The sequence below is a fragment of the Entelurus aequoreus genome, linkage group LG05 (assembly GCF_033978785.1).
Source record: "Entelurus aequoreus isolate RoL-2023_Sb linkage group LG05, RoL_Eaeq_v1.1, whole genome shotgun sequence".
NCBI lineage: Eukaryota > Metazoa > Chordata > Actinopteri > Syngnathiformes > Syngnathidae > Entelurus > Entelurus aequoreus.
The window spans coordinates 79,320,549-79,392,637 of record NC_084735.1 but is presented as its reverse complement, the minus strand read 5'-3'; the positions used below and the strand labels follow the sequence as shown (position 1 = coordinate 79,392,637).

The following is a 72,089-nucleotide window of genomic DNA, read 5'->3' as shown; positions in this document are numbered from 1 at the left end:
GATGGAAAGGATTGATTGATTGATTGATTGATTGAAACTTTTATTAGTAGATTGCACAGTACAGTACATATTCCGTACAATTGACCACTAAATGGTAACACCCGAATAAGTTTTTCAACTTGTTGAAGTTAATGAATTCATGATAAGGTTGGAAAGGATAACGCACAGTTAAAAAGAGGGCGAAAACAAAAAATATAAAGTAGACTAAAAATTTAGCATAGTAGCAATATAAAATATAACATATATGTAAAATGTACATATTATATATACAGTATATAATAAATACTGATATATTATATTATCATATTATATTATATTTGTGGTTGTTGAAATCGCCATGTAAAATCGCCAATTGTAGCCGGTCTACGGCAAATCCACTGCACATTAGCATCAAGCTAGCGCACTTTGGAAGAGATGGAGCCTAACTTTACGTAGCATACGTTGGTGTTGGAAATTGCAACATTATTTAGAGGGAGGTTGGCCGAGTCCACCCTTGAGTACTGCTTGAGTTATTTTTTCCTTAAGCCGGTGTTTAGTCTGCAACCGGGCGTGACGTCACGTGTGACAAAGGTATCGAAATATGGCACCCTTTGATTTTACGTGAACCAATACCCGCAAGTACCAACGGAAAGTACAGAATTCGGTACCCATCCCGTGTTCATATTATGCATAATGAATATAAGCAACCATATATGGACATGTTCACATGTTAATCAGATTTTAAGTGAAGTTATGTCGGTCTGTAGAGGTTGCCCTCTCGTGGGTTCTTCAGACCACCACACACTGCCAGGAGAGCCCGGAATTCTGGGTATAACACTGTTTTATTTTTCTCAAATCGTGCAAAGTCTTTTGCTTTTCAGCAAAGTGTCTTTTCTGTGTCTGTGTCTCTCAGCAGCACCTCCAACTCCAACTACTCGTCTCATCACGGCTGCTGCTAATAAAGGCAACCGGTGATTAGATAACAAGGCACACCTGTCGCTGTCTTCGAGGCCGGTCCTGACACACCCCGTTCCGCGGCAGACCCGCAGGCCACGCTCCCCTCCACACGGTCTTTACTAAAAATGGGGATTCCTTACATTAGGGGTCTTGAACATTTACTAGATCTGGACCCCTAAACTGATATTACAGTATATATCGCCGTATCGCGCTAATTGCTAACTATCCTAAATGCCAACATGAATATAATAATGTAATAATTCATTCATGTGAGCAGGGTGGCCACTGCCATTTCTAAACTACACTTCAGTATTTTGGATTAATGTTAATTTGTATTTAAAGACATTTCCATTTGTGGGGAAAAAAACAAGGGAATATAAAATATTTTTTTTTACCAAAAACTGTAATCAACCAAAAATGTCATACCCTTCCTGTCCCCTCTGCAGACCCCCTCGGGGTATTTAACCGATACCACTGCCAAATCTGTACTTTTGAAGAGCCCCCGGTGCTACAACGGTAGAAAAAAAGGGGAAAACATACTAATTAAGCATTTTTAAATTTTTGATGCCATTTTGCGACATGCAAGTTGAACCATATATGAATTTAATACCTCAGTAATTAAAAAGAAATCCACAAAAAAAATATTTTTGTTAATTAATTACTAATATACACATCCCTGCTCATATTTAGGGACTATTTTCTTGCATGCATGGCTGTAGTGTGGATGTGAAGTATGAATAATTTATTTTCTTAGTATTTATTGATTTTATATATTTTTATGGGCCCCGTTTAAACTTGTGCTTTTAAAATAAATGTTGTTGTATTTATTTTAGTGCTGTCGAGGGATTTTTTTAATAGATTAATCACACTTTTGAATTTTGATTATTCACTTTTTTTGTGTTCATTCCTAGTTTTGATGCCTTCAGTGCATACTTGCCAACCCTCCCGTTTTTAGCGGGAGAATCCCGGTATTCAGCGCCTCTCCCGACAACCTCCCGGCAGAGATTTTCTCCCGACAAACTCCCGGTATTCAGCCGGAGCTTGAGGCCCCGCCCCCTCCAGCTCAATGCGGACCTGAGACTGAGTGGGGACAGCCTGTTCTCACGTCCGCTTTCCCACAAAATAAACAGCTTGCCTGCCCAATGACGTCATAACATCTAGGGCTTTTAGAGAGTAGAGTGCACAACTGCGCACACAACAAGGAGACGAAGCAGAAGAACGAGGAAATTACAGACATGGCGACACCGTCGACGAGCAAGATGAAGAAATACGCTTGCAAGTTCCAAAACGAATGGAAAGAAGAATTTCAGTTCATCCAGGACAGTTCGAAGGGGAAGGTGTATGTTGCCTGTAAATATGTGGAACAGACTTCTCCATTGAACACGGTGGCCGAAATGATATACTCATCATGAACGGAGAAGTTAAACAGGGCAATACTGCCATCTAATGGATAGCCACCGGAACACTGAAATTCAAGTATTTATTTTATGTAAATAAAATATATATATATATACCTAGAATTCACTGAAAGTCAAGTATTTCATACATATATATATATATATATATATATATATATATATATATATATATATATATATATATATATATATATATATATATATATATATATATATATATATATATATATATATGTATATATATGTATATATATATATATATGTATATATATATATATATATATATATATATATATATATATATATATATGTATATATATGTATATATATATATATATGTATATATATATATATATATATATATATATATATATATATATATATATATATGTATATATATATATATATATATATATGTATATGTATATATATATATATATATATATGTATATATATATATATATATATATATATATATATATATATATGTATATATATATATATATATGTATATATATATATATATATATATGTATATATATATATATATATGTATATATATATATATATATATATATATATATATATATATATATATATATATATATATATATATATATATATATATATATGTATGCATATATATATATATATATATATATATATATATATATATATATATATATATATATATATATATATATATATATATATATATATATATATATATATATGTATGTATATATATATATATATATATATGAAATACTCGAGTTGGTGAATTCTAGCTGTAAATAACCACGCCCCCAAACACGCCCCACGCCCCCACCCACCCACCTCCCGATTTTGGAGGTCTCAAGGTTGGCAAGTATGCTGCAGTGACAATCTACAATGTAAATAGCCATGAAAATAAAGAAAACGCATTGTATATAATATTTTTTTTAGCATTATTTTTATATATATATATATATATATATATATAAAAATATCATGATGACCCCTGCATACCGTATTTTTCTGACTATAAGTCGCAGTTTTTTTTTTCATAGATTGGCCGGGCTCCAGTGCAACTTATATATGTTTTTTTCCTTCTTTATTATGCATTTTCGGCAGGTGCGACTTATACTCCGGTGCGACTTATACTCCGAAAAATACGGTACTTTTCAGTATGCGACTCTTGGTGGAAAAAATTAGGACACCCCTGAACTAAAGCATCAAAAGTATTGATATTTTGATTTGAGAATCGATATTACAGCATAAAGATTTGGTATCGGCGGTATCGATATTTCAGTATCGACCCACACATCACTACTTACAAGACGTTTCTTGTTGCAGGGATCTTACTCTGCATTTATTTAGCACCATACTGAGGTTACTTCCCCACCCCAGTCTGTTTACTACCGTTAATGTCGAGAAGCGAGTTTCAAAAGCCATCCCTGGTGTTTACAGATGATGCACTATTGACATAAACGTCCTTGTTTGAAAATACGCAGCGGTCATCCATGAACAACTCCTCCGCCAAACGCCCCTTGGCGCTTCGAGCTGCATAAATAGCAGTCGTCGCAGCTCTCCACCTGCGAAAGGGCCGTGGGGCCGTTCGCCTCGCCGCTAACAAGACGTCCATTGATCAGGCAGGCGCTGAGACAGCCTCATTATGGTCGCTCGCCCTCTCCCTGTCTATCAGAGCCTCTCTTCTTCTTCTTCTTCTTCTTCTTCTTCTCGCCACCTACTAACAGGCCGGGCCTCATCATTTGGCATTAGCTCGTCGAAGGTCTCAGCAAATCGCGTTACGCTTCTTTCACCTGTCAATGGTTTGTTGTGCTTTTATGCATTTTACTCTTATGGAGTATCCGTGTGTAATGTGGAGTACACAGAAATCGTACTCGAGTAAGAGTGACATTACTTGACTTTACTGTGAGTCAAAGTACAAAGTGATTACCAGTTAGTAGTGAATTTGTGTCTTCATTACGAAAGTTTTTCTTGGACACTGCATTTATGTAACTGACTTTTTGCGTTTGAACTTTGGGAATTAAACTGACAATTTATTTGAATAAAAATTCAGTGTAAAAAATAAAACATTCAGCGTCTAAAAATGTTGTGTTTAAAAAAAAAAATGTAATCAAATGTTCCGCTCATACCTTTTTGAGTTTTTTATAGCAAAGAATGAAGGAAATAGAGTGAACCCTCTTGTCCACGGAGGGCCAAATGGGACACAATTAAATAAATAAATGCATCTGTGTCATTTTTAATCAAATGATTAAATACATCATTAAATCCTGAAATAATAAAATCATAATTAAGCTGACAACTTAATTGAATAAGAATTCAGTGAAAAAAAATTTAGTGTAAAAGAAATAAATACATTCAGCGTGTAAAAAAAAAAAAAAAGTAATCAAATGTTCCCTTCCCCATTTCTGACATTTCCTGAAAGTTTAATCAAAATGTGCCTTTTACTTTTTGAGTTATTTTGGGGGGAATGAAAGAAACAGAGTGAACCCTCTCGTCAGTCACTAGCATACACACACACACACGCACACACACACACACACACACACACACACACACACACACACACACACACACACACACACACACACACACACAGTGACTCATAATTAAATAAATAAATACATCTTTAAATACATAATTACTTAAAGGTGTCATTTTTAATCAAATAATTGAATACATCATTAAATCCTGAAATAATAAAATCATAATTAAGCTGACAATTTAATTGAATAAGAATTCAGTGTATAAAAATTTTGTGTAAAAAAAAAAAAACACTCAGCATGTAAAAAAAACAGTAATCAAATGTTCAATTCCCCATTTCTGACATTTCCTGAAAGTTTAATCAAAATGTGCCTTTTACTTTTTGAGTTATTTTGGGGGGAATGAAAGAAACAGAGTGAACCCTCTCGTCAGTCACTAGCATACACACACACACACACACAAACGTGCACACACACGTGTACACACACACACACACACACACACACACACACACACACAATGACTCATAACGTTAACGTAAAGTAACGTAGTAGAAATGATCCGCATCAACCCCAAAATATAATCAAATGTCTTTTTTTATCCCATTTTGGACAGTTCCTAAAAATTTGATTAAAAATCCGCCCATATATTTTGGAGTTTTCTATAGTAAAGAATGAAATAAATTGAATGAACCCGCTTGTCTATGGAGGGCCAAATTGGACACAATTTTATAAATAAATGCATCTTTAAATAAATAATTACTTAAATGTGTAATTTGTCATTTTTAATCAAATAATTGAATAAATCATTAAATCCTGAAATAATAAAATCATAATTTAATCATGAAATATCTAATTTATAAAGCAACGAAGTAAATAATTGCTTTATTAAATAATAAAATACAATTTTACAATAAATAAATTGACATGTGTAAAAAAAAATGTAATTCCAATTATAATTCATTAAGGACACATTTAGGCAGCTATTTTAAAAAGTACAAAGTGATTACCAGTTAGTAGTGAATTACAAAAGTTTTTCTTGGACACTGCATTTATGTAACTGACTTTTTGCATTTGAATTTTGTGAATTAATTTTTCTACATCAAATTAAGCTGACAATGTAATTGAATAAAAATTCAGTGTAAAAAATAAAACATTCCACATATAAAAATTTTGTGTAAAAAAAAAATGTAATCAAATGTTCCTCCCATACTTTTTTGAGTTTTTTATAGTAAAGAATGCAAGAAATTGAGTGAGCCCTGTGGAGGGCCAAATGGGACAAAATTAAATAAATAAATAAACTGATGAGTACAGTTTATCCAAAAAGTTTCTTAAGTAAATGTAACAAAGTAAAATTGTGTTTCCTCTCCACAGAAATATCAAGTAAAAGTAAAAAGTATGTGGATTAAAACTACTCTGACAAGTACAATTAATCCACAAAGTTACTTAAGTAAATGTAACAAAGTAAAAGTAGTGTTTCCTCTCCACAAAAATACTCATGTAAAAGTAAAAAGTATGTTGGATTAAAACTACTTTGACAAGTACAATTAATCGACAAAGTATACTTAAGTAAATGTAACAGAGTAAAAGTAGCGTTTCCTCTTCACAAAAATACTCTAGTAAAAGTAAAAAGTATGTTGGATTAAAACTACTTCGACACTTTTGTACAGTTTATCCACAAAGTTACTTCAGTAAATATAATAGAGTAAAAGTAGTGTTTCCTCTTCACAAAAGTACTCAAGTAAAAGTAAAAAGTATGGTCAATTAAAACTACTCTGACAAGTACAATTTATCCCAAAAAGTTATTGAAGTAAATGTAATAGAGTAAAAGTAACGTTTTTTCTTCACAAAAATACTTAAGTAAAAGTAAAAAGTATGATTAAAGTTAAAGTACCAATGATTGTCACACACACACACACTAGGTGTGGCGAAATTATTCTCTGCATTTGACCAATCACCCTTGATCACCCCCTGGAAGGTGAGGGGAGCAGTGGGCAGCAGCAGCGGCCACGCCCTGGAATAATTTTTGGTGGCTTAAAACTACTTTAAAAAGTACATTTAATCCACAAAGTCACTTAAGTAAATGTAACAGAGTAAAAGTAGTGTCTTTTTCACCAAAATACTCAAGTTAAAGTAGAAAGTATGTTGGATTAAAACTACTCTGATGAGTACAGTTTATCCAAACAGTTGCTTGAGTAAATGTAACAGAGTAATATAGTGTTTATTTTTCGCCAAAAAAACTCAGGTAAAAGTAAAAAGTATGTGGAATTAAAACTACTCTGACAGGTACAATATATCCACAAAGTTACTCCATTTACTGTAATGGAGTAAATGTAAGGCGGTACTAACACCTCTATTGGAGTAGGACGTAGCGTAATAATTCAAAAAATTAAGAGTGAAAACTATTACAGTTTACACATAGTACAGCAAATACCGCAGTAATATCACACAACATAAACATACTTTAGTGCTGAATCAGAGCCGCCAATGTTTCTCTGCAACCAATTTTGAGTGCTTATTGTTACCGCACGCAATAATGGAGGAGGCTCAATTAATAGTGTGACGCATGGGCGGAAGTGAGGATTCTTTCAAAATAAAATGGATGTAATGTCAAACAAATGTACTAAGTTTACCCCTTATAACAGACCTGGGCATTCTGCGGCCCGCGGGCCACATCCGGCCCTTTGTGCATCCCTGTCCGGCCCGCGTGAGGCCAATCATAAATTACAAAATACATTTTAAAAAGTATCTATGTCGAGTGTGCAATACAACGGTGCTGCTTTTGTTTTGAAAAGCGTTATTTGTATTACTTCCGTGTGGACGTATGCTCGTGCGCGATTGTGAGTGAATGTGAACAGCGGCAATCACAAATTACAAAATGAATTTTAAAAAACATCTATGTCGTGCGTTTCAATACAACTGTGCTATGCTTTTATTTTGAAAAGTGTTATTTATGAGCGTATGTCCATGTGTAACCTGTGAGTGAAGGTGCACAGCGACAAGTGATGCCCGGTTATCCCAGAGACGTTAAAAAGAGAAAAGTTGATGACGAATGCCGTGTTTTCAACAAGACATGGACTGCCAAGTATTTCTTTACAGAAATTAAAGGTAAAGCCGTGTGCTTAATTTGTGGTACACAGCATGCTGTGTTTAAAGAATATCATTTGAATCGCCACTACACGACGAAGCACGAGGAAAAGTAGCGGAATCTGTCTGATGAAGAACGCGCAAGGGAGGCTGATGCGTTGATGGTAAAACTGCAAACCCAACAAGGACTTTTTGCCAAATTTCAAACCCCCAGAGATGCAGCCGTCAGGACAAGTTTCGTAATTTCTCACAAAATCGCCAGAAAAAGTAAGGCGTTTTCTGACGGAGAGTTTATTAAGGAGTGCTTATTGGACTTTGTTGCGCTGATATGCCCGGAGAAGAGGGGCACATTTGAGAACGTGTCACTCTCCCGACGCACTGTAACGAGGCGGGTTGAGACCATCGCTGGAAACTTGGTGCTTCAGCTGAAGAACAGAACGGCCAACTTTGACTGTTTTTCGCTGGCTTTGGATGAGAGCTGCGATGTACGTAACACCGCTCAGCTGCTCATCTTCTTACGTGGGATAACTGCAGACATTCAAATCACGGAGGAGCTGGCAGCCATGCAGTCAATTAAAGAGACAACCACAAGTAATGACTTGTTCACATAGGTAAATGCCTGTTTGGACATGTTAGGACTGAAATGGGACAAGCTGGCAGGTGTGACAACAGATGGTTGTCCAAATCTGACGGGGAAAAATGTTGGATGCAGGATAAAGTGACAGAAATTGACATTTTTGCATTGTATTATACATCAGGAAGTGTTGTGTGAGACAGTGTTAAAAATAAAACCATCAAAAGCAATCTGCTTTTGTATGAAGTTAAATTAGGTTAAATGAAATTATTATTATTATTATTATTATTATTTATCTTACGGTATATCAAATATAATTTGAGCAAAATTTTATTGAAATATTGTCGGTGTGGCCCTCCAGCAGTGCTCAGGTTGCTCATGCGGCCCCTGGTAAAAATTAATTGCCCACCCCTGCCTTATAATAATAGGGGAGGGCATCAAAATTACAACGGTTTCTCCCTGAAGCTGTTAGTAGAAGAAGTAGTCACGCACATGGAAGCCGACGTGGGCGTAGTCGGCGCCGTCCTGTTGTAGGCGCCAGTAGCGTGACGGTACGGACAGCAGCTCCCACTCGCCGTCATTCATGAACTCCCTCTGATCAGTAGCGATGTCTTCGGCGCTCCTCCACAGAGCCAGGTCAATTTCCATCACTGGAGAAGAGAAGGAGGCGGGAAAAAGGAGGACGACGATGAGACGGAAGAAAGAAAAATGATAATCACGGCAGTTAATGTTTTTTTTTTTTAGATGTTTTACGTCTCAGAATGTTTTCCGAACCACTACGAATGCAGCTGAGATAGGCTCCAGCACACACCGCGACCCCAAAAGGGACAAGCGGTAGGAAAAGGATGGATGGATGGAAAAACTCATCCCACTGGGTTGAGTTTTTCCTTGCCCTGATGTGGGATCTGAACCGAGGATGTCGTTGTGGCTTGTGCAGCCCTTTGAGACACTTGTGATTTAGAGCTATATAAATAAACATTGATTGATTGATTGATTGATGGATGGATAGTTGAACTCCAATTTTAATAGGACGTTAGGACTGTATTATATGATAATAATGCAAGGTGTAGACTATGAGCGCAACAATATTTTGGATGAATATGATTACTTTGCGGTGTACTTTCTGGTCCTCTTTGTCATTATCATCATTATTATTGTCGCCATTTTGTGCAGCATTTCTTCACTATGCAAACCACTGCATCGCATTCAGAGATGTATTGTTTGATTGATTGATTGAAACTTTTATAAGTAGATTGCACAGTACAGTACATATTCCGTACAATTGACCACTAAATGGTAACGCCCGAATAAGTTTTTCAACTTGTACACGTATCGATTTGAAAATGTTACTATTATCGTGACCGAAATGATCACAGTTATCATCGTGGTTAAATGTGCTTAAAAATATGCTATAAGTTTTTTTCAATAACTACAATAAATAGTAGGGGTGTAAAAAAAAAAAAAAAAAAATTTGAATGAATCCCGATTCTTACTTGTAATGATTTTTAATTGATTTTAAAAAAATCTATAATTATTTTATTTTTATTTTTATTTTATTTTTATTATTATTTTTTTAATCTGTCCTGTAGAGCCACTCAGGCAAATAATTTAGTTAATGTATATGCCCATATCTGCTTTACAGATTTACTTTAGAAAAGAGAAGTGTTAGATACTTTTATGTTGCCTTTTTTGTATTTGACTTTATTAAATCCATCCATCCATTTTCTATCGCTTTTGGTATAATTTTATTAAGTTTATTTTAAGGGATATGAAAAATTATCAGACCCTGTTTATGGAGGAATGTAGTTAATCATAGAACTGGCAACCAACGTTATTAAAAAGTATTGATTTTGAAACGAGAATCGTTTTGAATTGAGAATCGATTCTGAATGGAATCATTAACCCCAAGAATCGAATCGAATTATGTGGTGCCCAAAGATTCACAGCCCTAATTTAAATAGACACACTTAGAAAAGCCAGTATTTTGATTGTTTTGTGTTTCTCATGACCGTGTTTTTTTCTTAGTATTTTATCTGTTTTAATGGCTAAGCTTTTATTGTTTTAAATATTAGTTTGTAGGTTTATTTTTAAAAAAAAGTGTGTATCAAATACAAAACCCAAAACCAGTGAAGTTGACACGTTGTGTAATTCGTAGATAAAAACAGAATACAATGATTTGCAAATCCTTTTCAACTTACATTCAATTGAATAGACTGCAAAGACAAGATATTTAATGTTTGAACTGAGAAACTTAATTTTGTTTGCAAATAATCATTAACTTACAATTTAATGGCAAAAAAATTGGCACTGGGGCATTTTTACCACTGTGTTACATGACCTTTCCTTTTAACAACACCCAGTAAACGTTTGGGAACTGAGGAGACCAATTTTTGAAGCTTTTCAGGTGGAATTATTTCCCATTCTGGCTTGACGTACAGCTTAAGTTGTTCAACAGTCCGGGGGGTCTCCGTTGTGGTATTTTACGCTTCATAATGCGCCACACATTTTCAATGGGAGACAGGTCTGGACTACAGGCAGGCCAGTCTAGTACCTGCACTCTTTTACTATGAAGCCACGCTGTTGTAACACGTGGCTTGGCATTGTCTTGCTGAAATAAGCAGGGGCGTCCATGATAACGTTGCTTGGATGGCAACATACAATATGTTGTTCCAAAACCTGTATGTACCTTTCAGCATTAATTGTGCCTTTACAGATCTGTAAGTTACCCATGCCTTGGGCACTAAAACACCCCCATACCATCACAGATGCTGACTTTTCAACTTTGCGCCTATAACAATCTGGATGGTTCTTTTCCTCTTTGGTCCGTAGGACACGACGGCCACAGTTTCCAAAAACAATTTGAAATGTGGACTCGTCAGACCACAGAACACTTTTCCACATTGCATCAGTTCATCTTAGATGAGCTCGAGCCCAGCGAAGCCGGTGGCGTTTCTGGGTGTTGTTGATAAATGGCTTTCGCTTTGCATAGTAGAGTTTCAACTTGCACTTACAGATGTAGCGACAAACTGTAGTTACTGACAGTTGTTTTCTGAAGTGTTCCTGAGCCCATGTGGTGATATCCTTTACACACGGATGTCGGTTTTTGATGCAGTACTGCCTGAGGGATCGAACGTCACAGGCATTCAATGTTGGTTTTTAGCCTTGCTGCTTACGTGCAGTGATTTCTCCAGATTCTCTGAACCTTTTAATGATATTACGGACCATAGATGGTGAAATCCCTAAATTCCTTGCAAAAGTTTGTTGAGAAATTTTGTTCTTAAACTGTTGGACAATTTCCCACACATTTGTTGACAAAGTGGTGACCCTCGCCCCATCCTTGTTTGTGAATGACTGAGCATTTTATGGAAGCTGCTTTTAATTTAAAACGGTTATACAGACCGCCAGCAGTTTTAGCGCGCTCATCATTAATACGGTTTATCGTTACATCCTTAATCGCACTGTATTCTATTTATGGCTTCATGGTCGCCAATGGCACCCTAAAGTGGTGGCCTTACAAAATAAAATGCAAATACACGCACACAAAAAAAGCTAAACAATCCCAGTTGAGTATTTGTATATAATGTAGGCATTTGTCAGCGAACAATGTTTCAGTTAAACCAACACAGTGCGCAACAGAGGACATTGCGAATGGCTTGGGGAAATTTGTCGTTATGTTCTTATCAGTGACGGAGCAGGAAGAAGCTAGGACACCTGAGTGGAGCCAGCTGCGGAAGGTGAGGCTGCAGTTCTGCTTGTCGAAGGGGAAGGCGTACATCTCCAGGCTGCAGGCCAGCACCACCTGCATGGGCCGGTAGTTCTTCACCCAGCCCGAGGAGTTGACGTAGACGTACGGGATGGGCGCGGACGTGCCCTCGTCCACGCTGCACAAGCACACGAAGGACAAATGAAGGTCGGGGTACGACTAACCGAGTGGTCACGGGGGGTGTAGACGTACAACTCGCTGACGATGATGTCGGGTACCCAGATGGCGTCGGAAGACAGGGAAATCTCCTTGATGCCGTCAAATTCATCCGGGTCCCAAACCAGGAACTCATCAGCCCAGATCTGCAGAAGCAATTTGCCAAAATCCTTCACGTCGTACAGTAGGGGTGTCCAAAATGTGGACCGGGGGCCTATTGCGACCCGCAGCTCGAGTTTTATCGGGGAAAAAAACAGTAAAAATGTAAGAAAAAAGAGCAAAACGACATAATGTAATGAAAAAAGGCTGAAATGTTTGTACTAATTATTATTAATAACATATATTGTCACTTATAACGCAAAGCCAACACAAAGTTATGTCTTTAAATGCTGAATATATGATGTACGCCCCTGATCTAAAATATTAGAAACTCTCGAAAATTAAAATAAAATAAAAACTAAGTAGTCAGTTGAAAAATAAAATAAATTAAATAATACTATTAACTAATAAATGTATGAATTTGAAAAAATACAACAACTTAAATAATAAACATTGTTAAAAGTATAACTGAACATTAATATATTCATAAAGCAGAATTTTGGACACACTTGGTTGTGCAGTTACACAATCGTAATGATGTTGTTATAATTGTCATTATTATCAACATTATATTCGTACAGGAAAATGTCCACAACATGTTCTTAAAAAAAAACAACAGTAAAAATGGAAGAAAAAAGCAAAAAGATGTACTGTAATACAATGTGAAAAAGATGAAATTTTGATACCAATTATTGATAATAATATACATTGTCACTTGTAACACAAAGCCGACACAAAGTTTTGTCTTTAAATGCTGAGTATATAAAATATATAGAATATAAAATATTAGAAGCTCTCGAAATTAAAATAAAATAAAAACTAAATTGTCAGTGAAGAAATTAAATAAACAAAGAAAATAATACTATTACCTAATTAATTATTGAATTAAAAAAATTACAACAACGGAAATAATAAACAATGTTAAGAGTGTAACTGAACATTCCAATTTTCGTAAAGCAGAATTTTTGACGCCCCCTGTTGTGCAGTTACACAATCGTAACGTTCTTATTATCATTGTCATTATTATTATCATTATTATATTATATTAATACAGGAAAATGCCCACAACATACTGTTGAAAAAAACAACAGTAAAATGAAAGAAAATAAAGAGCAAAAAGATAAAAAGGTTATACTAATTTATAATAATAATGTACTTTGTCACTTATAACACAAAGTTATGTCTTTAAATGCTGAATATATGATGTTTAATTTTTTTACAAAAAGTTTGGATGCCCCTGAAATAAAATATTGGAAGCTTTCGAAATTAAAATAAAATAAAAATATAAACTAAGTAGTCAGTTAAAAAATTAAATACACAAACAAAATAATACAATTAACTAATTGAAGCAATGAATTTGAAAAATTACAACTGAAATAACAAACATTGTTAAAAGTATAGCTGAACAGTAAAGCAGAATTTTTGACACTGTAGGTTGTGCAGTTACACAATCGTAATGGTATTATTATCATTGTCAAAAATTTTAGAAAATGAGCAAAAAGATGTACAGTGACACAATGTGAAAATTGGGATATAGTTGTTATTAATAATATACTTTGTCACCTATAACATGAAGCTGACACATGTCTTTAAATAAACATGTTTGTATTTAGCATTTTTTTAATTAAAAAAAAATCTCAAAATGCCTTGGACTTTTGAGTATGCGGGCCCTGGTTGAAAACGTTAGAACAACCCTGTCGAACTGTATTTACAGTTTTTCATGCCGTACCTGTCTATACCAAATACTTGTGGTCACAGTCTGGGTTTTTCCGTCCTTAAACGAGAAAAACGGCGTTGAGGTCATTATATACGTTTGGGTTCTTTGTCTGCTTTTACGTGGACTTTACCACGTCCAGGATGGACTGTAGGATGAGGTCAACGTAGACGGTGGTGGCGCTGGTCCAGTTGTGAACGGGGCGGACTCCGCAGTCATACTTCCTCAGGAGGGTTCTGGTCAGCTGATTCAAAGCCGATCTTTGCGGCTTCTCCGGGACACTCTCAGCCAGATGGCCTTCAAGAGATAGATAGCAGCAGTGTTGCAGTAACTCAACATCTTTGTGGATCACCCCAGTAGGATTTATACATTAAGCCAGTTTTTTGTCTCGAGACCCCTTCCCACCCTGTATGGGTCCAGTACAGCTAAAATTCAATCTCCCAGCACTGCAGTACAGACTTTTTCATGCTGTAGCAAGTGTTGTTTTGGGCGATGTCCCATTAGGGACCCCTGCCTTATCTGGGAGACGACGTCCACTACTGTGGACATTTGTGTTTTGCATAACAGGGCTATTTTTTCCAAAATATGTAACGCTGACAAAATAAATACACCAAAAACTATTTAGGCCGAGACCGCAGACCTCTGCCAGACCCTACCTCTCAATAATAAAGTAAGTCCTGAATCTAGACGTGATCTTGATCAGACCCAAATTGTAATCATTTGTTCCTAATCCCATTTCCTGAAGGTTTCAGCAAAATGTGCTCATAACCTTTAGAGCAGGGGTCACCAACCTTTTTGAAACCAAGAGCTACTTCTTGGGTACTGATTAATGCGAAGGGCTACCAGTTTGATACACACTTAAATAAATTGCCAGAAATAGTCAATTTGCTCAATTTACCTTTACCTCTATGTTATTATTAATAATTAATGATATTTACACTTAATTGAACAGTTTAAAAGAGGAGAAAACACGAAAAAAATGACAATTAAATTTTGAAACATAGTTTATCTTCAATTTCGACTCTTTAAAATTCAAAATTCAACCGAAAAAAAGGAGAGAAAAACTAGCAATTTCGAATCTTTTTGAAAAAATAAAAAAAATAATTTATGGAACATCATTAGTAATTTTTCCTGATTAAGATTAATTTTAGAATTTTGATGACATGTTTTAAATAGGTTAAAATCCAATCTGCACTTTGTTAGAATATATAACAAATTGGACCAAGCTATATTTCTAACAAAGACAAATCATTATTTCTTCTAGATTTTCAAGAACAAAAATTTTAAAAGAAATCCAAAAGACTTTGAAATAAGATTTAAATTTGATTCTACAGATTTTCTAGATTTGCCAGAATAATTTTTTTGAATTTTAATCATAATAAATTTGAAGAAATATTTCACAAATATTCTTCGTTGAAAAAACAGAAGCTAAAATGAAGAATTAAATTAAAATGTATTTATTATTCTCTACAATAAAAAAAAAAAATTACTTGAACATTGATTTAAATTGTCAGGAAAGAAGAGGAAGAAATTTAAAAGGTAAAAATGTATATGTGTTTAAAAATCCTAAAATCATTTTTAAGGTTGTATTTTTTCTCTAAAATTGTTTTTCTGAAAGTTATAAGAAGCAAAGTAAAAAAAATAAATGAATTTATTTAAACAAATGAAGACCAAGTCTTTAAAATATTTTCTTGGATTTTCAAATTCTATTTGAGTTTTGTCTCTCTTAGAATTAAAAATGTCGACCAGCTTGATAGTAAATAAATACAATTTAAAAAATAGAGGCAGCTCACTGCTAAGTGCTGCTATTTGAGCTATTTTTAGAACAGGCCAGCGGGCTACTCATCTGGTCCTTACGGGCTACCTGGTGCCCGCGGGCACCGCGTTGGTGACCCCTGCTTTAGAGCAACAGCTCGAGTGAAGCCTTTTGACAGTCATCCAACGTCTTTGTCTCTGTGGGTGGAGGCGGGGAAGTTAATATACACACTCATAACGTAAACGTAAGGTGACGTAGTAGAAATAATCCAGCTGGGCCCAGAAATGTAATCAAATGTTCGTTTTCCCATTTCTGACATTTCCTGAAAGTTTAATGAAAATGTGCCTTTAACTTTTTGAGTTATTTTTGGGGGAATGAAAGAAACAGAGCAAACCCTCTTGTCAGTCACAAGCATATAGACACACACACCCACACACATTCAAAGAAGTAGTGACTCGTAACGTTAACGTTAATCAAATGTCTTTTTTATCCCATTTTGGACGGTTCCAATTGTGATAAAAATCCGCCCATACCTTTTGGAGTTTTCTATAGTAAAGAATGAAAGAAATTGAGTGAACCTTCTTGTCTATGGAGGGCCAAATGGGACAAAATTAAATAAATAAATATACATCTTTAAATATTTATTTAAATGTGTAATTTTTTTTTAATCAAATAATTAAATAAATAATTAAATCCTGAAATAAAATCATAATTAAATCATGAAATATTTAATTCATGAAGCAATAAAGTAAATAATGAATTTATTAAATAATAAAATACAATATTACATTAAATAAATTGATATATGTAGTAACACATTTAATTCCAATTATAATTCATCAGGGACACATTTGTCTACGGAGGGCTAAATAGGACACAATTAAATCAATAAACAGCTTTAAATATAATTACTTAAATGTGTCATTAGTTAATTAAATCATTAAACATTGATATAATAAAATGGATAATTAATCAAATCTAGCAATATTTAATTCTTGAAGTAATGAAGTCAATAATTAGTAAATATATTAACTAATGAAATAACATTTGATATCAAATAAATTGACACATGTAATAACACATTTGTTCCGTTTTTTTATTCCAATTAAAATTAATTAACAACACTTTTGAGCAACGTTAAAACGTCCCATTTGGCCCTCCATAAATGTCAGTCATCCAATGCTGTGTCTCTGCGGGGCCACAATCATACACACACGTAGAAGTTAAAGCTCGTATCGTAAACAAAAGGTAACAAAGTAGAAATGATCCGAATCAGACCAAAATTGCATCAATTGTTCCTTATCACATATATTTCGGACATAACTCACTGACAGACAGGAAGGTATCAAATGTCCATTGCAGAGGACACTGTTCTCGGGAGGATCGTGCATATTGTACTATATCTACTTCACATGTAATTGGACAATATAAAAGCCAAATGTCACATTTTGTGAGTTGTGAAATTAAAGTGCTGAAAATGTCCATCCTAATGTTTTAGTCAAAACAGCAGCATCTTACCTGACAACAGCAACATCCAAATGAGAGGCATTAAGATTAAAATTCTCCTTGTCGTTCGCTTAAAAAAAACTAATTGATTAGCATAAGTATCTTCAGGTGAGTCATAAAGAGGAGCAAGAGCAGTGCGGAGTGAAGAGCAGCAACAATGACCAGGCTGGCCTGGTCGACATTTTGGTTTCACCCGATATTGATCTCCCAACACCCGAGTAAGCCGATACCGTCCACATCATAACAATGTTAAATGTTTGTTTACTGTTGCACACAGGGTCTAGTACCAAGTTCTAGGCCACTAAACACAGGCTCTTGACCTGTGTAAGTGACCATGAATAGCAACATTCATATATATATATATATATATATATATATATATATATATATATATATATATATATATATATATATATATATATATATATATATATATATATTTATTTATTTGTGTGTTTGTGGGTACGTATGTATGTATATGTATATATGTATATATATATATATATATATATATATATATATATATATATATATATATAAATATATATATATATATATATATATATATATATATATATATATATATATATATATATATATATATATATATATATATATATATATATATATATATGTATGTATGTATGTATGTATATATATATATATATATATATATATATATATATATATGTATGTATGTATGTATGTATGTATGTATGTAAGTGTATATATATATATATATATATATATATATATATATATATATATATATATATATATATATATATATATATATATATATATATATATATATATGTACACTACCGTTGAAAAGTTTGGGGTCACATTGAAATGTCCTTATTTTTGAAGGAAAAGCACTGTACTTTTCAATGAAAATAACTTTAAACTAGTCTTAACTTTAAAGAAATACACTCTATACATTGCTAATGTGGTAAATGACTGTTCTAGCTGCAAATGTCTGGTTTTTGGTGCAATATCTACATAGGTGTATAGAGGCCCATTTCCAGCAACTATCACTCCAGTGTTCTAATGGTACAATGTGTTTGCTCATTGGCTCAGAAGGCTAATTGATGATTGGAAAACCCTTGTGCAATCATGTTCATACATCAAAACAGTTTAGCTCGTTACAGAAGCTACAAAACTGACCTTCCTTTGAGCAGATAGAGTTTCTGGAGCATCACATTTGTGGGGTCAATTAAAAGCTCAAAATGCCCAGAAAAAGAGAACTTTCATCTGAAACTCGACAGTCTATTCTTGTTCTTAGAAATGAAGGCTATTCCACAAAATTGTTTGGGTGACCCCAAACTTTTGAACGGTAGTGTATATGTATGTATATATATATATATATACATACACTTACATACATACATACATACATACATACATATATATATATATATATATATATATATATATATATATATATATATATATATATATATATATATATATATATATATATATATATATATATATATATATATATATATATATATATATATATATATATATATATATAACACACAGTACAGACCAAAAGTTTGTACACATATTCTCATTTCAATGCGTTTTCTTTATTTTCATGACTATTTACATTGTAGATTGTCACTGAAGACATCAAAACTATGACACCTGTGAAGTGAAAACCATTTCAACAGAATGCCAAGAGTGTGCAAAACAGTAATCAGAGCAAAGGGTGGCTATTTTGAAGAAACTAGAATATGGAACATGTTTTCAGTTATTTCACCTTTTTACAGTACTTAACTCCACATAACAAAAAAAGGTGAAATAACTGAAAACATGTTTTATATTCTAGTTTGTAAATATTCATGAAAATAAAGAAAACCCATTGAATGAGAAGGTATATATATATATATACATATATATGTCGCTATTCATGGTGTGTTTGTGTGTGTGTTAGGAATCATTGTAACAATGTTTGTGATTTGTGAAAATATAATGAAGACACATTTAACCTTTTATCTAATCATGTGGACCGCATTAGTACAGGTACAGACTAAAAAACGTTGTATTTAAGGTTCTCAAATCTGGATTAAAATAACCCACAGACCCTAAAAGTTCATATAAACACAGTTTGTTATTTGTGAAACTTTTTTTTCTATTTGTCAGAATTGAATAAAGACACACTCAAGCCTTTTTTAGGCATGTTGTACACATTAGTACAGGACCGATCAAAAACTACTCGACTTAAAATTCTCAAATCAGGACTATATTATCCCACAGACCCTGAATATTCATAAAAAAACAGTTGTTTTTTTATCTGGACCTGGACGAATGTCATCCCAAACAAAAGGGTTAAATGTGTCCTTATTGCACTTTCACAAATACTGTATCTTAAAGGCCTACTGAAATGAATTTTTTTTTATTTAAACGGGGATAGCAGATCCATTCTATGTGTCATACTTGATCATTTTGCGATATTGCCATATTTTTGCTGAAAGGATTTAGTAGAGAACATAGACGATAAAGTTTTGGTCGCTGATAAAAAAGCCTTGTCTGTACCGGAAGTAGCGTGACGTCACAGGTTGAAGGGCTCCTCACAATTCCCCATTGTTTACAATGCAGCGAGAGCGATTCGGACCAAGAAAGCGACGATTACCCCATTAATTTGAGCGAGGATGAAAGATTTGTGGATGAGGAACGTAAGAGTGAAAGACTAGAGTGCAGTGCAGGACGTATCTTTTTTCGCTCTGACCGTAACTTAGGTACAAGGGTTCATTGGATTCCACACTTTCTCCTTTTTCTATTGTGGATCACGGATTTGTATTTTAAACCACCTCGGATACTATATCCTCTTGAAAATGAGAGTCGAGAACGCGAAATGGACATTCACGGTGACTTTTATCTCCCCGACAATACATCGGCGAAGCTCTTTAGCTACGGAGCTAACGTGATAGCATCGTGCTTAAATGCAGATAGAAACAAAACAAATAAACCCCTGACTGGAAGGATAGACCTAAAATCAACAATACTATTAAACCATGGACATGTAACTACACGGTTAATGCTTTCCAGCCTGGCGAAGCTTAACAATGCTGTTGCTAACGACGCCATTGAAGCTAACTTAGCTACGGGACCTCACAGAGCTATGCTAAAAACATTAGCTATCCACCTACGCCAGCCAGCCCTCATCTGCTCATCAACACCCGTGCTCACCTGCGTTCCAGCGATCGACGGAGCGACGAAGGACTTCACCCGATCATCAATGCGGTCGGCGGCTAGCGTCGGATAGCGCGTCTGCTATCCAAGTCAAAGTCCTCCTGGTTGTGTTGCTGCAGCCAGCCGCTAATACACCGATCCCACCTACAGCTTTCTTCTTTGCAGTCTTCATTGTTCATTAAACAAATTGCAAAAGATTCACCAGCACAGATGTCCAGAATACTGTGGAATTTTGTATTGGATACAATGGTGTCCGAATACTTTCGTTTCAACCATTGACGTCACGCGCATACGTCATCATACATAGACGTTTTCAACCGGAAGTTTCGCTGGAAATTTAAAATTGCACTTTATAAGTTAACCCGGCCGCATTGGCATGTGTTGCAATGTTAAGATTTCATCATTGATATATAAACTATCAGACTGCGTGGTCGGTAGTAGTGGCTTTCAGTAGGCCTTTAAGTGTTTCAAAATTATATAATATTTAAACTACTTTATATATTTTTTTATATTGTTGCTGTTTTTTTCAATATTTTGCACTCGTGACAAAATGATTCAGTGATCATAACAACGTTCACATCTCTGGGTGTCTGGAACGCATTAATTGGATTTACATTGTGAACAGTTGTTTTGATTTTCAAAGAACCTCTTATTATAAAATTAGGTATTTCATTGTTTGTCGTTCTTCTAGGTACTGACTTGTTGCTGACTTAGCATAAAAAAATGAACGAATGAACTTTGCTAAAAGGTCACTTTAAATACTGCCGACGTCACTAACCAACAACACCCCTCCCTGTCAATCACCTCCCCGCCTGTCTGCGTGCGCGCGGCCACTACAACGCTGGCGAGGACGCGCGCACGTAGCGGGTACTGACAGGCGGCCGAGCGCGCTCCCGTGTCCGGCGGCTCTCTGCTGCGAGTCACAGATGGAGTTGCAGTGACCCCCGCTCTCCGGGCTGAACATTAAAAAAACAACAACAGTAATTTTTTTACAATGACACCCGAAGAGAGCGAAAATGGAGAAAACGCGACGAACTCGGTGAGCGTTAAAACAAAATCGCGACGGTGGTGATATTGACGCCACAGGTGGCAGCGTTATGGCATGGAACACTAACCCCTCTTGTGTGTTGTGTGGGTGGCACAAAACACCATTAAAAATACGACATGTTTAAGTTTGACTTGTGTACCATGTTATACAGAATTGGCTGTTGGGGTAAAACATCCCACTGTTATGTATTTAGGATCTTAATTGATAATTCGGCATATTTGAAAGTTGCTAAAAGTGCTTTAATAATGTTATACCCATATATTTCCCATCCGTTTTGTCTCAAATGGAAGTATAATAGTTGTCCTTTGAGGATGTCTGAATTGAATTTATAATTCAAGGAAGTTAGATTTCTAAATGTAGTTAGAATATTTTTGATTTAAAACATAATTTGTCAAATTTTATTTTATACCAAATCAAATTAGTGAAGGCAGACCATGATACATGGATTAACACTTAAATCACGTTTTCACACATATGTGTTGGTGTATCTCTTCAAAACTGTCCTAATGTCATGTCAAAAGCTGATTTGTTTGCCTCTGTTTAACACTATTTGTGTGTATGTGTGTGAGAGAGAGAAGGAGAGTCACAGTGGCTTTGTGATGGAGTCTGGTGGCATGCCGAGCGGAATGATAAACAGAAGCCTGTCCTATCCATGTCAGCAGCTTAAAATAGAGGCTAACCAAGGGGTCTCAGATATACCCTGGACGCCATATAAGTCTGGTCCCCACCCCCCCCCCCATCCCCCCTGCTCTTTGGCTTCCTGTATGTGTGTGTCGACAACACACTGATGCATACACCTGCTGTTGGGCAGGCTTTATATAGCACCACTCGCTCAGCAGGCGCTCTCTTTTTTTTGTTTTTTTTTAAGTACTTCATGTGTTCACAAGGTGAGAACATGCTTTTTCACATCCATAATAACGTGTGTTTACACCCATAGCCGGTTTAAATCAATCAATGGGCAGTTTTAGTCATTTCCTGAATGCTTTCCCCGGCGAACAATGACTGGATTCTCATTGTGCGACATCTTAACCTCATATGACCATGATAGGTTGGCAGTCGGGCAGCATTTGTCAGGCCGCTCTGCGTCACAGGCTTTAAGTGAGACATGGTCATGTCCCGCCGGGGTCCTAATTGTGTCAAGTTGGGTAAAGGTTGGCCGCTCGTTGGTTCTAGGAAAGTTAAAGCTATTTCTGTTGCATTTGTATACTGGCAAACCATCACTAACCTCTCAATTAGGTGTTTTGGTTGCCCACTTGTACCAATACTTAAAACCACCTAATGTACAAAATGACTGATGTCCTATAAAGGGTCTTGAGCCCAACCTGTTTTTTGTGCGCTCAGCAGAGTGAGATGCTGATCAACCAGTTGAGGGAGGTCACCGGCATCCAGGATCCTCAGATTCTCTGCAGAGCGTTAAAGGTAAGACAGGGTTTCCCCTACATGTAATTGATCGTGGTGCGGAGCCACGGCAAATTAAAGGCCTACTGAAACCCACTACTACCGTCCACGCAGTCTGATAGTTTATACATCAATGATGAAATCTTAACATTGCAACACATGCCAATACGGCCGAGTTAACTTATAAAGAGCAATTTTAAATTTCCCGGGGAACTTCCGGTTCAAAACGCCTTTGGAGGATGACGTATGCGCGTGACGTCGCGAGGTCCACTGAAGTGTTTGGACCCTTTTGGACACAATACACAGAGCTCTGTTTTCTTAGGCAAAATTCCACAGTATTCTGGACATCTGTGTTGGTGAATCTTTTGCAATTTGTTTAATGAGCAATGGAGTCTGCAAAGAAGAACGTTGTAGGTGGGATCGGTGTATGCAGCTGGCTGTAGCAACACAACAAGGAGGACTTTGTTGGATAGCAGACGCGCTAGCGGCGAACTCACGTTGACATCTCCGGGCCGCCGACCGCATCGTCGATCGCTGGAACGCAGGTGAGCACGGGTGTTGATGAGCAGAGGAGGGCTGGCAGGCGTAGGTGGAGCGCTAATGTTTTTATCATAGCTCTGACGAGGTCCCGTTGTTAAGTTAGCGTCGTTAGCAACAGCATTGCTAGGCTTCAACAGGCGCCGAATACACATTAACCGTGTATTTACATGTCCAGTGTTTGGTTCGGTGTCTCCTGATAGTAGTATTGTTGATCTTCTGTCTATCCTTCCAGTCAGGGATTTATTTATTTTGTTTCTATCTGCATTTGAGACAGATGCTATCACGTTAGCTCATGCTAAAGAGCTTCGTCGATGTATTGTCGTGGAGATAAAAGTCACTGTTAATGTCCATTTCGTCTTCTCGACTCTCATTTTCAAGAAGATATAGTATCCGAGGTGGTTTAAAATACAAATCCGTGATCCACAATAGAAAAAGGAGAGAGTGTGGATTCCAATGAGCCAGCTTGTACCTAAGTTACGGTCAGAGCGAAAAAAGATATCTCTTGAACTGCATTCTAGTCCGCCACTCTAACGTTCCTCATCCACGAATCTTTCATCCTCGCTCAAATTAATGGGTTAATCGTCACTTTCTAGCTCCTGATATCTCTCGCTCCTTTGTAAACAACGGGGGATTGTGAGCAGCACTACCGCTTGTGACGTCACGCTACTTCCGGTAGGGGCAAGGTTTTTTTTATCAGCGAGCAAAAGTTGCAAACTTTATCGTCGATTTTCTCTACTAAATCCTTTCAGCAAAAATATGGCAATATCGCGAAATGATCAAGTATGATACATAGAATGGATCTGCTATTCCCGTTTAAATAAAAAAAATTAATTTCAGTAGGCCTTTAAAAGCCGCCACACATTACAAATGAGGGTCTTTAACGTGAAAACAAATTAAAGTAATACATTGTATGAATTAGGGTTGTACGGTATACCGGTACTAATAACGTACTGCGGTACTAGTCAATCAAAGTCCTTAATCACAAATGTCTCAAAGAGCTGCACAAGCCACAACGACATCCTCGGCTCAGATCCCACATCAGGGCAAGAAAAACTCAACACATTGGGAACAACGAGAAACCTTGGAAGGGATCGCACATGTGGGGATCCCCCCTGGGTGACCGGTGCAATGGCTGCCGAGTGGATATAGTTAATAATGTGAGAGTCCAGTCCTTAGTGGGGATCCTCTTGCATGTAGACACGACGGAGCGCAGAGAAGTCACAGACTGATGCATAAGGAGTGGTCACCCCGGGTTCCGACTTCATGTGAAAGTCCAGTCCTTTGGGAGACCAGCAGGGGATCATCTTGAATGGAGACAAGTCAGCAGCGAAGAGACGTCACCAACTGATGCAAAGAGGAGTGGTCCAACCTGGGTCCCGACTTTGAACAGCTAGCGCTTCCTCCGTGGTCACCTGATAAACTCTCCATGCAGGAGAGGGGGGCAGAGCAGAAAAGAGAGACAGCAGATCAACTGGTCTAAAAATGGGTCTATTTAAAGGGTAGAGTATACAAATGAGTTTTAGGATGGGACTTAAATGCTTCTACTGAGGGAGCATCTCTAATTGTTACCGGTAGGGCATTCTAGAGTACTGGAGCCCGAATAGAAAACGCTCTAAAGCCTGCAGACTTTTTTTTGGGAAACACTAAGAAGCCGGATTTCTTTAAACACAGATTTCTGGCCGGGACATATGGTACAATACAATCAGCAAGGTAGGATGGAGCTAGACCGTAGTATTTTATACGTAAGTAGTAAAACCTTAAAGTCGCATCTTAAGTGCACAGGAAGCCAGTGCAGGTGAGCCAGTATAGGCATAATATGATCAAAATTCTTGAATTAAAGGAATGAATGAATGAAATTAATTTAATTACAATAAATTAATTAAAAACGGTACTATACTGGTAAAACGAGCAGAGGCGCATGTTAGGCAACGCACACAGAAACAGCGTGAATATAGAAAAGGAGGACTGGACGCATTTTGGCTTAAAAACTACAGATAAAGTTGAAGCTATTAACAGTGAAGCGCCCCTCTGCAAGAGGTGCTTAGCTCTTGCTCTTCTTAGCCGTCACCTAACGAAGTGACTAAGTGCTCTCTTGCAGGCCAGTCAGGGTGACGTCGGCCACGCTGTTGGGCTGCTGACAACCCAGCCAGCAGAGGTTCGGGATGCCAAAGAACCACAACAGTCCGAGACGCCTTGTGTTGCTTGGGAGGGACAGAAAGGTATGTGACACATTTGAAGTTCCTCGATAGTGAGACCCCGACAGAATATGTACTATGTGAACATGTTCTTGCTCAGCAGACCGCGATGAACTGCAGACCGCCATCGAACTGAGCCTGCAGGAGTCCCACAAGGCCCAGGAAGAGGAGCGGGAGTTCCATCGGTACCAGAATGATTTCACACCATAGTTTGTTTGCAACATAAATATACTTTTGAATGGACGCTGCAGGGCTTTGGAAGCCAGTGCCGAGGAGAACTCTGCGAGAAGCAAGAGGAAGCGATGCGAGGCCCAGAGTGACATGTGCAACCCGGCAGACTGGATCCGCCACGACGACTGGCCTGTCGGCATCCGCAACGTCGGAAACACCTGCTGGTTCAGCGCCGTCATCCAGGTGAGGACTTACTTAATGAGTGTGACTTCTAAGTATGGATGAGTACCAAATTCGATACTTTTATAGGCACCGACTGAATTCCGTCGGTACTACAGAGTATTGAGAGTCTTGTAAAATCAAACGCTGTCATATTTCGATACCTTCTGTTGCACGTGACGTCACGTCCGGTTGCAGACTGAACACTGGCTCAAGGAAACAATCACTCAAGCAGCAGTAAAGGCGGACTTAGTCAAACTCCATTTTTAGTAATGTTGCAATTATCAACTCCAAAAAAGCAAGTATGCTTGGTAAAAAACGTGCCAATGTAAAATAACACTCCACTCTTCCAAAATGCACTAGCTTGATGCTAATTGGATTTGCTGTAGACAGGCTACTGATTAGCATTAGCGATTTTACTTGGGGATTTCAACACCTCTAAATTTGGTCATGAAAACTAGGGAAAACCCCTGTCTGAAGAGAGCAATTCATAATAGTTTAAAGCTGTTCCTCAAAGAATCCATAAAATGAATTAAAAAGTGATGAAGGAATTAGGGCTGGGCGATATGGCCTTTTATTAATATCTCAATATTTTTAGGCCATGTCACGATACACGATATATATCTCGATATTTTGCCTTAGCCTTGAATGAACAATTGATGCATATAATCACACCAGTATGATGATTCTATGTGTCTACATTAAAACATTCTTGTTCATACTGCATTAATATATGCTAATTTTAAACTTTTATGCAGAGAGGGAACTCACAACTAAGTAAATTTACCAAAACTGTATTTAATAAGCAGTGGCACAAACATTCATGTCATTTCAAAACAAGAAAGTGCAAGATTGTCAGAGACATTTTAAAACAAGCTATTTGTGCACTTTTGTGCATGATGTCACTAAGATTGATTGATTGATTGATTGAAACTTTTATTAGTAGATTGCACAGTTCAATACATATTCCGTACAATTGACCACTAAATGGTAACACCCGAATAAGTTTTTCAACTTGTTTAAGTCGGGGTCCACGTAATCAATTCATGGTAAATGAATGGTAGATGACACATCACAACAACACTAAATTAAAGTGCACTTTTTGTACAGAACGCCACTGCAATATTTTAAAACTAATAAAGTGCACTTTTGTGCATGATGTCACACAAGATATTTCAAAAAGTGTAAAATAAAAATTAGCTGCAAAATAGGAAATCAAATAGTGTATGTCCTTCGCTATGTGGTAGGTTATTGCTGACGTTATCTCCTGTTTTTGAGTATTTTTTTCTTATGGTTTTGATCTGGAAATGGAAGACGCCAGGCTCAATTGGGTCAATGCTGGTTGCTTCGGCATTTTGTTGGCTGTGGCACCGGCCGAGATGTTGACATGCGGAGTTTCAAGCACTCCTTATTCTCTAGCGGGTGACTTTTCAAATGATGCTACAAATTAGTAGTGCTGCTGCTTTTTGTATCATTGCTTTTGCCGCATACTTTACATATTACGGTTGTCTGTTCGACATCTTCCCGCTTGAAGCCAAACCACCGCCAGACGATGGACTCCGTGCTGTTTTTCTTGGGAATTAATTCTTCTTCCTCCATTTGTTACCAGATTTGCACCTTCTCTCTCTCGTATTACCACTCGCACCGCCCCGCTAGCATCACCTGCCACAGCTAACTTTACCCATGCCGCTACCTCTCTGCTCCGCGAGAGCGTATGACGTTGCACGTGCGACAGTATGTGACAAGGTGCGCTTGTTTTATCTCTCTATGAGAAGGAGAGACAAGAAAGAGTGAGAAAAGCCTGTAGTCTAATGCCCGCAGCTAAAAGCAACTGCGTGAGAACGTATACTCGAATACTCACGATATAGTCATTTTCTACATCACACGGAGACAAACCCGCAATATGTCGAGTATATTCGATATATCGCCCAGCCCTAGAAGGAATTAGATCTAAAAGGCAGGTTGTTGCGTTTACTTGGGAGAAAACTCGACCAAGTGTCCTTGCATCAACCAGGACAAAACTCTCCAGTGTTTCCTCAGGCAAGGACAACAGATCAGGTGTGTCAGCAGATACAACTTGCCGTGTTTGGAGGCCAGATCTGCTGTCTTTGATCTTGGTTCTGAAGTGGTCTGCAAAGTCCTAGCAAAAGGCATCTGATGTTTTTTAGAAGCTTTATTAAAATTCTTACTCGTTAAAATAGCGAAAGTGGAGAAGATGGTCTGCGGTGAGTTGTGAGAAATGGTCAAATCCAGCCCGTTTGTCTGTGCCTTGAGGTGTTGACGCAAAATCTGATAAGATTTCTTCCATCGCCCATGGGGGTGTACGTTTTGATTTGACTGTTTTTGTTAAAAGTGGAGGTACGCAGTCCAGAGTAGATTTTAGTTTACTGTTAAAATGATCAATTGATGCAGTCCCCCCTCCTCTTCTGCCCCTTTTAGTGGAAAATAAAAAGTTTAAAGTTGGTGGGGAAGACTCGGTGAGAACAACAGGTGTGTCGGTGCCAAGCCATGTCTCAGTTAAAAGAAGACAGTCTAACTTATTGTCTAAAATCATATCATTCATTAAAAGAGTTCAGTTTAGAAGGGAGCGAATGTTTAAAAGTACCATATTGATGGTGACAGGTGGAGAAGTGGATTGTTGGTCTGAGGGACATTTCTGAGGAGCAAACATACTGTGCAGCAGTTTTTTACAGTTGTGTGTGTGTGTATATGCAGTATATATATATATATATATATTTAGGTTGTTCCTTAAAAAATGGACCCAAGCAAACATACTATAAAGCAGATTTTTAAATTTTTACAGCTATTTATGTACTATATATGTTTGAAAAAAAAAAAAAAAAATATATATATATATATATATATATATATATATATATATATATATATATATATATATATATATATATATATATATATATATATATATATATATATATATATATATATATATATATATATATATTATATGAGCTGTCAACATTAACGCATGTGATTATTAAAAAAATATATATATATATACACTACCGTTCAAAAGTTTGGGGTCACCCAAACAATTTTGTGTTTGAGCCTTCATTTCTAAGAACAAGAATAGACTGTCGAGTTTCAGATGAAAGTTCTCTTTTTCTGGCCATTTTGAGCGTTTAATTGACCCCACAAATGTGATGCTCCAGAAACTCAATCTGCTCAAAGGAAGGTCAGTTTTGTAGCTTCTGTAAGGAGCTAAACTGTTTTCAGATGTGTGAACATGATTGCACAAGGGTTTTCTAATCATCAATTAGCCTTCTGAGCCAATGAGCAAACACATTGTACCATTAGAACACTGGAGTGATAGTTGCTGGAAATGGGCCTCTATACACCTATGTAGATATTGCACCAAAAACCAGACATTTGCAGCTAGAATAGTCATTTACTACATTAGCAATGTATAGAGTGTATTTCTTTAAAGTTAAGACTAGTTTAAATTTATCTTCATTGAAAAGTACAGTGCTTTTCCTTCAAAAATAAGGACATTTCAATGTGACCCCAAACTTTTGAACGGTAGTGTGTGTATATATATATATATATATATATATATATATATATATATATATATATATATATATATATATATATATATACTGTATATATATACGACGCGCGCATTGTTACATGGTCTGTGATCGCAATGAAAGGCGGCAATTTTTGCTTCACAACAGAACTTTAGATAAAAAATTAGGTATTACAGCGACAAACGTTCTTATGAGCACACATCAATTTTAAAATATCATCTTAATGCGAACCACGTACTCGAGGATGGTGCACCATGCTATTATTGTGAAGGTGGAAGTGTGCTGTGCTGTATTTCTAAGCTTGACAAGTAAAGCGGCGACTCATTTGAGGCTGTTAAAAAAGAGAGCGCCTCTCAATTTGGACCGTTCTCCTGTTTCTACATAGATGTTACATCGATGACGTTGTTCACAACAACACAAGCAGATTAGATGTGTTGTGGGTGTATGGATTGTTCTTGCTAGCATCCGCGCCTTAGTTTGGTCGCTGTTTCGGTAATGTGTATGCGGAAATTATATGCCTTACTTTTTTTTTTATTGAGTTTAGTGATTATGGATTAGGCATACAAGTGTTAAAAGTGAAAAGTAGCAACCATGGTGACATTCCAAACTTCTAGTAGCCGGGCTCTTTTTTTCACTCATTCGCTCCTTATCTGTTTCACCGTCACAAGCTCCGGAATTTGCATGCACGCTGCGCGGCCTATTAATAATTTTTTACTATTATTATATTTTCATAATCATGAGAAGCCGAAATTGAAATCAAAATTTCCCTAACATATGTATACATTTTTTATTTATTTTTATTTTTTTCTCTCAATGTGTCTCTCGAGTCAAAATAATTGCCCAGGTCTGACCTAGACAGTACTGACATCTAATGTCTTGGAAGTGCAACTGCATTGCACACGAGACTTAAATGTAAAAAGAAAACAATATATAACAACTGAACATCACAGTTAGCTCATTTTTAAATGTTATATTAAAAAAATGTATGTTATTATCAAGCAATTAATATTTATTAACACACAAAAAAGTACAGAAAATTGGTACGGTTGAGTACCTGTATCGATTCACAAGTAACAGGAATTGGTACCGTATTGATTCAAATGTGAACAGTACCCATCCTTATTCCAAAGCGGCAAGTGGAAAATCCACAATTTAATTGAGACCACCACCATCACTGCAAATAGCTCAACCAACATTTCCCCATTTCTAAGAAATCTAACTTAAGTCAAACCAGATTAAAAACGTTTTTTTTGTTTTCAAATACACCTTATTGTAAAACATACAGCAAACAAAACTGCACTTTTAAGCTTGGTCTCGCAGCCGTGCAGCAAGTGCAAACTGGAATAGACTTTGAGTTGACAGCACACTTGCTAGATTTGAACCGGTTAACATCAGCTCCACCTTGACGCAAGCATTTTAATACCACCTATAAAATGGGCACCTTACTTTAAACGCAAACTATAATAATCATGGCACAGTTTGTGCGTCCATACAGAAGTTTCACTTTTTGTAATAGTTTGCACAATACTCAAATTGATAAATATATAGTACATACAGTGGTAACTTGCTTTTTGTTATCGAATTGTACGAAAAACTAAATAGATTTTAACCAAAAGAAATAATGAAAATCCAGTTAATCTATCCGTGTTACAATCTATCCGTCCATCTTTTTTTTGTAACATTTTCTTATTGATTTTCAGACATGAATTGTCTAGTAAACATCAAATGCTGTGTTTTTCTCCCCACAAGTAAAACAACCAAAAACAATATTAATATTTAAATAATCATAAAGTAAGAAACCACAGACAGATGTCAACATAAAACCACAGACAGCTGCATTTGTGAATGACCTTAGAGAGACATAGCAGCCCACAAGCACACAAAAGGCTCATCAACCACCCACATTTCAATTGTGATTTAATCAGGGTTAATTTGGAGATCAGTTTCTCCTACATCTTTCTGAAAGGCACCTCACAGTTCTTGAAACTTCACAGAACAACCACTTAATGTCAGCCCAATCTTCTCCAGTTTGAGAAAACAAAGAACATCTTTGATTCAGCGGGTGTGGAGGCGCTCTTGCCTTCCAATTTAACACAATGATTCTTCTAGCCAACAAAGTAGTGAATGCTGCAAGATTATTTTTGGATTTGCTAAGGGAAGATGACTGAGGTGCTACCCCAAATAGTCCACTTAAGAATTTGGTCCAATCCTTTCGCCAGTGACCACAGACAAAGTGTTAAAAATGTCCGTGCAATAGCTGTTTTGGGATGGGCAGAGACAAAACATATGTATTAAATTAGCTGAAGACTGTAGACACCGATCACATAATACCGCTATTCCGTCATACATCTTAGCTGGTCGAACCTTGGTATAATAAGTACGATGTATTAGCTTGTATTGAGTAAGGCTGTGTCTAGCACAAATAGAATACTTATGAACTCTACTTAAAATCTCTGTCCAGCTATCCTCAGACAGGATCATTCCTAAATCCTATTCCCAGAGTGACTTACCGTATTTTTCGGAGTATAAGTCGCTCCGGAGTATAAGTCGCAGCGGCCGAAAATGCATAATAAAGAAGGAAAAAAACATATATAAGTCGCACTGGAGTATAAGTTGCATTTTTGGGGGAAATTTATTTGATAAAACCCAACACCAAGAATAGACATTTGAAAGGCAATTTAAAATAAATAAAGAATAGTGAACAACAGGCTGAATAAGTGTACGTTATATGAGGCATAAATAACCAACTGAGAACGTGCCTGGTATGTTAACGTAACATATTATGGTAAGAGTCATTCAAATAACTATAACATATACAGTAGAACATGCTATACGTTTACCAAACAATCTGTCACTCCGAATCGCTAAATCCGATGAAATCTTATACGTCTAGTCTCTTACGTGAATGAGCTAAATAATATTATTTGATATTTTACGGTAGTGTGTTAATAATTTCACACATAAGTCGCTCCTGAGTATAAGTCGCACCCCCGACCAAACTATCAATCAATCAATCAATGTTTATTTATATAGCCCTAAATCACAAGTGTCTCAAAGGGCTGTACAAGCCACAACGACATCCTCGGTACAGAGCCCACATACGGGCAAGGAAAACTCACCCCAGTGGGACGTCAATGTGAATGACTATGAGAAACCTTGGAGAGGACCGCATATGTGGGTAACCCCACCCCATCTCTAGGGGAGACCGAAAGCAATGGATGTCAAGTGGGTCTGGCATAATATTGTGAAAGTCCAACACATCATCTATGAAAAAAACTGTGACTTATAGTCCGAAAAATACAGTAATTGATTTTAGAGACTCTGGACGTAAAAGAAAAATGTGGTCATAAATACGTGTAATTGATCCTTTTAAAGTTAGAAGTGGTGTCAAAAACGCATCTAAAACTTTGTCAGTCGGTAAATCTGAAACCCTAAGAAAAGTATGACGAACAAAACTGCTGATCTGTAGATATTTTAAAAAGTGTTGTTTAGGGAGTAAAAGGGTATCACAAAGTTGCTGGAAAGAAGCAACAAAATGTGTCCATATTAAAGTTATCCTTTAAGATGCGACACGTGTTCCATAGTTTCAGGTGGCTCTGCAGACAAAGTGGATGATTCAATAGTGCGAGCCAATGAGGGCATCAAGTATGAAGTGGGCGACAACAGACAGTAATTATTTTCGATTCAGAAGTCAGGCTTATGAAATGATTAATGGTAAAATGATACAACAGAGTACAAATCTAAATGGCCTTCAAATTAGACCTTTTTGCCTCTGAAGCAAGTGCTGTCGATTCAACACCGCTCTGATCTCAACAAATGTAATTATGCTCCAATCAGATCGAAGCCAAAGTGACCACATGATTCACCTGCCAGCTCTTATTCCCCCGCTCACTCCTCTGTGGCCGCAAACGACAGTAACAATGAGATAAGCCTCGATTGGATTTCCTTACTCAAATTTGATCATCGCGAGCTTGACTGGCTGGGCTTCAACGTGACACGTAAGACTAATTGTTGCTGCAGTGGAAACACACAATGAGGCTATCGGTAAAATGGGTTACGTGTAAAGATAACCAAAAACTGTTCTGTAATGTTGCTTGAATGCGAGACGACCCTCACGCACCCTAGGAGACACCTTATGGATTTTTCCTCCCATGCTCTGATACAATATACTAACATACAATTTTGTTTTGTTTTTCCAGTCGCTGTTCCACCTTCCTGTGTTCAGAAGGCTGGTTCTCAACTACCATCTGTCTGAGCAGATCCTGGACAAGTGTAAGAGCCACGCGGTGAGTTTTCATCAACATCAGGGGCTTCCAAATGTTTTTTTCCTCCAAGGGCTATTTTCTCAAAAAATAAAGATTAAGATTAAAGATTAAAGATACCAATGATTGTCACACACACACTAGATGTGGTGAAATTTGTCCTCTGCATTTGACCCATCCCCTTGGGGAGCAGTGGGCAGCAGCGGCGCCGCGCCCGGGAATCATTTTGGTGACTTAACCCCCAACTCCAACCCGTGTTGCTGAGTGCCAAGCAGGGAGGTTATGGGTCCCATTTTTATAGTCTTTGGTATGACTCGGCTGGGATTTGAACTCCAACCTACCGATCTCAGGTCGGACACTCTAACCACTAGGATGCAAAGGTAACATATAGGGCTGTGAATCTTTGGGTGTCCCACGATTCCATTCAATATCGATTCTTGGGGTCACGATTAGATTCAAAATCGTTGTTTTTTTTTCAATTCAACACGATTCTCGATTCAAAAACGATATTTTTCCGATTCAAAACAATTCTCTATTCATTCAATACATAGGATTTCAGCAGTCTGCTGACATGCAAGCAGAGTAGTAGATTTTTGTAAAAAGCTTTTATAATTGTAAAGGACAATGTTTTATCAACTAATTGCAATAATGTAAATTTGTTTTAACTATTAAATGAACCAAAAATATTACTTATTTTATCTTTGTGAAAATATTGGACACAGTGTGTCCAAAATGCTAAAATGAACTTGATATCAAAAAGGAAGAGGCAACATCACACTGTGACACAGCAGACAACAACATACGCACACGCACACAATGAGAATAATGAACAACAAATCAATGATTGAAGTGACAAACTTGCCATCCAAGCAATACACTGTTTGTTGACAAGAAGATATGACAGCCATCAAAGCACATTTAATCTCTTTATTAAGCAGAGTTGACACTATCCGGTGAAAAGATTCAAAAGTGCTGGCATCAGAGCCGACAAACTGCCAATACTAACTGCTAAAGTTAACAAACACAGCTCCGTTGAAACCCTTGATGACGTGACATGTCACAAGACAACACGACCCACCTTTTAAAAGCACACACACATTCACGCACACACACACACACACACACACACACTGTGCTCCCATATGAAACGTCTCTCAACTGCATATGCCAGATATTTGAAGTTTTTTCTTTCTTTTTTTTTTAAGTAACGTATCAATTACTTTCCCTAGTAATTTAATTACATTTATTAAGGAGTAATTCCATTAGTAATTCAATCACTTTTTTGGTAAAGTAACAAGTAAGTAAAATTAATTACTTTTTAAAAGTGGTTTTCAAAACACAGATCATAAGTACAATACTTACATTATTCAGACTTTTTGGTGCACGACAAGAGACTAGACAGCAAAGTCTGAACTGACTAACCCACAGACCATAAACTATAGACTCCTGATATCTAACGTCTTGGACTTGCAACTGATTTTGAGACTCAGAAATGTGATAATAAAACAAGATGCAACAAATGGACAACAGTTTTCATAATGAGCTCATTTTTAAATGTTACCCAAAAAAAGATTTTACAATCAAAAACTATATTTAGTAACACACACAAAAGTACCAAAACTTGGTACCGTTGAGTACTTGTTTTGATTCCCAGGTACCAGGGAATTGGTACCGTATCGGTTCAAATGTGAACGGCACCCATCCCCATCATCAACAGACTTAAGCGTAATGAATATTTTTCTCATCACAATCTGGAGACTTTTATTGATTGAGACTTTTATTAGTAGGTTGCACAGTGAAGTACATATTCCGTACAATTGACCACTAAATGGTAACACCCGAATAAGTTTTTCAACTTGTTTAAGTCGGGGTCCACTTAAATTGATTCATGATACAGATATATACTATCATATATACTATCATCATAATACAGTCATCACACAAGATAATCACATTGAATTATTTACATTATTTACAATCTTGATCTTGCTCTCCAAGGACAAGAGGAACATCGCCTTCATGCAGGAGCTACGGTGTCTCTTCTCCCTTTTGGTGGGCTCCACACGCAGGTTCGTCGACCCCTCAGCCGCCGTGGAGCTACTGCGAGATGCATTCAGAACTAGCGAGGCCCAGCAGGTACATGTTCGTCTTCTACCATTGCTACAAAAATCCCATATGTGTAAAAAAGGTATATTTTTTTCGCTTAAACTAAAGGATGTGAGCGAGTTCTCCCACAAGCTGCTGGACTGGTTAGAAGATGCCTTTCAGCTCGCCGCCAATGGAGAGTAAGACATACTTTGATGTGATGCATGTGTATTATCAACGGCCTTTCTAACTAACGCCAAGTTTGCTTCCAGTAGCCCAGCAGATAAGCAACAAAACCCCATGGTGCAACTTTTCTATGGCACTTTTGTGACCGAGAGGAAGCATGAGGGTAAGTGGCGCTTCAGCCGTTAACGTTGCCACCATTACGGACCACTCACGAGTCTCTCTCTCTGAGTAGGTCAAATCCTTTGTAACATTGAGCAGTTTGGCCAGTACCCCCTGCAAGTAAATGGCTTTAACAACCTGGACGAGTGCCTGGAAGGCGCCATGGTCGAGCGGGAGATCGAGTCGCTTCACGCCGATCTCAGCGTTCCCTGCGGCAGAGAGGTTGGGTAGCTTCAGCTCAGATGTTTTCTGAATGAGAAATGTCGATGCCTGGCTTATTTCTCTTTACCACGCAGAGATGGTTCAAGAAGTTGCCGCCCGTTTTGACGTTCGAACTGTCCAGATTTGAGTTCAACACCCAGCTGGGCCGCCCCGAGAAGATACACAAGAAACTGGAGTTCCCGCAAATTATCCACATGGACAGGTGACAGTTTTTTTGTTCTTCCATGTCACATGCCGAGTAAGAACTAGCAGAAGCAGACAAGAAAGCATGATAATAGCTAAGCTAGCTTGAAACAACAGAAGAAATAAGTGCTTAGTAAAGTTTAGGAAGCACGTTACAGTAGATATTGGAAAATTAAAAAGTAGGTTAATTGGAGTCTAGATAAGGGGTGTCCAAACTACAACCATGTGCAGCTCGCCAGGCACCTAAATTCTAAGTTCAGTCTACTGTTATTTCAACCTGAAGAGGTGCTGGTTGTAGGGCTGCAACAACTAATCGATTAAATCGATTATAAAAATAGTTGGCGATTAATTTAGTCATCAATTCGTTGGATCTATGATATGCGCATGCGCAGAGGCTACTTTTTTTTTTTTTCTTTTCTTTTCTTCTTTTTTTTTTTTCTTTATAAACCTTTATTTATAAACTGCAACATTTACAAACAGCTGAGAAACAATAATCAAAATAAGTATAGTGTCAATATGGTGCCAGTATGCTGTTTTTTTCAATAAAATACTGGAAAGAATAGAAATGTAGTTTGTCTCTTTTATCCGATTATTAATCGAAGTAATAATCGACAGATTAATCGATTATCAAATTATTTGTTAGTTGCAGCCCTAGCTGGTTGCACTTTATTTTTTAATATTAATATTGCATTCTTTTTTATTTTTGTTTAAAAACAAAAGCAGAAGTAGCACTTAAATAGACTTTTAAAATGTTGGTTACTGCACTTTTATTGAATATGCGTTGAATGTTGAAAATGTGAGCACAAAAGGTTTCTTCTTGTTAATTCAACCTAAAGTGTTGGTTGCATTTTATCCAAATAAGATGTGTGATTTGGCTATTAATTGTTATTTACTTGCTTGTTTGTATCCATAATTCATTTATACATAATTCCTTTACAATAAATAACAGAAATATAGGAAACTTCACCTTCAGTGTCCAATATGCACGATTTATTTCAGTCAGACCGGTAGAATTTTTTTTTTTTGCTAAATAGTTACTGAATCGATTTCAACTCAGTGAATTATTTCGGATGGTTTCGTTCTAAATAAACTAGTAACGTCCCTGAATTGTATCATCCACCACGAATTATGATTCGAATCGTATTGTTGTTGAAATTAATCATTACACAGCAGGTCTAATTTCTTTCCGTATTCTTTTCATTCTGATGAAAGAAATAGACCAAAACAAATGTCCACTCCACAGGACGCTGGTTCTCAAAATAACAATAATAGTGAAGGAGAAGTCCGGCCCCTCAGTCTTTAGCTTTCTGAAAATCTGTATGTATAACATAATATTAGTAGCCTTTGTCCGTGTTAACAGACACATATTTCCTGTTGCAGCAAGCCACTCAAATCCAGGGTCTGCCTCCTTTTGTAGGTTATTTTTTTCCTTTGTTTTACTTTTGTACAAAAAAAACATTTGTAGTGACTCCTCCACTGCATTTTCTTTAAACATATGTTTTTTTTAGTCCAGTCTTTGTTAAAAGTCAGACTTTTTTAATATACTTTATACTACTTCTTTTCAGTGGCCTATTTGTTTAAAAAGCAATAATGGCAGTCTTCTCTCTTGTGATGCGTATGCCTTGCTGTTGCCCCCTGCAGAGTGGAGGAAGTAGTGCATGAAAGTCTCTTGTGATTATCTTATCTACTGTGCCCTAATTAGTTCACTTTAGTTCAGTGCTTCTTATTTATTCACTGTTATACCCCCCTAGGAGGAAGACAACCTTTTTTCCCCCCCCAACGCTCTGCCGTTTGGTCATTTGTCTATAAAACATAACATTGTATCCTTATTAACATTAAAGAAAACAAAAAAGGACGAAATAAATATTAATCAACTTACAACAAAGAATAACTTTATCGACATTGTTTTTTAATCTGTAACAAAAAATATTTTAAATGCAATAATTTGCCTGAAATTCAAAAAGATAATCCTTATTTAAACTAACAAACTTTCTTTTTAACATTTATTTATTGATGTTCATACATATACAATTGACATAAGTTGTTAAACATACATTAAATGCTGTTTTTTTCCCTAACAAGTAAAATAAAATACCTAAAAAAATATATATATATAATAATAATAATAAATAAAGTAAGAAAGTGCGGACAGCTGCATTCCTGAACGACCTTAGAGAGATACTGTATAGTAATCCCCAAGTACACAAAAGGCTCATCAACCACCCACATTTCAATTGTGTTTCACTCGGGGTTAATTTGGAGATCAGTATCTCCTACATATTTCGGAAAGGCATCCCACAGTTCTTGAACTATAACATGTTTTTAACTGATTTTAAGCATTTGATACTGAAACATTAAATTAAATAAACCCAATAAATAATAATAAATTCACATTGATTACATAAAAAAACGTGGGAAAAATAAAGTGGTGTGAATACTTTCCAGATGCACCGTACAAAACAAAAATAAATGCAACAATTTTTTTTTTTAAGAATAAAACTTAGGAAGTCATTACACGTTTTGTAAGAGAGAAGGGGTTTGAAGCATGATACTGATAAAGCATGTTCCCAGGGGTCACAGGTGGTAGACATCTTTAACACAACAAACACACTGAACAGACGTGACATCTGTAAAAAAAAAAAAACTAAAACGCACAATTCTGATTAAGTACCATCCTCCAATTTGATGTCTAGTACAATCTGCAGTCGAGTAAAGAAATTGTTGTTGAAAAAAAATACATGAATTTCAATTAGTGAAGAAATGTATTGATCCACTCTGCATTGCATTTGCTTGCAGGTATCTTCATAAAAACCTACAGTGTACTCACGAGAGGAGAGGAGAGGTGAAAAAACTGAAGGACCAACTTGCAGCCCTCCAACAGAAACTTGAATGGTACACAGTAGACATGCTCGACCTTGCGTGGCAGTATTGCACTGTCATTTTCATTTATGTTTTCCCGCCAGCTACAAGAACTACGGTTCAGGACCCAGCAAGTACCCTCTGGCCGACATGCTGCAGTTTGTGTTGGAGTTTGCGTCCACCAAGCCCGCCGCTGTTTCCCCGGCCGAAGACGCCACACCAGCTTCTTCTTCACCCACTCCTCCCAGCCACCCGCTCAGCGAGACCATCAACCAAGACGACAGGTTGGGCCCGGAGAGCATCCAAGTCATAAAAACACAAATCAAATCCCACTGATTCTTTCCTCACCCAGTGACCCTGCAGACGCGGAGGAGGGCCGGGTTTCCAGCTGCCAGCGCACGCCCATCTACAAGCCCTTCACCCAGTGCAGACACCCTGCCGACTGCCCGGCCCAGCCGGCCCCCCACAGCATCACTGACGAGGAGATGCACTTTGTTAAGACCTGCCTGCAGCGCTGGAGGACGGAGGTGGAGAACGACGTCAACGGTACTCAGCGAGCATCCGTGCAGTTATGTTTTATTAGCTTAACGCACGCAGTCGTTTCCATGCTTGTTTTATTTTGCCGTTTCAGAGCTAAAGGCCAACATTGACAGGCTGAGTCAGACACTGGAGGGCATGTACTCAGACAACACCCTCTGCCAGGTAATGTTTACCTCCCCCCCATTCCGTCTGTCTTTCGGCTTTCTACAATGTCTACACGACTGTAAGCCATTGATTTCTCATGCACAAACATTTAAATGTCGGCCTGCAATTAGTAGAAGAAAAACAAAAAAACTGACCTTTGATTGTCTCCCTCTGGGAGGAAATTACATTTTATGTTTATTTTAAGATGCTGCATCTGCGTAATACATAAAATAAATTAAGTGTGACAGTTTCACGACACACTGAAAAGAAAAACACTTAAGTAAACAAACAAAAAGATAATTTCATCATTTTATTGGCTTCATTTGGATTAACTTTATTCCCAAAACATGAAGAACTATTTTCTTCTAAAACCACCACTTTGTTTTAATAAATGTTCAAACTAATTCTGATATATAAATACTTTTTTCTTACAATGTTTTGGCAATTTGCTGTCATATGTAATACTTGTTCAAATTGCAACTTCATGTTTGCACTCTTGATTGTATTCTCGTAAAATTTAAAATAAAAAATATATTTTCAAATGAACAATTTATTACGGTTATATTTGTGACGATTTGTTTTCTTCATAAAATTACAATTGTATTTATGTAAAAAAAATATTTAAATAAAAGTTCAAACGAATTGTGATACAACCAATACTTTATTCGTGCAATATTTTGCCACTTTGTCGAAATATGTCATTCTTATTTAAATTGCAATTTTATTCTCATACTTCATTGATTGATTGAAACTTTTATTAGTAGATTGCACACTACAGTACATATTCCGTACAATTGACCACTAAATGGTAACACCCGAATAAGTTTTTCAACTTGTCCACATTAATCAATTCATGGTAATTGACATGGTAATTCAATTCACTTTTTGGATCGTGTTCTCGAAGAATTTTAAACAACAATTTATTCTGGTAATATTTTCACTGTTTTCTCAAAAAATGGCAATTGGATATACGACTTTATTTTAATAAGAGTTGAAACGAATTGTGATATTACCAATAATGTATTCCTGCAATGTTTAGCCATTTTGTCAAAATATGTAATTCTCGTTCAAATTTCAACCTTATTCTCATATTGTTTGGATCGTATTCTTGTAGAATAAAAAAATATATCTTTCAAAATTAAAAATATTCCGGTAATATTTTGTCTGTCGTGTCATAAAATGACGATTTTATTTATTTAAAAAATTATGACTGTATTTTAATATAAGTTCTGACTAATTCTGATGTAACCAATACTTTATTCTTACAATGTTTTGACATATTGTCGTAATATGTAATTATCATTCAAAATGCAACTTTATTCGCATACTTTTTGGATTGTATTCTTGTAAAATAAAAATAAAAGATATTCTTTATGATATTTTGACTCTTTTCTAATTAAATGACAAGTGGATTTGTTTTAAAAATTATGACTTTATTTTAATAAAAGTTCAAACTAATTCTGATACAACAAATACTCTATTTTTGCAATGTTTTGACATATCGTGGTGATATGTAATTCTCGTTCATATTGCAACCTTATTATTATACTTTTTGCATTGTATTCTTGTACAGTTTTATATGGAAACAATTCTTTAAAAGTAACAATTTATTCCGGTAGTATTTTGACTCTTTTCTTATAAAATGACAACTTAAAAAAGAGTTTAAACGAATTGTAATATTACCAGAAATTAATTTCTGCAATGTTTTGCAATTTAGTCGAAATACGTAATTATTTTCCAAGTTGCAACTTTATTCTCATACTCTTAAGATCGTATTCTCGTAAAATAAAATATAAAATATATATAGTGAAATTAAAGTAACACTATTTCGGTAATATTTTTACTCTTTTCTCATAAAATGACAATTGGATTTATTTTAAAAAATAATGATAAGAAGAAGAGTTTAAACTAATTGTGATATTACCAATACTTTTTTGATTAAATAAAATAAAACATTTTATATCATATTTTGACTCTTTTCTTATAAAATGACAACTTTATCCAATTAAAAAAAGACTTCTTCTATTAGGTCAATCTTTAGCCCAATAAATTACGTATTTTATTTCTTCCTAATACTGCTTCTTTTATTTAATTTTTTCCAAAATACTTCTTTTATAGCAATTTTTATGTATTTATTTATATCTTAGTTACTACTTTGTTTAGTCACAAGTTTATTTGCAATCTGTGTGGCTCATCATCAAATTGATTACAGCAACCTTACGTCTGTTTAGGTCCCCTACAGATTGCATGCGGTGCTGGTGCACGAAGGCCAGGCCTCAGCGGGACATTATTGGGCGTACATTTACGACCACGCCAACCAGCGCTGGTTGAAGTACAACGACATCAGCATCACAGAGTCCTCGTGGGAGGAGCTTGAGCAAGACTCTTTCGGCGGGATGACCAACGCCAGCGCCTACTGCCTGATGTACATCGACGACAGGCTACCCCACCTCATCACAGGTACCGTACCCCTCTCTACGTGCGGAGGGTGTTCTTTCTAACACGACCTGACATCCATCCCAGAAGACACAGATGACGAGACGGGCCAGGCGCTGCATGGCATAGACTTGCTACCGCCCGTCCTAAGACGCTACGTGCACCAAGACAACCGTTGGTTCCAGCAGGAGATCAGCGAGTGGGAGGAGCAGCTGTGTCAGGCGGCCGCGCCGCAGGGTGAGTCCACGCTGAGTCCTGCAGAGCCCCCAAAAGCCAGCACTGACGACACTCAGCAGTCTGCACCCGTCGAGCCCGCACCACAGTCGGGACCTCAGACTGACGAACCTGCTCAGGGAACTGCTTCGGAGCCACAACCAGAGGCGCAGACGGATGAGGAGCCGGCAGGACCACCAGAAGGTCTGTAGTGATGTAAAGATGTCCAAACAAGAAATTGGTAGACTACAACTTTTTATTTCTATCTCTTAAAAAAGGACCACAAGTAACGCCTCCCCTACAGTCAGGCTGCCATGATAGTGAGCTCACCACCAGCACCAGCCAGGGTTCCACCAGCACCACTACCACTAGCAGCACCAGCACTGCCACTGAGAAGGAGCCTCCCAGTCAGGTGGGTTAAGTCTGTCAAAGCACTTCTTCTGCCACCTTATTTGTCATATATATGAGTTGCAGATTCTAGGATAGTAAGTGTGCGCATGTGGGTCAAGGATTCCCCACTAAGCGTAGCGTTGAAGATCCACGCTCGGCACTATTTTATTTATTTTATTTAATTAAAAAAGTATTGGTAATATCACAATTAGTTTAAACTATTCTTCTTATTATCCATCCATCCATCCATCCATTTTCTACTGCTTGTCGCATTCGGGGTCGCGGGGGGTGCTTCTTATCATTATTTTTTGAATAAATCAAATTGTCATGTTATGAGAAAAGAGTAAAAATATTACCGAAATAGTGTTACTTTAATTTCAAAATATATATTTTATATTTGATTTTACAAGAATACGACCTTAAGAGTACGAGAATAAAGTTGCAACTTGAAAAAGAATTACGTATTTCAACTAAATTGCAAAACATTGCAGAAATTAATTTCTGGTAATATTACAATTCGTTTAAACCCTTTTTTAAGGTTGTCATTTTATAAGAAAAGCGTCAAAATACTACCGGAATAAATTGTTACTTTTAAAGAATTGTTTCCATATAAAACTGTACAAGAATACAATTCAAAAAGTAATGCAATTTAAATCTATTGATGAGAAGATCACGCACAAGTACTGCTACTGCATGGTTAGCAGCGGTCAAGTATTAGTCTTCTCTCTATTAGTAACAAATATGTCCATGTTTAAAGTGCTGCCGCCTTATCCAGAATGACAAGAGGAATATTTCACGGCATCCAAGAAGGAAAATGTGCATTTGACACATGCTGCTTTGTCCGCTGCTGGAATAGACACCAGGCCTGTGCAAAATTATAAATTAAATTTCTCCTAATTTCCAATTCAATTCCCTGAATTTGAATTGCATCTGAATTGTGGTCGCAAACAGGAAGCAGAATTGCAATTCAAGTTTGAATTAACAGAAGTGAAATTTGATATGAATTTGAAGTAATTTTGAATTGTGGCTGCAAACACGAAGTAGAATTGCAATTCAAGTAAAAAATAAAAGAAGTCCAATTGATTTGAGTTTGAAGTAATTTTTAATTACGGCTGCAAACAGGAAGTAGAATTGTGATTCAAGTTCAAATTAAAAGAAGTCAAATTTGATTTGAATTTGAAGTGAATTTGAATTGCAAGTGAATTTGAATTGTAGCTGTTGACAGGAAGTACAATTGCAATTCAAAATTCCTATTAATAGAAGTCAAATTTCAATTGAATTTAAATTGAATTAGAATTGTGGCTGCAAACAGGAAGTAGAATTGCAATTCAAATTCCAATTAAAAGAATGATGGAAATTTGATTTAAATTTGAAGTGAATTATAATTGTGGCTGTAAACAGGGAATACAAATGCAATTTAAATTACAAATTAATAGATGTCAAATTTGAATTGAATTTAAATTGAATTTGAATTGTGGCTGCAAACAGGAAGTAGAATTGCAATTCAAATTCCAATTAAAAGAGGTCAAAATTGATTTCAATTTGAAGTGAATTTGAATTGCGGCTGCAAACAGGAATAAAAAGTTGCAATTCAAGTTAAAATTAAATGAAGTCAAATTTGATTTGAATTTGAAGTTAATTTGAATTGCAGCTGCTAACAGGGAGTACAATTGCAATTCAAATTCAATTAATAGAAGTTAAATTTAAATTGAATATACATTTAATTTGAATTGTGGCTGCAAACAGGAGGTATAATAGTAATTAAAATTTGAATTAATAGAAGTCAGTTTTGATTTGAATTTGGATTGAATTTTATTTGCGTCTGCAAACAGAAAGTAGAATTGCAATTTTAAGTCCAATAAATAGAAGTCAAATTTGATTTAAATTTTAAGTGAATTTGGATTGCGCGTTCAAACAGGGAGTATATTTGCAATTCAAATTCCTATTAATAGAATGTACATCTGAATTAAATTGAAATTGAGTTTGAATTGCGACCACAAACAGGATGTATAATTGTAATTCAAGTTCGAAATAAAATGTCAGTTTTGATTTGAATTTAAAGTGAATCTGAAGAAGAATTGCAATTCCAATTCCAAATAGTATAAGTCAAATAAAATTTGAATTTGAAGTGAATGGGAATTGCCGCTGCAAATAGAAAGTAGAAATGCATTTCAAATACCAATTAAAAGAAATAAAATTTGAATTGAATATGAATTGCGGCCACAAACAAAGTAGGATTGCAATTTAAATTTTAATTAAAATAAATAAAGTGTCATTTGAATTTAATTAGAAATGTGGCTGCAAACAGGAAGTAAAATTGTAATTTGAATTAAACGTCTTAATTTTCCTGAAGGAACTCTCAAGGAATCAATAAAGTACTATCTATCTTTCTAAAATAAGTAACATTTAAATTACAATTGATAATTTTGCTATATTCCAGAATTGTGCTTCAAAGTAAATTCCATACATGACATATTTCACAGAAATTTAGACCTCATGACATGTACACATTATATTTTAATTACAGAACATTTCTTCATTTTTGATGTAATTATTAATTTCATTCGATTATTATTTAAATTAAGAATGAAACAGATCATTTAATTTGATGTGTTATAACTTTTGAATTACAAAAAATGGTGGAAAGGCAGCTAATTTCCCAGAAAGCTTCAGCTTTACCCAAGCGTTCATTATGGTTGCCGAGCCGTTTCAGGACGTGCGATAGAAAGCCTTCTTTGACAAATTTGATGCTCAAATTTGTGGGAAAAAAGTTCCAAAGTTTGTGACAATGGCAACACAGACATCTACCACAATTGTGTGTAATTTGCTCATTTTTAAATGAAATGAATATTACAAATGTTCCAAAATGGAGGGGATTTGTGTGGTGATTTTAGTATTTGCAGGGAATAATGACTCAACGGGCTGCAGAAGCAAACAAGTCACTATGGAAGATGCTAAACAGCAGCAAAATTAGCGTACAAAAAACCACCTGACGGAACAGACGATAGACATAAAGTATTAAGCATGTTTTCACCACAAAGCTTCTATCGTAAAATAGCACATACATAACACAAAAATAACTTCATTAATGGGGATACATGTTTGTACATAAAAACATAATAATAACGTGCAACATCAGACACGCTTAAATAATAATTAATTATGTTTAATCGAGATTAGTTAAGAGTAATTCACAGCAACCCACATCATTTTAATGGTTTGACACCATTAGATTATATGTGATGTCTCTTTCTATCAGACTCTTTGCCCTGAAGTTGAGCTCAGTAGCAACCAAGAGCCACCCGACCTGTCGCTGAAGAAAGAGGAAGCAGAGAAGCAAAATGGAGAAGAAGAAAAAGAAGAAGCTCGGGAGGCCTCTTCGGCGGAACCTCCTCAGCGTGAAGCAGATGGTAAACACGAGGACCCGCAGGAGGAGGAGGAGCAGGTGCCTGCAAGACGGCGGCAGGCGGAGAACGAAGTCTCTGAGGTGGAGATCCCCAATGTGGGAAGAATCATGGTGAGGGCCGATGCTGACGGTTACAATGAAGAGGTGAGTCCTGCGCTTTTGTAATTAATACTACACATCCATAGAGACAGTCACTATGTTAGTTTGATTTCTCAAATAGTTTTTTTTTTTTTTGTATTTTCACACCCGCATGTGAAGTCCAAGTGTCCAGGCATACTCTCTAATGCGACTATTGGTCATACGCCGTATGCCTCCCGTACACTGGGGGGCGCTAATTTTATTTTAGCACGGATAAATGTATTGCTTTTCCCATTTACTATGGCGTCACACCAGGCATCTGCGGCTCCTTACAAGTCAACAGCCTAAGGGCATCTGTCGCTTCATCCTGGACAATATTCATGACAAATTTGTGCTTTGTTTTAAAGATGTGATATTTGGTTTTACACTATATGAATAAAAATTTGAAAAGGAATTTTACCATTGCAACCTCATTATACTATTGGCTAAGTTTTATATTCATAAATGTGGCTAAGTTTTATATTCATAAATGTAAGTTTCTCAATACCCGACCTGTCTTTTGTGCCTTTAAAAAAAGAATTAGAACTCTACATTAAAACACTCTACCTCTGACAACCAAAAAGCTGTGAAAACTATGATGCTGTGTTCCAAATTTAAGTTATTTACTGAAATTGAGTGAGCCTATGGCTTTGCACTTTGTTTATTGTATATATATATATATATATATTTTTTTTTTTTTTTTTTTTGCATTCTATTTTAGTTACTTTGAATTTATAACCACCTGGCGCTGCTTTGTACTCTTTTTGTACTAATTTGTACTTATTTTGATTATTTCTTGTCTGTTTGTAAATGTTGAAATTTATAAATAAGTTAAAAAAAAAATTTTAAAAAAAAGTCAACAGCCTAGCTCTGTAGTACCTGATGTCCGCTGTAATATTGGCACAGATTACAATTATTACGTGTTTAATGGCTATGATGATGTTAAATAGCAGACAATATCAAGAAAGTATCTTAGATTACGCTACCCACATGACGCTACTACCAAAAATGTATCAGATCGGATGCAGGTACAAAGCAAAGAAAGACCGGCGGGATAGAGTGGTTTCAAATGAATTTCTGGACGGCGAATCATGGAAACAAAACTTTTGAATGTCACAGAGCTCATTCATAAGGTTCTGTGGATTAATGTAAGCAGTTTTAAAGCATTGGTCATTAGTAGCTTGTAGACAATGAGTCAGAACTTAAATTTTATAAGGTAATGATCGGACATTACTTTAGTGTACGGTAGTACCATAACTTTGGAAGTGGTGACACCTCGGACAAAGACTAGGTCTATCGTGTTACCGTTGCGATGCGTGGATTAATTTATTATTTGTGTAATACCACAGCTATCCATTATAGTCTGGAGCGCCACACACGGAGGGTCATATGGACATTAAAATCCCCCATTATAATTATATCATCTGCGTGCGTCACTAGATCAGCGACAAACTCTGAAAATTCACTGATGAAGTCCAAATAGGGCACAGGGGGGCGATAGGTAATAGCCAGATAGAGAGGTAGCGATGTGACAGACCTCATAGTAAACTGGTTTTCAATCGCATAATCCAGGTGTGTTAGTTCGACTTTTCAAAAACCGAACACTGTCAGATTAAGGTGTTTCCATGGGTTGTAGGATGCTTATATAGAGCCGAACTATATGAGACATTGGACTAATTTAGTGCATGGACACGTACTGAGTGGATCCTTGATTTACGATCCTAATTGGTGCTTGAACATTGTCCATAAATCCAAAAGTTTGTGTAGTGAAGCAGAATTTCCATTAAGAATCAATGTAAACATGAATAAATGGTTCTAGCCTGGACAAAAGTTCATATTTTAGAGAAAAAAGCACACTTTGAAGACACTATAAAGTGTATATATACTGTACAAACATAGTAAGGGGGTGAAGGATCAACAATCTCTTTATTATCAAATAGGGCTGCAACTTAGAACTGTTTTGATAGTGGACTAGTAAATGACTATCTTAACGATTAGTCATCTAGTCGGATTATAAAGCGTACACCTATTTAATGGCTGTAATTTTTCCATCGACTTTTGAATGCAGCTAAAGTTATTTATGGCATGTGCTTACAAACAACAAAGATAACTGCTTTGGACTCATATTGAGTAACAAAATAGACAAAACTTGGTGATTAGGGAGCAAAGAAACACACGTTGAAGCACCAAAGAATGGCGACCGAGTAATGGACCATCCACTTATCCATCCACTTGGGTAAAACAGAATCCATCCTGTTTGGGTCCCACATCAAACTTAAGAGAGTCAATCACTTCACCATAAAAGTAGGTGACAGTGTCATCACCAGGAAAGATGAGGTCACCTACCTAGGTTCCATTCTAGAGGCTAACCTTTCCTGTGATAAAATGGCAACCAAGGTAATCAAAAAGGTTAACCAACGAACGAGATTTCTCTACAGAATTTCCTCTCTGGTCAACAAAAGCACCTTGAGGATTCTGGCGGGAACTCTCGTTCAACCCTTTTTCGATTACGCATGCACCTCCTGGTACCCTAGCACCTCCAAAACCCTCAAATCTAAACTCCAAACATCTCAGAACAAGCTAGTCAGGTTACTTCTAGACCTCCACCCCAGATCCCACCTCACTCCTACCCACTTCTCTAAAGTGGGCTGGCTCAAGGTGGAGGACAGAGTTAAACAACTTGCACTGAGCCTAGTCTATAAAATCCGCTACACCTCCCTGATACCGAAGTACATGTCAAACTACTTCCTTAACGTAAATGACCGCCATAACCACAACACCAGGGGGTGCTCCACTAACCACGTTAAACCCAGATTCCGAACTAACAAAGGTCTTAACTCATTCTCTTTCTATGCCACATCAATGTGGAATGCGCTCCCAACAGGTATAAAAGAAAGGGCATCTCTATCCTCCTTCAAAACCGCTATAAAAGTTCACCTCCAGGCAGCTACAACCCTAAACTAACACCCTCCCCGGATTGCTAATAATCAAATGTAAACAATCAAATGCAGATTCTTTTTCTTATGCCTTCTGATCTCTCTCTCTCTCTCTCTCTCTCTCTCTCTCTCTCTCTCTCTCTCTCTCTCTCTCTCTCTCTCTATGTCCACTACTTGATGTCCATACCCCCCCCACCCCACCCCCCCTCCACACTCCTGATTGTAAATAATGTAAATAATTCAATGTGATTATCTTGTGTGATGACTGTATTATGATGATAGTATATATATATGATAGTATATATCTGTATCATGAATCAATTTAAGTGGACCCCGACTTAAACAAGTTGAAAAACTTATTCGGGTGTTACCATTTAGTGGTCAATTGTACGGAATATGTACTTCACTGTGCAACCTACTAATAAAAATCTCAATCAATCAATCAAAGACTGACGTAGACGTGACGTAGGAGGCCCCGCCTCTCCAAAATGGACGCGCCCAAAGGCTTCCATGAATTGATTAACGTGTACCCCGACTTAAACAAGTTGAAAAACTTATTCGGGTGTTACCATTTAGTGGTCAATTGTACGGAATATGTACTGTACTGTGCAATCTACTAATAAAAGTTTCAATCAATCAATGCAGCGGCACACAAAATGAATGAAATAATGAAATGTTCGTACACCAAGACATGGTTCGCACACAGAGGCACATTTGGAGCAATCTAAAAGATAGCAAATAGAAAAGTTCGCAAATATAGGGGTTTATAAATCGAGGTTCTACTGTATATTATATTTTCTCACTCAGAATCAGGCATTTTTACACTAAAACAAATAAAAAGTCAGATTGGTAATTTGTCTCATAATTGACAGATGATGCTGACTCCGGCCATGCAGGGCATCATTCTGGCCATCGCAAAGGCCAGACAAACCTTCGACACCGAGGGTTCCGAGGCTGGTCTCATCAAGGTGGGTCTGTTCTGTTTGTCGGTAAAGGTGCCCAAAAACTGCTTCCTCTAACCCCCTAACCCCACCCTCAGGCCTTCCATGAAGAATACTCCCGCTTGTACGAGCTCTCCCAGGAGGAGACGACGCCGCGGGAGGACGCTCGTCTGCAGCACGCTTTGGTTTACTTCTTCCAGAACAAGGCGCCCAAACGTGTCATCGAGAGGACGCTGCTGGAGCAGTTTACAGACCGCAACCTCAGCTTCGATGAAAGGTGATAGGGCCGGACAGTTATTGAATTTCGATTTTCTCACGATCATAAAAATATTATAATTGAAAAAAACTAACATGCATGCAAATTCAGAGGTTTGGGATTTCACCGTGGTTGCTGTGTTTTATTTGATACTTCGCTACTTATATGACAAAAAGGGGTGTCACGGTTTTGCGGATGCCGCGGTATTGCTGTTTCAAAGTCGTCACAAGAATGCCGTGACGCGTAACGGTATCAAACAAAAAAACTGTACAACGTGGGAAATACGAGTAAACTGAAAAAAATGTAATCAGTCCAACAAAGTAATACACAATAATAATATTGAGAGGACACACAAACATGACACAAAACAATCCAAAGTATTTAAACAAAAATGAATAATATCAACAAAAGTATCAATATTTACCAACATATTCCAACATAACAGTGATTAAAAATCCCTCTTTTACATTGTCATCACAGCCATTCATGAAAAATAAGAATTTTTTAAAATGATCATTATTGTCACAGTGGCTTACACTTGCATCACATCGCATAAACTTGACAACACATTGTGTCCAATATTTACCACATATCATTAGGGTTGGGTATCGTTTGAATTCGAACAATTCCGATTCCGATTCCGATTCCTGACGATTCTCGGTTCCGATTCTTTTAAGAGGCAGGGTCAAAAAAAAAGTTTAGGATATTTTAAATGAGCTAGCTAACCTACAGTCTTTCTGAATGAAATAGTCTGACATTCTCCATCAATTTTAATTCTATTAACTTTTTATGAACTTTACTACAAATTCCTCACAGGGCTGTTTTCAACTAGAATATAAATATCAAATCTATGAAGTTGAATATAAATATTATAAATTATGAATACATTTTCCCAGGGGTGCACTTTCCTCAAGAGAGCTTTATTTTTGAAAACCTCATGAAAACACATTGACACACACAAGTGTATGATGCTGCAGGAAACCTCATGAAAACACATTTACACACACAAGTGTATGATGCTGCAGGTACTTAAAAATGTTACCGTGCTCCCACTGATGGGCTAACCTGGTGCAGAAAAGCAGATAAACAATAAGAAACAACTTGCAAAACCCTACATATCATATTTTAGGTTCATTTAATAGTTAAAAAAAATGTCAACAATTAATCCCATATTCCAATATCTGACTCATTATTATCTAAACTAAATTTTTTTCAAACTTCTTCATGAATCCTCAACCCATCCATCCATTTGCCACCGCTTGCACCCTGGACAAGTCCCCCCTCATAAACCGTCACCCAGAAAAGATATTTGAGAGCCAGCGAAGCCAAACATCAATTTAATTTACAATATTAAAAGTTAAATTCTTAGTTAACTTTTCTGAGAAACTGCATTTTCCAGACTGATATAAACATGTCCACTATGGAGGACACTGCTTGTCAGAAAGTGAAGTGGATTACATTTATATAGCGCTTTTTCTCAAGTGACTCAAAGCGCTTTACATTGTGAAACCCAATATCTAAGTTACATTTAAACCAGTGTGGGTGACACTGGGAGCAGGTGGGTAAAGTGTCTTGCCCAAGGACACAACGGCAGTGACTAGGATGGCGGAAGTGGGGATTGAACCTGCAACCCTCAAGTTGCTGGCACGGCCGCTCTACCAACCGAGCTAAAAGTTGAAAGACACTAAAGTGAACATTGTTGTTTTTCACTGGATGTTTACATTGACACCTTAAAGACACTCAACTGTCAGTTTTTTTAAATATTTGCTTCAAACAAATGGATTTTCCTGCACAAATATTTGCACTTAAAAATACATGTTTGTAGTAATAATTATGACTATAACATTTTAGCATTATGTTTGTTTTCTAAAGTAAGTGTGTTTATACTAAACATTCCTGACACTTCATTTTACACACTGTAACATTTTATGAGCCTTTTGTTTTGGACAAACAGTACACCACAATAATATCGTACCGTGGTCTTAATACGGTGATAAGATCATACCGTGATTTTTTTTTAAACTTGCTTTTGTTTCGTCAAATTATTATTTATTTATTTTTTAATATTTGTTTGAGTTTTTTTCGATATATACACTACCGTTCAAAAGTTTGGGGTCACATTGAAATGTCCTTATTTTCGAAGGAAAAGCACTGTACTTTTCAATGAAGATAACTTTAAAGTAGTCTTAACTTTAAAGAAATACACTCTATACATTGCTAATGTGGTAAATGACTATTCTAGCTGCAAATGTCTGGTTTTTGGTGCAATATCTACATAGGTGTATAGAGGCCCATTTCCAGCAACTATCACTCCAGTGTTCTAATGGTACAATGTGTTTGCTCTTTGGCTCAAAAGGCTAATTGATGATTAGAAAACCCTTGTGCAATCATGTTCACACATCTGAAAACAGTTTAGCTCGTTACAGAAGCTACAAAACTGACCTTCCTTTGAGCAGATTGAGTTTCTGGAGCATCACATTTGTGGGGTCAATTAAACGCTCAAAATAGCCAGAAAAAGAGAACTTTCCTCTGAAACTCGACAGTCTATTCTTGTTCTTAGAAATGAAGGCTATTCCACAAAATTGTTTGGGTGACCCCAAACTTTTGAACGGTAGTGTACAACCAACAGTGAAACAACAAAAACATGTCAAATGTATTTTATGTCTCCTATGTCAGCAGAACTGTGCTGTATGCACATACACGGGAGTCACTATGGTGCTCTCACAATCGATCCGAAATCACCAAAATCCTTAACTTTAACAACCATATTGCTGCATTATTAAGTATTTCTAAAAGTTAAATCCACCTGCAACAACATTGACAGAAATGCACACGGGGCATACTTGGAACGATCTAACAGTTCGCAAATACCTGTAGAGGGGTTTGTAAATCCAGGTTACACTGTAAAAGTTTTTTAAAAAAGTGCCTTACACAAGCATAATGCACTTCAAGTACTTATTAATACATTTAGAAATGTATTATTCTTTGACTTAAAATACAGTTCCAAATTGACCAAAGATGTATTGCACTAGTAAATGTGAGGATTTTTGCATTTTATAAATCGTTATTTATGACACTTAAAGCACAAACTCTTTTGTGGCAAAATAGGTGTAAAAGGTAAAAAGTTCACTTTTAAGAAACTAAAACAGAAAAACGGAATTCAAATGTTTTATTATGTTGCTATTGTTATTTTCATTTATTGATTTTACTGTTGTTTATTTGTTACTAATTCGTATCTATTTATCTTTTAAATTCTATTTAAAGTAGATACTCACATAATTCACAAATGAAAGAATACATCGTGCGGTCCTCTCCCCAAGGTTTCTCATAGTCATTCACACCGACGTCCCACTGGGATGAGTTTTTCCTTGCCCGTATGTGGGCTCTGTACCGATTATATGGCTATATGTATGTGATTTAGGGCTATATAAATAAACATTGATTGATTGATTGATCGTTATATTAACCCTATTTCAGTTTCAACCAAAACAATCGTAATCCTTATTTTTGTCATAATCGTCCAGTTCTAATATAAACCCCGACATTTTATTTATTATTATTTGTGTTTACTTTATTTTAATGTCAATAAACCAACTAAACTATTTACATAAGGCACACCAAGGACTGTTTTCACTGCTGGACTCTAGAAAGAGGTTCCGCAGCCTCCGAAGCAGAACCTCCAGGTTCGGTAACAGCTTCTTCCCTCAGGCCGTAAGACTCTTGAACGCATCATAATTAAATTATCCCCTCAACTCCCCCCAAAATGGATTAACTCGCTGGAATAAAAAAGACAATATAACATGCATCCATAAACGTGGACACATGTGGAAAAGTGCAATATATTTATCTGTACAGTAATCTATTTATTTATTTTATATATATATTTATATATTATTTATATATATTTATTTATTTATATATGCACCTTATTGCTTTTTTTATCCTGCACTACCATGAGCTTATGTAACGAAATTTCGTTCTTATCTGTGCTGTAAAGTTCAAATTTGAATGAGAATAAAAAGGAAGTCTAAGTCTAATAATGCCATCTAGTGGCTGCTGTGTTCACTTTACTGAGCTGCCTTTGCACACACGTGGGATCTGAGCCGAGGATGTCGTTGTGGCTTGTGCAGCCCTTTGAGACACTCGTGATTTAGGGCTATATGAATTAACATTGATTGATTGATACGATATACGTTTACTGTGATTGTAGTTTCTGCACTTGAACTGTACTATATGCCTGCATCAAAACAACACAGATTTAGTTCCCAGTGTTGTGGTCGTTGACTCCACTGTTATGTTAACAAGCATCCTTTACATTCCTGCAGGGCCATCAGTATTATGAGGGAAGCCCGAGCCAAGCTGCGCCTCATCAAGCCCGAGGACATGGACATGGACGAGTACTTGGTATACTAAGATTCATTTAAGGACGCTAGCGTGAAGGTGCTAAAGTGGTCTAGTGCACACTGCTCTATACGCCTCAAGTTTCTCGTGAGCTTGTTCGGTTATTCGGGGGGAGTCGTTGGCATGGTCTGAATTCCAGTGAGCCCGCAGTGTAATTTGGTCTCTTGAGGGTGGGGGTGGGGGGGATGAGGGGCAGTGAAGGCTGCAGTGTGACTGTGCCGGAGTTTGAAACTTTTTACAGAGCGTGGGAGCACCGTGGTACGTCAGAACACAAGTCGAGTTGGTTCTTGAATTGAAATGATTGACGCACTTAACTTAGCATGCCTTTTGAAAAGGAAAACACACCTTTAAGAAATATTGTATAAATACAATATCATAGAATGTAGCACACACAACTATACAGTAGTTTTATGGAGTAATGTAACAACAATAATGTACATCATTTAGCTGGGAGAGCGGACTTATACGGTATCTCCTTTGAGCGCTTTCTAGGTTAAACACATCAGCAGCTTCTCCCCATTTTCATAGATAAATGTTCACCGGTTAGATTTTGTTTAAACGTCCTTTGCTAACGTTATCCAATTAATCTGCTTCAGCAAACTAGCAGTGCTACGCTCATACTGCTTCACAAACTCGACTACGCGGAGGGTCATGTTTTTGATGATTTCTTACTTTAATTTATTGAATATCTTCTTTTCAGCGCTGTTCTTCACACTCACTTTCTTCCTGCTAATGCTTGAAAAAACAAAGTTATGTCCATCACTAGCTATAAGCCAATGCTAGCGAGTAAGACCGGATGTATTTGGTCGGTTCTCACAAGCCCGAATATTTGCTCACAAGTAGTAATAAGCAAATGATGCCTCAGTAAGTGTGTGGCACACTCACTAACTGTATTGACACTGCACTGTTACTGTAATATACAGTACAGGCCAAACGTTTGGACACACCTTCTCATTCAATGGGTTTTATTTATTTTCATGACTATTTACATTGTAGATTCTCACTGAAGGCATCAAAACTATGAATGAACACATGTGGAGTTATGTGCTTAACAAACAAAGGTGAAATAACTGAAAACATGTTTTATATTCTAGTTTCGTCAAAATAGCCACCCTTTGCTCTGATTACTGTTTTACACACTCTTGGCATTCTCTTGATGAGCTTAAAGAGGTAAATGATAAATAAATGATAAATGGGTTATACTTGTATAGCGCTTTTCTACCTTCAAGGTACTCAAAGCGCTTTGACAGTATTTCCACATTCACCCATTCACACACACATTCACACACTGATGGCGGGAGCTGCCATGCAAGGCACTAACCAGCAGCCATCAGAGGCAAAGGGTGAAGTGTCTTGCCCAAGGACACAACGGACGTGACTAGGAAGGTAGAAGGTGGGAATTGAACCCCAGTAACCAGCAACACTCCGATTGCTGGCACAGCCACTCTACCAACTTCGCCAGAGGTAGTCACCTGAAAGGGTTTTCACTTCACAGATGTCATAGTTTTGATGCCTTCAGTGACAATAGTCATGAAAATAAAGAAAACGCATCGAAATGACAAGGTGTGTCCAAACTTTTGGCCTGTACCTTGTGTGTGTGTGTGTGTGTGTGTGTGTGTGTGTGTGTGTGTGTGTGTGTGTGTGTGTGTGTGTGTGTGTGTGTGTGTGTGTGTGTGTGTGTGTGTGTTTATGTATGTGAATATATAATATGTGTAAATATATTTATGTATATATGTATTTATGTGTGTGTGCTGGTGCGTGTGCGTGTATATACATTGTATATATATACTGTATGTAAAAGGGACAAGCGGTACAAAATGGATGTATGGATGTACAAACGTACACTACCGTTCAAAAGTTTGGGGTCACCCAAACAATTTTGTGGCGTAGCCTTCATTTCTAAGAACAAGAATAGACTGTCGAGTTTCAGATGAAAGTTCTCTTTTTCTGGCCATTTTGAGCGTTTAATTGACCCCACAAATGTGATGCTCCAGAAACTCAATCTGCTCAAAGGAAGGTCAGTTTTGTAGCTTCTGTAACGAGCTAAACTGTTTTCAGATGTGTGAACATGATTGCACAAGGGTTTTCTAATCATCAATTAGCCTTCTGAGCCAATGAGCAAACACATTGTACCATTAGAACACTGGAGTGATAGTTGCTGGAAATGGGCCTCTATACATCTATGTAGATATTGCACCAAAAACCAGACATTTGCAGCTAGAATAGTCATTTACCACATTAGCAATGTATAGAGTGTATTTCTTTAAAGTTAAAACTAGTTTAAAGTTATCTTCATTGAAAAGTACAGTGCTTTTCCTTCAAAAATAAGGACATTTCAATGTGACCCCAAACTTTTGAACGGTAGTGTGTATATACATATATAAATCATTTATATACATAGAACATTTACCTTTTTTGACGCTATAAAATTAAACGGTTCCTATGCTTCGGACTTGTTCCTTGCTCTCGGTTGCATTTAGAGTGATGATGGCGGCGAAACCAATGACAAACGCGGCACGCCACTCCTCCTACTTCATTTAGTCCGAGCTGTCACTAGTGAGCCGAAAGAAGCGCTTCCTAATAAACACATTTTGCCGCTTGGCATTCAAACGATACAGCAGCTGTGTCGGTCACGTGTTGTTTTTCTTAAAGTGACACACACTCCTTGTGTTTCGTAACGCATCGATGCTTCAGGTGTGGTTTGACCCATCACTACTCGCAACCTATAGCATTACAATTAGCCGAGAGTAGCTCGTATTCCACAAAACTCCTAAGCTTGGGCGCTTGTATCTTGAGGTACCACCGTAGTATCTGACTCTCCACAGTATTTCATTTAATCGTCAAAATCTGCAAAAGTTATGACACAGTTGTTGAATTTGCATATTTGGCTGTGACGCATTTGCGAAAAGCGACGCGTGCGTTCTCAACAGTCTCCACCACATTTATACATAGGGGTCCGATTACTCACTTAATTTAGCATCAAAGTTGGCGTAGTCGCCACGTTGGGCTTTTGGAGTTCTTCCTCGCCCGGATGTGGGTTCAGATCAGGGGCTGTCGTTGTGGTTTGTGAAGCCCTTTGAGGCACTTGTGATTAAGGGTTATACCATACTTGCCAACCTTGAGACCTCCGAATTCGGGAGATGGGGGGTGGGGGAGTTGATGTGAGGGACGGGGGGGGGGGGGGGTTGGTGGTAGGGGGGGTGTATATTGTAGCGTCCCGGAAGAGCTAGTGCTGCAAGGGGTTCTGGGTATTTGTTCTTTTGTGTTTATGTTGTGTTACGGTGCGGATGTTCTCCCGAAATGTGTTTGTCATTCTTGTTTGGTGTGAATTCACAGTGTGGCGCATATTTGTAACAGTGTTAAAGTTGTTTTTACGGCCAGCCTCAGTGTGACCTGTATGGCTGTTGATCAAGTATGCCTTGCTTTCGCTTATGTGTGTTACAGCCGCATATATTATGTGACTGGGCCAGCACGCTGTTTGTATGGAAGAAAAGCGGACGTGACTATAGGCTGTAAAGGACGCTAAAGGCAGTGCCTTTAAGGCACGTCCCCAATATTGTTGTCCGGGTGGAAATCGGGAGAGTGGTTGCCCCGGGAGATTTTCGGGAGGGGCACTGAAATTCGGGAGTCTGCCGGGAAAATCGGGAGGGTGGGCAAGTATGGGTTATACAGATAAACTTTGATTGATTGATTGATTGAAGTTGGCAACACTGATCCCTCCTGCTTTGTCTTCTTATTCTCTGGCAGCCCAGGTGCATTCTTATGTGTTCATGAATGTACGTGAAACGCCGGTTTTCTTTGCCGTGCTAACTTTATGTTGTGTGGCGTTCCACAGCAGTGGCACGATGACTACAGAATGTTCCGGACTGTCTTTGTCTACCTGCTGACCGGACTGGAGCACTACCAGCACGGGAAGTAAGTGTTCCCGGAGGCTGGTGTGGCAAAGGATGGGGTTTTATTTGTTTGTTTTGTTTTTTTGCAGGATACGCGAGGCTCTGACCTACCTGGCTCACGCCTACGACACCAACGCCACCCTGCTGAGGAGCGGGGAGAAACGCGGCGTGGACACGTCGCTCGTTGCACTTTACAGGCGGAAATGTCTGGCGGTGAGGAGAAAAGAAGGCGTTTTTTCGCACTCAGAACAGCATACCGTATTTTTCGGACTATAAGTCACAGTTTTTTCATAGTTTGGCCGGGGGTGCGACTTATGTGTGAAATGATTAACACATTACCGTAAAATATCAAATAATATTATTTAGCTCATTCACGTAAAAGGCTAGACGTATAAGATTTCATGGGATTTAGCGATTAGGAGTGACAGATTGTTTGGTAAACGTATAGCATGTTCTATATGTTATAGTTATTTGAATGACTCTTACCATAATATGTTACGTTAACATACCAGGCACGTTCTCAGTTGGTTATTTATGCCTCATATAACGTACACTTATTCAGCCTGTTGTTCACTATTCTTTATTTATTTTAAATTGCCTTTCAAATGTCTATTGTTGGTGTTGGGTTTTATCAAATAAATTTCCCCCAAAAATACGACTTATACTCCAGTGCGACTTATATATACTACCGTTCAAAAGTTTGGGGTCACATTGAAATGTCCTTATTTTTGAAGGAAAAGCAGTGTACTTTTCAATGAAGATAACTTTAAACTAGTCTTAACTTAAAAGAAATACACTCTATACATTGCTAATGTGGTAAATGACTATTCTAGCTGCAAATGTCTGGTTTTTGGTGCAATATCTACATAGGTGTATAGAGGCCCATTTCCAGCAACTATCACTCCAGTGTTCTAATGGTACAATGTGTTTGCTCATTGGCTCAGAAGGCTAATTGATGATTAGAAAACCCTTGTGCAATCATGTTCACACATCTGAAAACAGTTTAGCTCGTTACAGAAGCTACAAAACTGACCTTCCTTTGAGCAGATTGAGTTTCTGGAGCATCACATTTGTGGGGTCAATTAAACGCTCAAAATGGCCAGAAAAAGAGAACTTTCATCTGAAACTCGACAGTCTATTCTTGTTCTTAGAAATGAAGGCTATGCCACAAAATTGTTTGGGTGACCCCAAACTTTTCAACAGTAGTGTATGTTTTTTTCCTTCTTTATTATGCATTTTCGGCCGGTGCGACTTATACTCCGAAAAATACGGTAAACTGTTTTTGTCCGTGCCGCCCCCACCCTGCAGACCCTGAACGACAGCGCCACGCGCCTCTTTGCCAGCGGCGAGGAGAGCAAGGTAGAGGAGGGCGTGGCCATCATGGACGAGGTGGTCATTCCCTGCCTGCACCTGATGAGCCGCGAGTCGTCGCTGTCGCAGGAGGACCGCGAGACCACGGAGAGCATCCGCAGCCAGTGGTGCTGCTGTCTGGGCCAGGACATGGACGGTAAGACCCCAAATAAAAAGCACGCGTCTCGCGCAAACCTGTCGAACTTCCCTCGCTTTTGCGTTCAGATTCGCTGCAGATGAAGCTGGGCGAGTTTCTGCCAAGGGTTCTGGACTGCTCGGCCGAGACGGTGGTGCTTAAAGACCCCCCTAAAGTCCACATGAACCAGGCTCACGACCTGTGCAGTCGCCTGGCCGCCGTCATGGAGTCCATCCACAAAACCTCGGTGGTCATCGTCAAGTAACGTCCTGCCCGCGAGCAACATTGCCGGTCGTTTGTAGTACGAGCTGTTAGCATTAGCACGCAGGGCGTAACGAGGGGAGAGCTTGTTGCTAGGCAGAGTAAGCACTACGGCATTTGTACCGCACACAGCAACCATGCTGGTTGTTTTTTTTGTTTTTTTAAATATGTATTTTATATTGTTGCTTTGTACATGTCCAGAGCAGACTTTGCGAAGTGTCATTATGTCGTTGAAGCACAGACAAGTGAAGACGTCTTCAAAGTAGAGCTATAGAGAGAGCGTTTTAGAGGAACGTGCAATAGAGGATTCTTTAGTAAGAGGCTATTTTTCGAGGTTACGTTATCCTTATGGAGTGGCACTTTCGCTTTTAAAAGAACACGCCTCGTCAAATGTGTCATGTTTGTATGAACAAATCTTCACCAACAAGATTAAAAAAAATACGGAAACCACCTGTGGTGTCAGTTTCTTGTTTCGTATGACGCCGCACCATCCGCTTGGCTTGTTGCCAATAAAAGTTTTCTATTCCATGCGTTCTCCACTTCATACACCGACAATCAAACACAACATTGTCAATCCGTTTGCTATGCAAATGTGTTTTCTTTTTCAAGATTCTCCTCATTTTTCCTGTGATCCAGTCACTTTTTAGGGGTGGCGGGGTCTGGACAGCTGTCATGTCGGCAGTCCATCATTGCAGCATTGCAGAGGGGGATTTTTGGAGGCATCTCCCACAAAAACATGTACGGCCATAAATAGAGACGGCTCGTAAATAGCAGATGGCAGCGGTATAGTAGCCAACTCACTTCAGATCACATTTCCAAAATAATGAGTCAAGAGCAACTTTTTACAACAATAAAATACAAACCCCGTTTCCATTTGAGTTGGGAAATTGGGTTAGATGTAAATATAAATGGAATACAATGATTTGCAAATCATTTTCAACCCATATTCAGTTGAATATGCTACAAAGACAACATATTTGATGTTCAAACTGATAAACCTTTTTTTTTTGTGCAAATAATCATTAACTTTAGAATTTGATGCCAGCAACACTTGACAAAGAAGTTGGGAAAGGTGGCAATAAATACTGATAAAGTTGAGGAATGCTCATCAAACACTTATTTGGAACATCCCACAGGTGAACAGGCAAATTGGGAACAGGTGGGTGCCATGATTGGGTATAAAAGTAGATTCCATGAAATGCTCAGTCATTCACAAACAAGGATGGGGCGAGGGTCACCACTTTGTCAATAAATGCGTGAGCAAATTGTTGAACAGTTTAAGAAAAACCTTTCTCAACCAGCTATTGCAAGGAATTTAGGGATTTCACCATCTACGGTCCGTAATATCATCAAAGGGTTCAGAGAATCTGGAGAAATCACTGCACATAAGCAGCTAAGCCTGTGACCTTCGATCTCTCAGGCTGTACTGCATCAACAAGCGACATCAGTGTGTAAAGGATATCACCACATGGGCTCAGGAACACTTCAGAAACCCACTGTCAGTAACTACAGTTGGTCGCTACATCTGTAAGTGCAAGTTAAAACTCTCCTATGCAAGGCGAAAACCGTTTATCAACAACACCCACAAACGCCGTCGGCTTCGCTGGGCCAGAGCTCATCTAAGATGGACTGATATAAAGTGGAAAAGTGTTCTGTGGTCTGACGAGTCCACATTTCAAATTGTTTTTGGAAACTGTGGACGTCGTGTCCTCCGGACCAAAGAGGAAAAGAACCATCCGGATTGTTATAGGCGTAAAGTTGAAAAGCCAGCATCTGTGATGGTATGGGGGTGTATTAGTGCCCAAGACATGGGTAACTTACACATCTGTGAGGGCGCCATTAATGCTGAAAGGTACATACAGATTTTGGAGCAACATATGTTGCCATCCAAGCAACGTTACCATGGACGCCCCTGCTTATTTCAGCAAGACAATGCCAGGACACGTGTTACATCAACGTGGCTTCGTAGTAAAAGAGTGCGGGTACTAGACTGGCCTGCCTGTAGTCCAGACCTGTCTCCCATTGAAAATGTGTGGCGCATTATGAAGCCTAAAATACCACAACGAAGACCCCCGGACTGTTGAACAACTTAAGCTGTACATCAAGCAACAATGGGAAATAATTCCACCTGAGAAGCTTAAAAAATGTGTCTCCTCAGTTCCCAAACGTTTACTGAGTGTTGTTAAAAGGAAAGGCCATGTAGCACAGTGGTGAACATGCCCTTTCCCAACTACTTTGGCACGTGTTGCAGCCATGAAATTCTAAGTTAATTATTTGCAAAAATAAAATAAAGTTTATGAGTTTGAACGTCAAAATATCTTGTCTTTGTAGTGCATTCAATTGAATATGGGTTGAAAAGGATTTGCAAATCATTGTATTCCGTTTATATTTACATCTAACACAATTTCCCAACTCATATGGAAACGGGGTTTGTACTAACATGAGCCAGTTTAAGAAACTGTTTGAACTCAAAAATGTTTACAAAGTAGTGAGACCTACACTGTTACAATGTCCATTTCCCGCCCCAACCCCCTCCGCATTCCACCCCCCGGACTTTAAATAATTCAATGTATATACTCTGATGTTTAACTTGTGTGATGACTGTATAATGTTGATAGTATATATTTGTAGTTCAATCAATCAATCAATAAATCACACAGATGGCTTGTTTTCAATCTAAAAAGTCTCTCTATGTAGCCGGTACTCTTATTTTGAAGGCAACACGCCCAACCGGAAGTCTGTCTTTTTTAATGCGATTCAGCACAGTAAAGCCTTCATGCTGGCAGCTGGTCTTGAAATGTGTTCCGTTAATGAAGAGTTCACGCTGTTAAACTCTCAAAGTGAATAAGTCGACCACCGTTTTTTTGGGGGGTGGGAGGCTTTTTGTTGTCGAACTGAAAGCGACCTCGTCAAAGAATGAAAGTGATAACCGGAAGTGGTTGCAAGACAACACTGGTAAAAGGAGGAGGGTCGCTGATGGTCTGACGTGTTGTGTGCAGCGTGGCTGGAAGTCAAGTTTGTTTTGGTTTTACAACAGTTTGTCGTCAACTTTTAAAAGACAACCGCTTTGACGCTCAGGTGAGTTAAAGTCACATTTTCCCTCACAGGTCCGCGGAATTCCCCATTAGTAGCGCGCTAGCTAAACTAGTTGGCTAGCTTGAAGTGCGATTGATTTCCTCCTAGCGAAGTCTAAAAAGAAACTAAAAGTTAAACTTTTGAGCAGTTTTGCTGTAAAAAAAAAACCGTGTAAGTCGTAAATCGTGGCAGAGTTGGCTGACATCAGTTAAACTTTGTAAACGGACCCCGCTCGACTTTACCGAGTTTTAAAATATCCGCCCGCCCGCTGCTGAAAATATGCACTAAACGAACGCCCATTACTATTACCAATCATACACCGATGACTTTATACTAACAATACATTTATCTTATTTTAATGACCACCAATTGCAGAGGAGTCACACTTTAATGTGCTGCAATACGTCCAAAAGTAGAACGAAAAGAACACGGAAGACAAACGTTGGCAAGTTTGACTGACAGTTTGCTTTGTGAACACAAAGATTCGAACGTGAAACGTTCAGGTTAGTTTAGTACATTTCATAACGACGGCGTTGCTGTACGCAAGATTAACGACACATTATTTCCTTCCTCTTCTTTTTCTTATGACGATTGTGTTAGGGGTGGTCCGAAAATACCCGAGTAAAGTGCGATTGCAATGCAAATATTTAAATAACGCTTTTTGTGCCGAAACAACTTTCGTTTGTGCCGTTAACATTTTTAAGTTATTCTACAGACTCCCAAAATGCAACACGGAACGACAGAGGATGTCTTTCATACCGACAGCCATCAGACTGTATAATGCATATGTTCCTTCTTGACTGCACTTAAATGTAGAATATATGTATCATATATTTATATTATTCACTAATAATGCTGTATAGTATTTATTGTCTATTGTGAGCGAACTGTGGTGCTGAATTTCCCCCAGTGATCAATAAAGTACTTTCTATTCTATTCTAGGGCTGCAACTAACGATTAATTAGATAATCGATTAATCTGTCGATTATTACTTCGATTAATAATCGGATAAAAGAGACAAACTAAATTTCTATCCTTTCCAGTATTTTATTGGAAAAAAACAGCATACTGGCACCATTCTTATTTTGATTATTGTTTCTCAGCTGTTTGTACATGTTGCAGTTTATAAAAAAATAAATAAATTGCCTCTGCGTAGATCCAACGAATCGATGACTATATTAATCGCCACCAATTTTATAATCGATTTTAATCTATTAGTTTTTGCAGCCCTATTCTACAATACATGTTCTATCTAGTGATGTCATCAAGCCACCCTCTTTTAAAAATCTCCCCAAAAGTGTTCCATTCGTTTGTGCTGCAAAATTGTTTGGTCTAACTCGGGGGTCAGCCACAGGCGGCTCTTTAGCAGCGGCCTGGTGGCTCCGTGGAGCTTATTCAAAAATGTATAGACATGGGGGAAAAAAATGTGGTGAAAAATATGTTTTTTGTTGTAATATGGTTTCTGTAGGAGGACAAACACGACACAAACCTTCCTCATTGTTAGAAAGCCCACTGTTTGTGTGTTTGCTTCACTGATGAGAGTATTTGGCGAGTGACGTTTTCTCCTACTAATTTCACCATTGTGTGGACTGTGACTCAATAGTTTCAGGGTGCGTACGGGTGCTTAAAAACCTTGAAAATGCTTGGATTTGAATGTTGTGTTTTCAATGTTTGAAAAATGCTTGAGTTTTGGGTGAATTGATTGATTGAATTGATTGATTGAAACTTTTATTAGTAGATTGCACAGTACAGTACATATTCCGTACAATTGACCACGAAATGGTAACACCCGAATAAGTTTTTCAACTTGTTTAAGTCGGGGTCCACGTTAATCAATTCATGGTGAGGTGCTTGGAAATGTTCATCATATTTCTCAGCAGTCTGACTCGATAGGCTAATTATAAAATGGAAAAAAAAAAAAAAAGTTTCCTTAAAAATGAAAGCTACATGCTTGATCTGATCTGTTGGCGTTGCACGAGCCCTTACATTAGGTTGTTGTATACGGCTCTGTGTCGCCCCCAAAAGGACAGTGGTGCATCGGTCCATTATGCCGGGAGGTTGTCGTTTGAATGCACTTTGGATGGAAAATTATAAATACAAACTTTGCATAAAACGTGGATCAAATCCGCGTGTAGCCTGCTGCAAAGTATGCAAAAAGGAAATCCAGCTTTTTGCAATGGGAGAGTCGGCTCTCTCGAGTCATATGAAAGGTAAGCCACAGAGATTATTAGCCCTACAAGTTAACTAATGTTAGCTAAAGTTCTGTTTTCTAACCTTTTGGTACAAACCCCGTTTCCATATGAGTTGGGAAATTGTGTTAGATGTAAATATACACGGAATATAATGATTTGCAAATCCTTTTCAACCCATATTCAATTGAATGCACTACAACGACAAGATATTTGATGTTCATACTCATAAACTTTTTTTTTTTTTTTGCAAATAATAATTAACTTAGAATTTCATGGCTGCAACGCGTGCCAAAGTAGTTGGTAAAGGGCATGTTCACCACTGTGTTACATGGCCTTTCCTTTTAACAACACTCAGTAAACGTTTGGGAACTGAGGAGACATTTTTTTAAGCTTCTCAGGTGGAATTATTTCCCATTCTTGCTTGATGTACAGCTTAAGTTGTTCAACAGTCCGGGGGTCTCCGTTGTGGTATTTTAGGCTTCATAATGCGCCACACATTTTCAATGGGGGACAGGTCTGGACTACAGGCAGGCCAGTCTAGTACCCGCACTCTTTTACTATGAAGCCACGTTGATGTAACACGTGGCTTGGCATTGTCTTGCTGAAATTAGCAGGGGCGTCCATGGTAACGTTGCTTGGATGGCAACATATGTTGCTCCAAAACCTGTATGTACCTTTCAGCATTAATGGCGCCTTCACAGATGTGTAAGTTACCCATGGCTTGGGCACTAATACACCCCCATACCATCACACATGCTGGCTTTTCAACTTGGCGCCTATAACAATCCGGATGGTTCTTTTCCTCTTTGGTCCGGAGGACACGACGTCCACAGTTTCCAAAAACAATTTGAAATGTGGACTCGTCAGACCACAGAACACTTTTCCACTTTGCATCAGTCCATCTTAGATGAGCTCAGGCCCAGCGAAACCGACGGCGTTTCTGGGTTTTGTTGATAAAAGGTTTTCACCTTGCATAGGAGAGTTTTAAAGGCCTACTGAAACCCACTACTACCGACCACGCAGTCTGATAGTTTATATATCAATGATGAAATCTTAACATTATAACACATGCCAATACGGCCGGGTTAACTTATAAAGTGACATTTTAAATTTGCCGCTAAACTTCCGGTTCGAAACGCCTCTGCGGATGACGTATGCGCGTGACGTAGCCCGGCGAACACGGGTATGCCTTCCACATTGAAGCCGATATGAAAAAGCTCTGTTTTCATTTCATAATTCCACAGTATTCTGGACATCTGTGTTCGTGAATCTGTTTCAATCATGTTCATTGCATTATGGAGAAGGAAGCCAAGCAAGCAAAGAAGAAAGTTGTCGGTGCGAAATGGACGTATTTTTCGAACGTAGTCAGCCACAACAGTACACAGCCGGCGCTTCTTTGTTTACATTCCCGAAAGATGCAGTCAAGATGGAAGAACTCGGATAACAGAGACTCTAACCAGGAGGACTTTTGATTTGGATACACAGACGCCTGTAGAGAACTGGGACAACACAGACTCTTACCAGGATTACTTTGATTTGGATGACAAAGACGCAGACGTGCTACTGTGAGTATGCAGCTTTGGCTTTTTTTTGCGTATGTACGTAACTTTTTTTAAATATATAAGCTTTATGAACCTTGGGTTAGGTGAACGGTCTTTTGGGCTGAGTGATTGTGTGTGTTGATCATGTGTTTGAATTGTATTGGCGTGTTCTATGGAGCTAGGAGCTAGCAGAGGAGCTAGGAGCTAGCATAACAAACACGCAGGTGTTATTATGCAGGATTAATTTGTGGCATATTAAATATAAGCCTGGTTGTGTTGTGGCTAATAGAGTATATATATGTCTTGTGTTTATTTACTGTTGTAGTCATTCCCAGCTGAATATCAGGTACCGTGAGTATGCAGCCTTGGCTGCTAAACATTCGATAACTTGACCGTATGTGCGCGTCACGTACGTAACTTTTTAAAAATATATAAGCTTTATGAACCTTGGGTTAGGTAAACTGTCTTTTGGGCTGAGTGATTGTGTGTGTTGATCAGGTGTTTGAATTGTATTGGCGTGTTCTATGGAGCTAGGAGCTAGCAGAGGAGCTAGGAGCTAGCATAACAAACACGCAGGTGTTTTTATGCAGGATTAATTTGTGGCATATTAAATATAAGCCTGGTTGTGTTGTGGCTAATAGAGTATATATATGTCTTGTGTTTATTTACTGTTGTAGTCATTCCCAGCTGAATATCAGGTCACCCTCGGGTCTCACAGCATCTTCCCTATCTGAATAGCTTCAACTCCCCACTAGTCCTTCACTTGCACTTTACTCATCCACAAATCTTTCATCCTCGCTCAAATTAATGGGGAAATTGTCGCTTTCTCGGTCCGAATCTCTCTCACTTCATGCGGCCATCATTGTAAACAATAGGGAACTTTGCATATATGTTCAACTGACTACGTCACGCTACTTCCGGTAGGTGCAAGCCTTTTTTTTATCAGATACCAAAAGTTGCAATCTTTATCGTCGTTGTTCTATACTAAATCCTTTCAGCAAAAATATGGCAATATCGCGAAATGATCAAGTATGACACATAGAATAGATCTGCTATCCCCGTTTAAATAAAAAAAATTCATTTCAGTAGGCCTTTAACTTGCACTTACAGATGTAGCGACCAACTGTAGTTACTGACAGTGGGTTTCTGAAGTGTTCCTGAGCCCATGTGGTGATATCCTTTACACGCTGATGTCGCTTGTTGATGCAGTAGAGCCAGAGGGATCGAAGGTCACGGGCTTAGCTGCTTAAGTGCAGTGATTTCTCCAGATTCTCTGAACCCTTTGATGATATTACAGACCGTAGATGGTGAAATCCCTAAATTCCTTGCAATAGCTGGTTGAGAAAGGTTTTTCTTAAACTGTTCAACAATTTGCTCACACATTTGTTGACAAAGTGGTGACCCTCGCCCCATCCTTGTTTGTGAATGACTGAGCATTTCATGGAATCTACTTTTATACCCAATCATGGCACCCACCTGTTCCCAATTTGCCTGTTCACCTGTGGGATGTTCCAAATAAGTGTTTGATGAGCATTCCTCAACTTTATCAGTATTTATTGCCACATTTCCCAACTTCTTTGTCACGTGTTGCTGGCATCAAATTCTAAAGTTAATGATTATTTGCAAAAAAAAAAAAAGGTTTATCAGTTTGAACATCAAATATGTTGTCTTTGTAGCATATTCAACTGAATATGGGTTGAAAATGATTTGCAAATCATTGTATTCCGTTTATATTTACATCTAACACAATTTCCCAACTCATATGGAAACAGGGTTTGTACAATAACCGAAATAAAACGATTAATAGACGGCGCAATGTGTATGCAAATTCTGTAGCATGTGACAGTGAAACGGATGAGTGGGTGTATGAGTGAAAAAAAGACAGTCTACTAGAAGTTTAGGATATGTCTTCATGGTTACTACTTTTTTTCTGACGCAGCGTTAATCAGTAATCACTAAATTCAACCAAAGAAAGTAAAGCATATGACTTGCGCGGACGGAGTCACATAATTGGCCAATATAACATAATCCGCTGATAAACGCAAAATAATATTAGGGAAATCAACATAAATGTGACTGAAATGCTGTCGTTTTGAGGAGAAAGAACATTTGTTTGGGGAAATAATGTTTCCGGGAACACTCATTCACCCCCGAAACACGGCCTGAACTAATCGATGTCGAGACGGTCACTTGAAACAATGGCTAAACAACGAAGCAAAAGATAGCGAGAACAATCCATACACCCACAACACATCTCACCTGCTTGTGTTGTTGTGAACGACATCATGGATGTAAGATCAATGTACAAACAGGAGGACTGCGCTCTCTTTTGTTTTTGTTTTTTTTATTGTAATTAAGACACATTTGGAAAAAAATATTTTGACACAAAAAGCACACACTCTACTGCAGGGCTATTCAACTACATAACTACATAAGGAAGAGGGCCGCAGTCTCAAGAGTCCAATGGCTCAGGGGCCGTAAATCCAATCTTGGATGTTTCGTCAATTCGTTTATTGCAAAGTTGGTTTTCACACTGCACTGTCAATAAACTAATTATTCCGCCCTCACTACTCGTTTCCAGCGTGTGCAGCTAGACCGATGCTTAACAGAATGAAGAAACAGAAGTTCCAGAAGTTTGGATTGATGATACTTCTTTTGAATTATTTTCCTCACTCAGTTTTATTTCTTTACGCATCTTTTTTTAGGTTACTGAAAATATGAACAATACTAAAGTATTTTGTGTATATTACACAAATAAAGTCTAATGTATCTTATACATAAAATAAAAATAGAATGTTTAGTGTTAATCCATTCACACAATAAACAACATATATTTACGCATATAGAAATTAAACATTCACAGCACAATTAAACCTAAGGTGTAGCTTTATCGCCCTCTACTGGTCAAATTCAGGTCTACATGTATTAAACAAGGTTTGACCGCCATAATTAAACAGACAAAAACAATTTCAATACATTCATACTTTGTTTTCCAGTTGCTGTTAAAGGCCTACTGAAATGAATTTTTTTTTATTTAAACGGGAATAGCAGATCCATTCTATGTGTCATACTTGATCATTTCGCAATATTGCCAAATTTTTGCTGAAAGGCTTTAGTAGAGAAAATCGACGATAAAGTTCGCAACCACAGGAGGTAATATTCCTCACAATTTTCCTTTGTTTACAATGGAGCGAGAGAGATTTGGAGCGACAAAGTGACGATTACCCCATTAATTTGAGCGAGGATTAAAGATTTGTGGATGAGGAACGTTAGAGTGAAGAACTAGAGGCAGTGCAGGACGTAGCTTTTTTTGCTCTGACCGTAACTTAGGTACAAGCTGGCTCATTGGATTCCACACTCTCTCCTTTTTCTATTGTGGATCACGGATTTGTATTTTAAACCACCTCGTATAATATATCCTCTTGAAAATGAGAGTCTAGGTCGCGAAATGGACATTCAAAGTGACTTTTATCTCCACGACAATACATCGGTGACACACTTAGTTACTGAGCTAACGTGATAGCATCGTTCTCAAATGCAGATAGAAACAAAATACATAAATCCCTGACTGGAAGGATAGACAGAAGATCAACAATACTATTAAACCATGTACATGTAACAAAAACGGTTAATAATTCTCAGCCTGTTAAAGCTTAACAATGCTGTTGCTAACGACGCTAAGGCTAATTTAGCAACTTAGCAACCGGACCTCACAGGGCTATGATAAAAACATTAGCGCTCCACCTACGCCAGCCAGCCCTCATCTGCCCATCAACAGCCGTGCTCACCTGCGTTCCAGCGATCGACGGCGCGACGAAGGACTTCATCCGTGTGTTTGGCGGCTAGCATCGGCTAGGCGTCTGCTAAGCCGCTAATACACCGATCGATCCCACCTACAGCTTTCTTCTTTGCAGCCTCCATTGTTCATTAAACACATTGCAAAAGATTCACCAACACAGATGTCCAGAATACTGTGGAATTATGAAATGAAAACAGAGCTTGTTGTATAGGATTCTCCCGGCTCCGAATACTTCCCTTGTCCTCGTGACGTCACACGCATACGTCAGCATAATAAAACGTTTTT

At 37.6% G+C, this 72,089-nt stretch overlaps 3 protein-coding genes across 8 annotated transcripts in view; 2 read left to right on the top strand and 1 right to left on the bottom strand.

Moving 5' to 3' along the window:
* Nucleotides 1-17,562, bottom strand: part of htr3b (5-hydroxytryptamine (serotonin) receptor 3B) — a 21,749-nt gene extending 4,187 nt beyond the window's left edge. Inside the window, 6 exon segments of the mRNA XM_062046545.1 lie at nt 8,997-9,154; nt 12,216-12,385; nt 12,460-12,569; nt 14,252-14,296; nt 14,370-14,533; nt 17,511-17,562. Of these exon segments, the coding sequence (XP_061902529.1) occupies nt 8,997-9,154; nt 12,216-12,385; nt 12,460-12,569; nt 14,252-14,296; nt 14,370-14,533; nt 17,511-17,541 (678 nt within the window). The 5' untranslated portion in view covers nt 17,542-17,562.
* A 4,003-nt stretch (nt 17,563-21,565) lies between these two features.
* usp28 (ubiquitin specific peptidase 28) lies at nt 21,566-61,640 on the top strand. Of its 6 annotated transcripts, none has more exons than XM_062049018.1 (26): nt 21,566-21,738; nt 23,089-23,166; nt 25,784-25,904; nt 25,981-26,065; nt 26,132-26,294; nt 34,021-34,107; nt 36,082-36,219; nt 36,298-36,368; nt 36,441-36,517; nt 36,587-36,735; nt 36,810-36,937; nt 39,715-39,810; nt 39,882-40,061; nt 40,130-40,323; nt 40,409-40,479; nt 42,693-42,921; nt 42,985-43,314; nt 43,389-43,522; nt 46,760-47,050; nt 50,832-50,927; nt 50,999-51,177; nt 55,482-55,560; nt 59,393-59,472; nt 59,540-59,663; nt 60,759-60,957; nt 61,026-61,640. In XM_062049018.1, the coding sequence occupies exons 1-26, from the start codon at nt 21,694-21,696 to the stop codon at nt 61,199-61,201; spliced, it is 3,600 nt and encodes a 1,199-aa protein (XP_061905002.1). In that variant the 5' UTR covers nt 21,566-21,693; the 3' UTR covers nt 61,202-61,640. The 6 variants fall into 6 exon arrangements, with proteins under 6 accessions (XP_061905002.1, XP_061905008.1, XP_061905004.1 ...); XM_062049024.1 differs by having other exon boundaries at nt 21,567-21,738; nt 23,092-23,166; nt 25,984-26,065; XM_062049020.1 differs by having other exon boundaries at nt 21,567-21,738; nt 23,092-23,166.
* A 2,286-nt stretch (nt 61,641-63,926) lies between these two features.
* The window catches only part of orai2 (ORAI calcium release-activated calcium modulator 2), a 17,765-nt gene continuing 9,602 nt past the window's right edge, over nt 63,927-72,089 (top strand). The window contains exon 1 of the mRNA XM_062046544.1: nt 63,927-64,275. The gene's annotated coding sequence lies outside the window, so the exon portion shown is untranslated. The remainder of the gene's footprint in view (nt 64,276-72,089) is intronic.

Bases quoted from the DNA above. Each gene is read 5' to 3' on its own strand.
- usp28 (XM_062049018.1), top strand. From the start codon at position 21,694: ATGACACCCGAAGAGAGCGAAAATGGAGAAAACGCGACGAACTCG. The intron at 21,739-23,088 runs GTGAGCGTTAAA...TTGTGCGCTCAG, and splicing joins GAGAAAACGCGACGAACTCG to CAGAGTGAGATGCTGATCAA. The intron at 36,938-39,714 runs GTGACAGTTTTT...ATTTGCTTGCAG, and splicing joins CAAATTATCCACATGGACAG to GTATCTTCATAAAAACCTAC.